This window comes from Pseudophryne corroboree, chromosome 2 (assembly GCF_028390025.1).
Source record: "Pseudophryne corroboree isolate aPseCor3 chromosome 2, aPseCor3.hap2, whole genome shotgun sequence".
Taxonomy (NCBI): domain Eukaryota; kingdom Metazoa; phylum Chordata; class Amphibia; order Anura; family Myobatrachidae; genus Pseudophryne; species Pseudophryne corroboree.
In genome coordinates this window covers 174537863-174609951 of record NC_086445.1, presented here as the reverse complement: position 1 = coordinate 174609951, position 72089 = coordinate 174537863, and the positions used below count along the sequence as shown (strand labels likewise).

Sequence of the window (72089 nt, the reverse complement as noted above, 5' to 3'; positions counted from 1 at the left end):
CCACCAGTGATTGGTCTCACTGATGCACAGATTTTCCAGTCTATTGAACAGACCATGCATATCCTCCAGATTCTCTCTATCAACCTCCACACTTTGTGAGGGATATCTGTCTTTTAAATACAAATCTCTCCTCTCCAGTCTCTCCTTCAGACATTTTAGTTTAGACATGGTATTTGGATCTGGCTGCCAAGTATGCAATATATTATTAACAAAAAAACCAAAAAGTATATACTCGGCGCCTGTTCCTTCAGACCACTGGCAGACTTACACCTGAGACTGGGCTGCAGCTTCCTAATTAGGGTTATTGCAAATACCCTTTTAATGCACACAAACTAAAAGATTAAAACCAAGGTTTCAATAGGAAGCGCTGTCCAGTCACAGATAAATTTAAATAAATCACTTTATTTCTACAGACAACCTATATGGCCATATCATAACATAAAAATATGAATTATAAATTGATAAAACTTCAATACAATAATAACAATGTCATAAAAAATATATATCAAATCAATTATAAGCAATTAATAATGCTCCAAGGATAACGGGCATGCAGTCTGATTCACTTAAGTGGTTAGTCGTTCACTCCTAATTTTCAATCATATAACCAGATGGCGATTATTATTAGTATTGGGTACAAAAGATGCACATATCCATTTATATCAATATTCAATGTCCTCCTACCTCCCGTATTTGGCAATTAACGGGGGCTCTTTCAGAAATCGGGGACTAATGTTCCTTATGGTTAGTTGGTACACTCTTTGCTGAGTGGTTGAGAAATATTCCTCCCTCCCGTATTTTTCTTCTTACCGGGGATATCCTTGGTGCATGGAGGTTTTTCTCTTTAGTATATTCCGGGCACAGGTGATCTCTCAGCCAGAGAGCTTACAACCTGTCTTCTGCCTCTATAATGTCCGTGCATCGACTGGTCCCCGCTTCCTCACAGTCACAGACGAGCGCTCGTACTCTCGGACTGCCGGACTGCAACGCCCAATCACGTGACGCGTTTCCCCGCCTCTCCGTTCCTGGATACTCGGCGGCTTCCTCAGACGTGTATAGTGAATGTCCTGCTAGGTGCTATTTAACCTCCTCTCATTAGATCTCCCAGCTGATTAACTTATTACACCTGGGTGCATGCATTGCTTTTTAACTGCTTTCGAATTTAGAAAAAAAGCACCTGATTCCGGCTTCTATTGTTTGCGTTCCACCTACGGACATTTTGCGTTTCAACATGTCATCATTGTATAAAGTTTATATATTAATAAAAAACCTTTAAGATAAAATAATCTGATAATAATTATCACACAACATATAAATAATTACATATAACATATAATATACAACATATTAAAAAAAAATTTTTTTTTTTTTTGCATAAAACATATACATATGTAATATATATAATATACACATACATATAGTACCAAACAGATGTATGTCTGCCAGTTGATCCTACCATCAAAATTATATATATATAGCCTCTATCTTATTTTCAATAAAAGAGAAAAGACCAGGGGAAGGGAGAGGGGGGGGTTTGGGGGTGGATGAAAGAAAAAGGGGGAAAGATTGATTGAGGGAGACTTTACACATTATTTAATTCTATTGTATCATTAAGGCCTCCTGGTGTAAGGGTCCTCATATTAAAAATCCAGAAAGCCTCCCGTCTACATAAACGGTTATACCTATCTCCCCCTCTTGCTGTGGTCTTAATTTGTTCAACGGCTATAACCTTTACATTCTTAATAGAGCCCTTCTGACAATCTGAAAAATGTCTATAAAGAGAATTCGTTCTGGAGTTCATTAAAATATTTCTCTTATGCTCCATAAATCTAACATGTAATTGCCTAATAGTGCGGCCTATATATTGAAGGCCGCAACCGCATGTTAATAAATAAATAACAAAATCAGATCTACAATTAATAAAATCCTTAATAGAAAATACCTCATCAGATACACTAGAAACAAAAGATACGGTCTTCCTTTCTGTACAGTTACATGTGAAGCAACCTGTTTTTCCACATCGATGAAAACCGGGTGGTTTAGTCGAGAGCCAAACTTCTAGAGGCCCCTTCTCTTCCGTATTATTCTTTATTTTATTTCTAAAATGGCTAGGCGCCAATTTCTGTTTAAGATTTCTAGATTTCCGGAAGACAATATTATCATTTAGTGTTCCACTATTATTCAAAAATTCATCTAATTCTAAAAGGTGAAAATTATTTTTTAGGATCTTCTTAATAGCCCCAGCCTTTGAATTGTATTGTGTCACAAAATTCACACTCCTATCTATATTCCTGTCTTTTTTCTTTTTGTTTTCTTCCGATACACTTTTATCCCCTAAAAGGGATCTCCTATCCATTGTTCTCACTTCTATCAATGTTTTGTCCAACAGTTTCATGGGGTACCCTTGATCAAGAAATGCCTCATATAGGGACTCTGCCTGTTTCTGGAAGATTTCAGGGTTAGAGCAGTTCCTTTTTATCCTCATGAACTGACTTTTAGGGATATTTGTTTTCCACTTACTATAGTGGCCACTTTTAAAATTCAAATATTTATTTTGGTCTACCTCTTTAATATAAGTTCTCGTGTTGAGAACATTGTCAGCTACATAGAGAGCTATATCTAAAAAAGTGATTTCTGACTTGTGTATTGTGCTTGTAAATTTAAGACCAAAAGTGTTACAGTTCAGTGAATCCAAAAAAACATTAACGGATCTTAAATCCCCATCCCAAATAATAAATAAATCATCTATGTACCGTCCATATAGGACCAGGTCCGCCCCATGCCCCGCCCAGATGTATTCCTCCTCAAAGCGCCCCATGAAGAGATTGGCGAAGCTTGGGGCAAACCTGGTCCCCATGGCGGTACCACGTGTCTGTAAATAATAATCTTTATTAAACAAAAAATAATTGTGACTTAATATAAAATTAATTGAAGATAAAATAAAATTCATTGTATCTACAGTGATAGTGTCATCTCGTAATAAATAGTGCTCCACTGCTTGTAGTCCCAACTTATGATCAATATTTGAATATAGCGACTCAACATCACATGTAATAAGCCAATAGGATTGTTTCCATTCTATCTGCTCAATCAATTTCAAAAAACCTGTTGTATCTTTAATATATGATCTCAATAATTTCACATGTTTTTGTAAAAAACTATCCACATAATATGACAGATTATTCGTCATTGAGCCTACCCCTGATATTATAGGTCTTCCAGGTGGTAAAACCAGGCTCTTATGGATCTTTGGCAGATAATAATATGTGGGCACTATCGGATATTGAGCAAATAGAAAATGATACACCTCCTTTTGAATAGCCCCCTCTTCCATAGCCTTATCCAACATACCTTTCAATTCAACCTTAAACAGTTCTGTGGGGTTAGTTTTCAACTTCCTATAATAGGCCTGATTACTAAGCTGACGATTAGCCTCTATCAGGTAATCTGATGTATTCAAAAGAACAACCCCTCCCCCTTTATCTGCCTGTTTAATAATCAAATCAGGGTCTGCACATAAATTTTTAATTGCCAGCCTTTCTTCCCTAGTCAAGTTATCTCTAATCATCCCACTTTTTTCTTCTTTGTTGCATAATTTTCTGAAATGATCCATAGTTACCTTAAAAAAGCTTTCTATATAGGGTCCCCTATATTGTAACGGGTAAAAATTTGATCTATTTTTAAACTTAGTGTTAACATCAAACGACATGGTTTCTCTGATATCGAATATTTTCTTATCAGTATGCACCTCTGTGTCTAGAGTCTCTAGGATATCAAGGGCCAATTCTTCTTGAGTATCAAGAAGAATTGGTATTCCTTCCTCCCTCTTAACTTTCAATTTTTTCATGGCAAAATATCTCTGCCTACTTAAAGTCCTCACATATCTATTTAAGTCCACGAAGAGGGTGAAGAGATTAGGCTTAGCTGTAGGGGCAAAATTTAGACCCTTTTCCAAAAGTTTCAATTCATTTTCATTCAATGTTTTTGATGACAAATTAAACACTCCCTTACCTTTTAGTTGGGTTTTTGGCTTCTTTTTGCCTGTGCCCTTTCCTCTAGCTCCCCTCCTTCTGTATCTCTTAAGCCTGATGTGGAAGATATATGGTGACATGTAGGTAAGCATCCTTTATGTCGACCGACACCATAAAATCCCCCCCTTCCAGACTGGAGATCACTGCTTGGAGAGATTCCATCTTGAATTTGAATCTTTTCATATATAGATTGAGGGATTGGTCTGACCAAGCCATCCGGCTTCGGGACCACGAATAAAACCCTTCTCCCCGTTGAGACGGGGGTACCGTGACAATGACTTGCTGTTGACACAGCTTTTGTATTGCAGTGCACACTACTTCTCTTTCCGGAAGAGAAGCTGGCAAGGCCAATTTGAAAAATCGTTGGGGGGGCGCGTCTTGAAACTCCAGTTTGTATCCTTGGGCCACAATTTCCAGCACCCAAGGATCCAGGCCTAAGTGAGCCCAGACCCGACTGAAGAGCTGAAGACGTGCCCCTACCGGTGCGGACTCCCGCAGCGGAGCCCCAGCGTCATGCGGTGGACTTGGTAGAAGCCGGGGAGGACTTCTGCTCCTGGGAGCTTGCCACAGCCGGCGATCTTTTTTCCCTTCCCTTACCTCTAGCAGCAAGGAAGGAGGACCCTCGTCCTTTTTTTAATTTATTAGACCGAAAGGACTGCATCTGATACTGAGGCGTTTTCTTTTGCTGTGGAGGGACAAAAGGTAGAAAAGATGACTTACCCGCGGTAGCTGTAGATACCAGGTTCGCGAGGCCTTCACCAAACAAAATGCCACCTTTGTAGGGCAGAGCCTTCATAGCCTTCTTAGAGTCAGCATCACCATTCCATTGATGAGTCCACAACGCTCTCCTAGCCGAGATTGACATGGCATTGGCCCTTGATCCCAAGAGGCCAATATCTCTCGCAGCCTCCTTTAGATAGACTGCAGCGTCCCTGATATGACCCAGCGTCAAAAGCACGCTATCTCTATCTAGGGTGTCAATTTCGGATTACAAGTTATCTGCCCACTTTTCAATAGCGCTACTCACCCATGCTGCTGCCACGGCAGGTCTGAGCAGCGTACCTGTAGTGACAAATAGATTTCAAAGTAGTTTCCTGCTTACGATCCGCAGGATCCTTTAGGGCTGCCATGTCAGGGGACGGAAGCGCCACCTTCTTGGACAACCGCGCTAGAGCTTTGTACACCATGGGCGTCGACTCCCAGAAGGAAACGGATATGCCATAGAAATTCTCTTGGGAATCAGCAACTTCTTGTCAGGAGTATCCTAAGCCTTTTCAAAAAGAGTGTTAAGTTCATGAGAGGGAGGAAACGTTACCATAGGTTTCTTTCCCTTATACATACAGACCCTTGTCTCAGGCACAGCAGGGTCTTCCGTGATATGTAACACGTCCTTAGTTGCCACAATCATGTACTGAATGCTCTTAGCCAGTTTAGGATTCAATTTGGCATCACTATAGTCGACACTGGAGTCCGAATCCGTGTCGGTATCTGTGTTTGCTATCTGGGTAAACGAACGTTTCGGTGACCCTGAGGGGGTCTGAGTTTGTGACAAAACATCTTCCATGGATTGTCTCCATGACTGGTTCTGAGACTCAGATTTGTCTAATCTCTTATGCAACGAAGCCACACTTGCATTTAAGACACTCCACATATCTACCCAATCAGCAGTCGGCGGTGCCGACAGGGTCACTCCCACATTCTGTTCTGCCCCCACACCAGCCTCCTCCTGGGAAGAACATTCAGCCTCAGACATGTCGACACACGCATACCGACACCCACTATCACACTGGGCTATAGGGAACAGACTCACAGTAAGGCTCTTCAGAGAGACAGAGAGGGAGTTTGCCAGCCCACACCCAGCGCCTCACCCGGTCTGAAGGAATATACAATGCCCCAGAACTTGCAGCGCTTTTATATATAAATATATTACACATATATATATATATATATATATATTACACACTAAATATGCTGTGCCCCTGTTTCTGCACCCTGTTATTTGTGACAGAAGTGAAGGGCCAGGACCAGCGTCTCTGCAGCTTGCTGTGAAGAGAAAAGATGGCGCTGATAAAAGCTGGAAGGATATGCTTGTGTCCCGCTTATTTTTATACTGGTGGGGGTCTGTATACAGTGCCTGCGCACTGTATACCTCTGTGCCAGATCTTAAAAGAGGTTTTATTGCTGCCCAGGGCGCCCCCCCTGCGCCCTGCACCCGTGTAGTGCCGTTTGTGAGCGGGAGCAAAGGCGCGCAGCGCGACCGCTGCGCGGTACCTCTGAGACAGATGTCTTTTACCACCTTCACTGAAGTCTTCTTTGCTTTGGTTACTCACCTGGCTTCTCTCTTCTGGTTCTGTGAGGGGGACGGCGGCGTGGCTCCGGGAGCGAGCAGCTAGGCTATACCAAGTGATCAGACCCTCTGGAGCTAATGGTGTCCAGTAGCCTAAGAAGCAGAGCCTTTAACTCCCAGAAGTAGGTCTGCTTCTCTCCCCTCAGTCCCACGAAGCAGGGAGCCTGTTGCCAGCAGTGCTCCCTGAAAACAATAAACCTAACAGTAAGTCTTTTCTAGAGAAACTCTGTAGAACTCCCCTAGTGTGTGTCCAGTCTCTCTGGGCACAGAATCTAACTGAGGTCTGGAGGAGGGGCATAGAGGGAGGAGCAAGTTCACACCCATTTTAAGTCTTAAAGTGCCCATGTCTCCTGCGGATCCCGTCTATACCCCATGGTCCTTTTGGAGTCCCCAGCATCCTCTAGGACGAAGGAGAAAAAAGCTGCAGTAATTAATTTTGAAATTATTATTGCTAACATTCTCACAGCCAATTGCGGATGACCAAAAAAAAAAATATGACACCCCCAGTAGATTATGCCCCCAAGTAGTCCCCCGGCCTGATATTACTACTACATACATAATATTGTGTTTTGTAGGACACAAAGCATGCATAGGTTTACAGCACATAAAACAAAATTAGGAATAACAGGAAATGACAAAGCTATAATATGGTACAGTAGAAGTGAAGTCTCTGACCTGAAGCGCTTACAATCTCTTTAAGTCATCATGTTGTACAACATTCCAGTATCCTCAGTTCCTAGTAATAATAATTAATCACAGGTGCTGTAAAAAATGGTTCTAATGAATGGCAAAGTGATAATTATAAGAACATCATTTACTAGGGATTATCTCAGTATAACTATTGTATTAATCATTCATTATGCAAAATTTAGACACCAAGAAGAAGAAAATATATTTATAAGAGAAAACAAAAACATGCTCATAAAACAGTGTGGTATATAAGTGATAAGCGGCTGTTAACTTATAGTTTGTTGTTGACGTGGTGAATTGTGATTTATGTAAGAGCCAGTCAGCAATTTAAGAAGCTGTTGGTGATCTGCTTGCTAGAAAAGAAATGTAAATTGTCTTTTTCCTCACTTCGGGCTTTGAGTATCAATTACAGAATCCCTGCAGCGTAAACTCTGACAATAAACACAAAAGACAAAACATGATGCTGTAAAATAAAATGATTGTGGGGTTATTTATTGCTTGCTCTCATTTACTGACAGCCGACTATTACAGTTTCAAGAATAAAAGTTACCAGTATTATTAAAAAGAACCTGTCACCACAGTGGGGGCGGTCATTTTGTGGATTTAACCAATTTTAGCCTATTAGGGACTAGTGACATTACAATGTGCTATATGTGACAGAAGACAGACTACACACACGGGGAGATTTATCAACGCGAGAGATAAAGTAGAGAGAGGTACAGTACCAACCAATCAGCTCCTGTCACAGTCTGTAACATGGCAGTTAGGAGCTGACTGCTTAAAACTTTATCATTCTCCACTTTGTCTCTCTCCAAGCTTTGATCAATTTCCCCACAGTGCTACACTTTGATGGGAATGGGAGCAAAGGGTAAAAATAGGCGCCAACTTACATCTGATGCATTATGCAATGATTAATGAGTTGCCCCCTTGCTCGTGCACGGCAAGTGAGTTGGGGGGCATTCATCATATGGTGAAGGAGATCTTCTATTTAATATCACTGTTCTTATTCCCTTAAAGTTGGAGCTCTTGTGGTGGAGTCTCCTTACCACCAAGACTGTGTTGCACTATTGTGTGTTTATATTTTTTTCCATGTAATTATCACTCAATGGGGCAGATGTATTAACCTGGAGACGGCATAAGGAAGTGATAAACCAGTGATATGTGCAAGGTGATTAAGGCACCAGCCAATCAGATCCTGTTAATTTACATATTGGAGCTGATTGGCTGGTGCCTTTATCACCTTGCACATATCACTGGTTTATCACTTCCTTGTGCCGTCTCCAAGTTAATACATCTGCCCCAATATCTGAAAGGAAGATCTGGACATCTGTGGTGGAACAAGTTAAGATGGATGTAGATGTTTCTTCATGGCAGCGCCTACCATTTTGTTTGAATCTGTTTGGTGTTAACTGACAACATTTGGTTAATTTTGAATATTGGCTGCTTCCTCGGCCCACATCAGGGACACTGTTTTTTTCTCTAATAGAGCAAAAGCCTCCCATTGGGTTAGTTAGTAAGCACAAAGCCATCCTCAGGTGGTGGTGTTATTATTATTATTATTATTATTATCCTTTATTTATATGGCGCCACAAGGGTTCCGCAGCGCCCAATTACAGAGTACATATGCACATAATCAAAACAGGAAAACAGTGACTTACAGTTGAAGACAATATAGGACAAGTACAGGGTAACTAAGCATAACTACACCAGTAAATGACAGAGATAAGTTCCAGGTGGCCAAAAAACTGCGTGATTTGGGCAGTTGAGGATTATTAAAGTAAGAAAAGGATAAGCACATGAGGGTAGAGGGCCCTACTCGTGAGAGCTTACATTCTAAGGGGAGGGGTAGACAGACAGGGGTGACACAGATGGGGTACATAGAGAGCAGGGAACAGAGGGTTAGGATGAGATTTGGCTGGGTTTGGTAAAGATATGGGTCTTAAGAGCCCGTTTGAAGTTTTGTAGAGAGGTGGAGAGTCTGAGGGGGAGAGGTAAAGAATTCCAGAGGAAGGGAGCAGCACGTGAAAAATCTTGGAGATAGGAGTTGGAGGAAGTAATCAGAAGACAGGAGAGTCGCAGCAGCATTGAGGATAGATTGGAGTGGAGAGAGGTAATTGTCAGGGAGGCCAGTTAGGAGGAGATTACAGTAGTCCAGTCTGGAAATAATCAGTGAGTGAATAATGATCTTAGTGGCATCCTGGATGAGAAAAGGTCTGATCCTGGAAATGTTTTTGAGATGAAAATGACAGGTTTGTGAGAGGTGCTGAATGTGTGGTTTGAAGGAGAGGGAGGAGTCAAGGATTACACCAAGACAGCGTACTTGGGGGCTAGAGGAGATAGTTGTGCCATCAATGGATAATGAGAGTGTAGGAGGTGAGGTTGTGCGGGAGGGTGGGAAGATGATCAGCTCAGTCTTAGACATGTTGAGTTTAAGAAAGCGCTGGGACATCCAGGAAGAGATAGCAGAAAGACAGTTAGAGGTATGAGTGAGGAGAGCCGTGGAGAGATCAGGGGAGGAGAAGTAGATTTGAGTGTCATCAGCATAGAGGTGATACTGGAAGTTAAAAGAAATAATGAGTTCACCTAAAGAGGACGTATAGAGAGAGAAAAGGAGAGGACCAAGAACAGAACCTTGGGGGACACCAACAGTTAGTGGAAGTGGGGGTAAGGTAACATCATGAGAGGAGACAGAGAAGGAACGATCAGAGAGGTAGGAGGACAGCCAGGAGAGGGCAGTATCGCGTAGACCAAGAGAGTGAAGGATTTGCAGAAGGAGAGGGTGGTCCACAGTGTTGAAAGCAGCAGAGAGGTCAAGAAGAATAAGCAGTGAGTAGTGGCCCTTAGATTTGGCTGCATGTAGGTCATTGCAGACTTTTGTGAGGGCAGTTTCAGTGGAGTGGAGAGAGCGGAAACCAGACTGGAATGGGTCAAGCAGTGAGTGAGAGGAAAGAAAGGCAGTGTGAGGCGATTATAGACAATATGCTCAAGACGTTTGGAGGCAAAGGGGAGGAGAGAGATGGGTCGATAGTTGGAGAGAGTGTTAGGATCAAGGGTAGGTTTTTTAAGAATAGGGGAGACAAGAGCATGCTTGAAGGCAGAGGGGACAGTGCCTGATGAGAGGGAGAGATTGAGAAGGTGGGCAAGATGGGAACAGGCAGAAGGAGAGAGGTAGCGGAGGAGGTGGGAGGGGATAGGGTCGAGTGGGGAGGTTGTGGGGGGGGGGGGGAATATATGAGGGCCATGACTTCCTCGCCAGATACATGGGAGAAAGATGTCAGAGTTGGTAAGAGGGAAGGGGAGAGGTGGCAAAGGATGGGTGGTGGCTGGTTGCTGGTCTGGTGGGATGTGATGTCCTGACTTATGGAGTCAATCTTGGATGTGAAGTAAGTGGCAAAGTCAAGAGCAGACAATGAGGAAGGGAGAGGAGGTGGTGGTGGGCAGAGGAGGGAGTTAACAGTGGCGCCGGGGGTTGGAAGACTGGGTAGAGATGAGGATTTTGAAGTATGATTGTTTAGCGAGGGAAAGGGCAGCACTGAAGGATGAGAGCATGAATTTGAAATGGAGGAATTCTGCTTTAGAGGGTGATTTCCTCCACTGTCGCTCGGCAGTACGTGAGCATTTTTGTAGATATCTGGTGCATTTGGTGTGCCAGGGTTGAGGTGTTGATCTGCGAGGGTGAATAGTGGTAGGCGGAGCTACAGAGTCAAGGGCTGAAGTAAGAGATGCATTGTATAGGGATGTGGCTTGTTCAGGGCATGTGAGAGAGAGAAGAGGAGAGAGAAGTGAGTCAAACAGGGAGGATACGGATGAGGTGTCAATAGCCTCAATGTTACGCTTAGTGATGGTAGCCTTAGGAGGGAGAGATGGGGGAGCAGAGATAGATAAGTTGAATGAGAGCAAGTGGTGGTCACAGAGGGGAAAAGGGGAATTGGAGAAATCAGAAATATCACAGCGGTAAGTGAAAACCAGATCCAGTGAGCTCCCGTTCACGTGGGAGGGTGAGGTGGTCCACTGGGAGAGACCAAGTGAAGAGGTGAGGTTAAGGAGTTTAGAGGCAGGTGGTTTTGTGGGGTTATCAATAGGGATGTTGAAATCACCTAGGATAATGGAGGGAATGTCAGAAGAGAGGAAGTGAGGTAGCCAGGAAGCAAAGTTGTCGAGGAATTTGGAGGAAATGCCAGGTGGACGTTAAATGATAGCAACTCGAAGATTAGTAGGTTGGTAGAGGCATATTGCATGGACCTCAAATGTAGAGAATGTAAGAGATGGTTCTGGAGGTATAAGTGGGTATGTGTAGCTTGAGGGTAAAAGGATCCCAACACCACCCCCATGGCGACCCCCGGGTCGGGGTGTGTGTGAGAATGTGAGGCCCCCAGCAGAGAGAGCAGCAGGAGAAGTGGTGTCATGGGGAGTAATCCAGGTTTCTGTAATGGCCAGGACGTGCAGGGAGTTGGAAATGAAAAGGTCGTGAGTGGGGGCCAGTTTGTTGCAAACAGATCTGGCGTTCCAGAGTGCACAAGATAGGGGGTAGGAGTTTGTGGGAGAGATGTGAATGAGATTATCAGGATTGCTGTAGCGTTGAGGTAAGATTAATGTGGAAGGAAGGGATAAAGAGGGTGTATTGATGGTGCTGGGGCCTTGGCTAGGAAGGGAGACTGCAAGAGTGAGGCAGGGAGGGAGTGCAGTATGATACTGGTGGATGAGCGGTGAGGTGACAGGCAAAGGAGGGAGAGAGCAGGGTTGAGTGGTGGAGTATAAATGGTGTGAAGGGGCAGAAGTGAACTGCAATGGGGAAACAGAAGAGGGGAAGGGAGGCAGACAGAGGAGAGAGCATGAGATGTAGGAGACTGGGAGAGAGGGATAGAGGTGGTAGCAGGGGGCAGAAATAAACGTTATGGTAAGAACTTACCGTTGATAACGTGATTTCTCTTATGTCCACAGGTATCCACAGGATAACATTGGGATATTGTCGAGCGACAGCGAAACTGGCACCAACACGGTCACGAGCTTTCTGGCCTCCCAGGATGCATTGGGGCCTCCACTATATAGTCCCGCCCACTGACTCAGTCAGATCAGTTCTTTCCACAGCGATTATAGGCAGGAACATTAGGTAGAGACCTGTACAGGCGATAAGAACACACATGCACACCCTTCCATACAAGAAGGAAGAGGTTTTTAGTGTTTGTCTAGATCCTCAAATCAGATGCGTCCGGGTGGGATCCCTGTGGATACCTGTGGACATAAGAGAAATCACGTTATCAACGGTAAGTTCTTACCATAACGTTTATTTCTCTGGCTGGGTCCACAGGATTATCCACAGGATAACATTGGGATTCCCAAAGCCATTTTAGTGGTGGGGACGCTCCTGATTGCACAGGAGGACCTTTCGCCCGAAGTCTGCGTCATGAGAGGCAAAAGTATCCAAGGCATAATGTCTGATGAATGTGTTTATGGAAGACCATGTGGCTGCCTTACATATCTGTTCTGCTGATGCACCCTGTTGTGCTGCCCAAGAAGGACCTACCTTACGTGTAGAGTGTGCAGAGACATTAGCCGGAATAGGGAGATCTGCATGAGAATAAGCTTCAGATATTACCACTCGGAGCCATCTCGCCAGCGTCTGTTTACTAGCAGGCCAACCTCTCCTATGGAATCCGTAGAGCAGGCCTGGCCAACCTGTGGCTCTCCAGCTGTTGTAAAACTACAAGTCCCATCATGCTTTGCTACAGTTTTGCTATTAGGGAAGGCTAAAACTGTGGCAGGGCATGCTGGGATGTGTAGTTTCACAACATCTGGAGAGCCACAGGTTGGCCAGGCCTGCCGTAGAGGATGAAGAGGGAATCTGTTTTCCTGATGGCACTAGTACGATCTATATAGATTTTTAAAGACCGGACCACGTCCAGTGACGCTTCTCCCGCAGATAGTCCCGATACCTGAAAAGCTGGGACTACAATCTCTTCATTCAGGTGAAACTTTGACACCACCTTTGGAAGATAACTAGATCTCGTTCTGAGAACTGCTCTGTCTGGAAAAAAACTTAGGAAAGGAGACTTACATGATAATGCTCCTAAATCTGACACTCTTCTGGCTGACGCCATTGCCAGTAAAAAAAGAACTTTAATCGTTAACCACTTAAGATCCGCTCTCTCAAGTGGTTCAAACAAAGGACCCTGGAGAAATTTAAGAACTAAATTCAAATCCCAGGGAGCTGCAGGAGGAACAAATGGAGGTTGAATATGTACTACTCCTTGGAAAAAAGTACGTACATCCTGTAGGTCAGCAATCTGCTGCTGAAACCATACAGTCAACGCTGAGACTTGCACCCTCAAGGAAGCAACCTTCAACCCCTTATCCAATCCTGCCTGCAGAAAATCCAAAATTCTAGCTACTTTAAAGGCTCTTGGATTGTAATTTTTTCCAGAACACCAATGAATATAGGCTTGCCATATTCTATGATATATACGGGCCGAAGAAGGCTTTCTTGCTCTAAGCATGGTTTGGATTACTTGCTTTGAAAATCCTTTAGCCTCTAAGATAGAGGTTTCAATAGCCACGCCGTCAAAGACAGGCGATCCAGATGACTGTGACAACAAGGACCCTGCATTAACAGATCTGGACGTTGAGGGAGCAGTATCGGTGCTTCCACGGACATTCTCCACAGATCTGTGTACCAATGCCTTCTTGGCCAAGCTGGAGCTATTAGAATGATTGCTCCTTTTGCCTGTTTTATCTTTCTCACTACTCTGGGTAACAGAGATATTGGAGGGAACAGATATGCCAGCTGAAACCTCCATTCTACTGACAGTGCGTCTACCAGGACTGCTCCTGGGTCCCTTGTTCTTGATCCGTACCTCGGAACTTTGTTGTTTAGACGAGACGCCATAAGGTCTATCTCCGGTAGACCCCATCTGTTCACCAGTGTCTGAAACACTTCTGGGTGTAGTGCCCATTCGGTTTCCTGAATGGTGTGCCGACTGAGAAAATCCGCTTCCCAATTTAGTACACCCGGGACAAATACTGCTGACAATGCTGGGAGATGGAGTTCTGCCCACTTTAGAATGGGAGTTACTTCCTCCATCAGACTCTTGCTGTGAGTCCCTCCTTGATGATTTAGGTATGCTACTGCCGTCGCATTGTCTGAGCGGATCTGGACTGGTCTTCCTTGTAGATTGTCCTTTGCCTGAACTAGGGCCAAGTAAATGGCTCTTATTTCTAACAGATTTATCGGCAGGCGACTTTCCCTTGCGGTCCATTTTCTCTGGAACCATAGGCTTCCGAGTACCGCCCCCCAACCTTGCAGGCTGGCATCTGTCGTCAGGACTTGCCACTCTTTTATCCAAAAGGGTCTCCCCTTGTTTAAATGGTCTGTCTGTAGCCACCATGCTAGAGACCTTTTTACATTTACTGGAATCTTTATCATCTGCTTCTTTATTGTTTGATGATTTCCGTTCCACTTTGTCAAAATGAGATGCTGCAATGGTCTGGAGTGGAATTGCGCATATTCCACCATGTCGAACGTTGATACCATCAGACCCAACAGTCGCATTGCTGCATGGACTGACATTGTCTGGGCTTGCAACGCTTCCTGAGCCATGACCTGCACCTTGACTATTTTCTTCTCTGGTAAGAGAACTCTCTGTAGGTCTGAATCCAATATGGCTCCCAAATGAACCATCCGCTGTGATGGATTCAGGGACGACTTCTCCCAATTTATGAGCCACCCGTGTCTCTGTAAACAAACTATCGTCTGTTGGAGATGGCTCAACAGTAAATCTTGCGACTGTGCTAAGATTAATAGGCCGTCTAGGTATGGGAATATCCTTATCCCTTGTTTGCGCAGACAAGCTGCCATAACCACCATGATCTTGGTAAACACCCTGGGTGCTGTAGCTAGCCCGAAGGGCAGAGCTTGGAACTGGAAGTGTTCCTTGAGGATGGCAAACCTGAGGTAACACTGATGTGATAGTGCTATAGGCACATGTAGGTAAGCATCCCGCACATCCAGAGATACCATATAGTCTCCCGGTTCCATAGCCAACATTATGGAGCGTAACGTCTCCATGTGGAACTTCGGGATCCATATGTAATTGTTCAACATCTTCAGATTTAGTATTGGTCAATATGACCCATTTGGTTTCTGGATTAGAAACAGATTGGAGTAATACCCCTGTCCCTTTTGTGATGGAGGTACTGGGACAATCACACCTGACTGCAGTAATTTTTGGACTGCTTCTTGCAGGGCATTGGCCTTCGACTCTATACGAGACGGGCTGGTGCAAAAAAATCTTTGAGGAGGCTGCCTCCTGAATGGGAACCCATACCCCTGAGATTGTGCAAATTGCAGGAGTCGGCCCCCAACCCTGGAATCCTCCAGGCGGAGGCCCGTCTCTTCAGGCTGAGGGCTTTTGTTCAGGTTTGGAAGCTGGCTTTTTGCTAGCCCACTGCTTCCTACCCCTGGATTTAAACTGGGGTTGTTTAGGCTCCTCTTTACCTTTCGCTTTGCTTTGCCAGCGAAATGAGCGAAATTTTAAACCCTTGGACTTAGGGTTGTAGGTAGCCGGAAATCTGACCTTCTTCGATTCAGCCTCTGACTCTAGGATATCCGATAAAGGTTTTCCAAATAATATATTACCCACGAAAGGCAATGCTTCCAATTCCTTCTTGGACTCCGCATCTGCCTTCCAGGTCCGTAGCCAGACTGCTCTGCGAGCGACTACTGCCAGGGCTGAAGCTTTAGAAGCAACAGTGCCTACATCAATGGCTGCTTCTTCTAAATACTGGGCAGATTGTCTTAAACGGCAAAGACGATCCTCTTGCTCCCTAGTAGGAGAGGGGATGTCATTCTCTAGTTCCTCTATCCATTCGCCCATTGCCTTTGCTACCCAGGCCGAAGCCATAGCAGGTCTTACCACTGCACCCACAAGAGAAAAAATATTTTTCAATAGGCTCTCTACCCTCCTGTCTGTGACATCATTCAAAGAGGTAGATGACAGTGGCAAAGCAGATTTGTGCACGAGTCGCAGAACATGTGCATCTACTTTTGGAGGAACTTCTCTCTTCGAACAATCTCCAGCAGGAAATGGATAATAAGAATCCCATCTCCTAGGAATCTTATACTTTTTACCGGGCGCTGCCCAAGACTCATCCATCATTTCCGTCAACTCCTCTGACGCTGGAAATTCAGCTTTCACTGACTTTGTTCGTTTGAATACAGGTGCTTTTGCTTTTAACGCTGTCTTGGCTGGTTCTTCCAGAGAAAGCACAGCCTTTACTGCATTAATGAGTTCAGCTACATCATCTGAACTAAAGCTCTGCGACTGATCATAATACGGAGTTGAGTCTATTGTTTCCGCATCATCATCCGATGTATCCTCTTGTGTAGTCTGCCATACAGACGTATCTGTCTTAGTCTTACCTACCCCTTGGTTGCTTGTAGAGGCTACTGGAACCAAACCATAGGAAGGGAGCTGCATGTATGGGTTCATAGTGTAACCTAACCCTTGAGGTGGTGCTACTGGAGCTAACCTGTCCGCTATTGAAGACAGAGTCTTTGCGAACATATTCCATGGTGGCTCTACTGGAGGTTGAACTAACTCCTGTTTTTTACTTCGCTGAAAAGCGAAACAGTTTGCACACAAACCCTCATAAGTGACCAATTGAATTATATCAATTACCCCTGACTTACAAGATAAGCATGTTAGGGCTGTAGGAGTGCTTGACAAATTCTCCTCATCACTTTTGCCGCTCACAGACATTTTTTCTGATATTGACTACACAATTTTGTGACTGAACCACACCCTATAATCAGTATATAGAGGTGAAATCAATCTGACCACAGTGCACCTGATTTGAGGGTCAGAACAGGACTGACATTACACAGAAAAGTCAGCACACATACTAGCAGTCAGTCACATGTTAAAGCATTAGACATTGTCATATGAGAATACAACCTCCATAATAACTTATACATAAGTAGGAAAATTGTACTTCTGTTTAACTGGTTCTTTTTCAACATAACATGCAGAAAACACAGTAATATACAGGTCTCATATGCAATAGGTACTAAAAATTAACAGTGCACACTAAGAAGTAGAAGGAATTTTTAGTACTGTATACCCTGCCTCCAGGGAGCGGGATACAGGGAGACTCACCACACTTCCATATCCAAGCAAAGACGCTCGAAAGACGTTGAGTGGATTCAGACGCTACTGGTGTACACTGCCGCTCTTGGTAACTGATAACGGACACGGACGCTCACCAACGGACACGGACGCTGAGCGACTCCACGTGCATGCAGACACTAAAGGCCTGCGACTCGGTCTGGGCGGGTTTATATCCAGTGTACACAACCGCAGCGTCTAAGCTGCGACCGAGTACCCTCGTGGTAGCGTCTGAGCCGGAAGTAAGGTCATTCAGTTCATGAAACGAGAGACCCGCGGGAACTGGCCATGAACTCGGAGGAGGGACGGCCAGGAGAGCATCTGAAACCCCCTGTTGACTTAAACTCCCAGGATCGCGGCCTCACCTAGTCCTGGCGCCTATGATCCCCGAAGCGTAGCGCTGTCACACTCGAGATGTTCGGCGCATCAACACGCTGTTTGTAGTCTCCACCAAATCAGCGTAGCTGTGTCCTGACCCCTCTAGTAAGAGGAAGTCCATATACTCACTGTCTCCCCATGCTCCGGCCACAGCCTGGTAACGTCTGCTGGACCTGCTAGAACATCCGACACAGAAGCCCGTCGAGACAGCACTGTACCGCGAAGGTAAGCGTTGTTGCGACCCGGTGGGGGGTTGTTGGAGCGACTCTTTCTAATACACGTTTAAGACGCTGTTAAGAGAAGTCGCTCAAACCAAAACAGTAAGTCTATAAAAATAAAGTAATGAAAACTTGAGGCTGCTTTCACAGCAGCCCTGTGACCATGCGGCTTCCTGCCGCACCAAGCAAAAAACTGATCTGACTGAGTCAGTGGGCGGGACTATATAGTGGAGGCCCCAATGCATCCTGGGAGGCCAGAAAGCTTGTGACCGTGTTGGTGCCATTTTCGCTGTCGCTCGACAATATCCCAATGTTATCCTGTGGATAATCCTGTGGACCCAGCCAGAGAAAAAAGGAATAGGAAGACAAGGATTAATGGGGGATGTTGCCAGCCTGGCCATAGTGTGGATGGGGTAAATAGTGGTAGCAAAATGAGATGTGACAAGTGACAAAAAGCTCAGGTATTCGTCATTTGAAAAGTTGCCATCATGCTTTGCCACTATAGCAGCAGAGCTATCTGAATAGGCCATTCAGTACACGTGGAGAAACACTAATAACCCCTTCTTTCAGCAAAAGCTCTGAAAAAATGGTAACCACCGCTTGATAACAAGTGATTTGATAGCTGAAACCTAGATTTGCCAACCCCCTCTTTAGGTTTCTACTGTGAAATCAGTGGGACACAGCTGTTAGGTCGACCCCCCTAAGGTAGACAGTCAGTAGGTTGACCACTATTGGTCGACATGGTTAGAAGGTTGACATTGACAAAAGGTTGACATGGCAATGATCAAAACAGAAAAAGGTTGGCATGAGTTTTTTACAATTTTTTTTTTTAATTTTAACTTTTTCATACTTTACCATCCACATGGACTACGATTGGGAATAGTCACCTTTCCCGAAGCGAGGGGCCACGGTGCACTAATTTGGGTTCCCAGTCATTTTGCGGAGTACACACCCAAAAAAAAAAAAAAAACATGTCAACCTTTTTTATGCAGACCTACTGCCCATGTTGACATTTTTTTCTGTGTCAACCTAGTGCATGTCGACCTTTTGGGGTCGACCCAATGATTTACACCCAAAATCAGTGGTCAGCTTAATGTGCTTTTGAAAAAAAATAAGAATTTACTTACCGATAATTCTATTTCTCGTAGTCCGTAGTGGATGCTGGGGACTCCGTCAGGACCATGGGGAATAGCGGCTCCGCAGGAGACAGGGCACAAAAGTAAAAGCCTTAGGATCAGGTGGTGTGCACTGGCTCCTCCCCCCATGACCCTCCTCCAAGCCTCAGTTAGGATACTGTGCCCGGACGAGCGTACACAATAAGGAAGGATTTTGAATCCCGGGTAAGACTCCTACCAGCCACACCAATCACACTGTACAACCTGTGATCTGAACCCAGTTAACAGCATGATAACAGCGGAGCCTCTGAAAAGATGGCTCACAACAATAATAACCCGATTTTTGTAACAATAACTATGTACAAGTATTGCAGACAATCCGCACTTGGGATGGGCGCCCAGCATCCACTACGGACTACGAGAAATAGAATTATCGGTAAGTAAATTCTTATTTTCTCTGACGTCCTAAGTGGATGCTGGGGACTCCGTCAGGACCATGGGGATTATACCAAAGCTCCCAAACGGGCGGGAGAGTGCGGATGACTCTACAGCACCGAATGAGAGAACTCCAGGTCCTCCTCAGTCAGGGTGTGCCCCTGACCAAGTAGCTGCTCGGCAAAGTTGTAAAGCCGAGACCCCTCGGGCAGCCGCCCAAGATGAGCCCACCTTCCTTGTGGAATGGGCATTTACATATTTTGGCTGTGGCAGGCCTGCCACAGCATGTGCAAGCTGAATTGTACTACACATCCAACTAGCAATCGTCTGCTTAGAAGCAAGAGCACCCAGTTCATTGGGTGCATACAGGATAACAGCAAGTCAGTTTTCCTGACTCCAGCCATCCTGGAAACCTATATTTTCAGGGCCCTGACAACATCTAGCAACTTGGAGTCCTCCAAGTCCCTAGTAGCCGCAGGTACCACAATAAGCTGGTTCAGGTGAAACACTGACACCACCTTAGGGAGAAACTGGGGACGAGTCCGCAGCTCTGCCCTGTCCGAATGGACAATCAGATATGGGCTTTTGTGAGACAAAGCCGCCAATTCTGACACTCGCCTGGCCGAGGCCAGGGCCAACAGAGATATTTCAAATCCACAGATTTGAGCGGTTTAAACCAATGTGATTTGAGGAATCCCAGAACTACGTTGAGATCCCACAGTGCCACTGGAGGCACAAAAGGGGGTTGTATATGCAGTACTCCCTTGACAAACTTCTGGACTTCAGGAACTGAAGCCAATTCTTTCTGGAAGAAAATCGACAGGGCCGAAATTTGAACCTTAATGGACCCCAATTTGAGGCCCATAGACACTCCTGTTTGCAGGAAATGCAGGAATCGACCGAGTTGAAATTTCTTCGTGGGGCCTTCCTGGCCTCACACCACGCAACATATTTTCGCCACATGTGGTGATAATGTTGTGCGGTCACCTCCTTCCTGGCTTTGACCAGGGTAGGAATGACCTCTTCCGGAATGCCTTTTTCCCTTAGGATCCGGCGTTCAACCGCCATGCCGTCAAACGCAGCCGCGGTAAGTCTTGGAACAGACATGGTACTTGCTGAAGCAAGTCCCTTCTTAGCGGCAGAGGCCATGAGTCCTCTGTGAGCATCTCTTGAAGTTCCAGGTACCAAGTCCTTCTTGGCCAATCCGGAGCCACGAGTATAGTTCTTACTCCTCTACGTCTTATAATTCTCAGTACCTTGGGTATGAGAAGCAGAGGAGGGAACACATACACTGACTGGTACACCCACGGTGTTACCAGAGCGTCCACAGCTATTGCCTGAGGGTCTCTTGACCTGGCGCAATACCTGTCCAATTTTTTGTTCAGGCGGGACGCCATCATGTCCACCTTTGGTCTTTCCCAATGGTTCACAATCATGTGGAAGACTTCCCGATGAAATCCCCACTCTCCCGGGCGTCGGAATGAACACTGCTGACAGTGCTATCACCTGATTTTCCGCCCAGCGAAGAATCCTTGCAGTTTCTGCTATTGCCCTTCTGCTTCTTGTGCCGCCCTGTCTGTTTACGTGGGCGACTGCCGTGATGTTGTCCCACTGGATCAATACCGGCTGACCTTGAAGCAGAGGTCTTGCTAAGCTTAGAGCATTGTAACTTGCCCTTAGCTCCAGTATATTTATGTGGAGAGAATTCTCCAGACTTGATCACACTCCCTGAAAATTTTTTCCCTGTGTGACTGCTCCCCAGCCTCTCAGGCTGGCATCCCTGGTCACCAGGACCCTTCCTGAATGCCGAATCTGCGGCCCATTAGTAGATGAGTACTTTGCAGCCACCGCAGAAGAAACACCCTTGTCCTTGGAGACAGGGTTATCCGCTGATGCATCTGAAGATGCGATCCGGACCATTTTTCCAGCAGATCCCACTGAAAAGTTCTTGCGTGAAAACTGCCGAATGGAATCGCTTCGTAAGAAGCCACCATTTTTCCCAGGACCCTTGTGCAATGATGCACTGACACTTTTCCTGGTTTTAGGAGGTTCCTGACTAGCTCGGATAACTCCCTGGCTTTCTTCTCCGGGAGAAACACCCTTTTCTGGACTGTGTCCAGAATCATCCCTAGGAACAGCCAATGTGTCGTCGGAAACAACTGCGGTTTTGGAATATTTAGAATCCACCCGTGCTGTCGTAGAACTACTTGAGATAGTGCTACTCCGACCTCCAACTGTTCTCTGGACCTTGCTCTTATCAGGAGGTCGTCCATTTTCTTTGAAAAAGAATCATCATTTCGGCCATTACCTTGGTAAAGACCCGGGGTGCCGTGGACAATCCAAACGGCAGCGTCTGAAACTGATAGTGACAGTTCTGTACCACGAACCTGAGGTACCCTTGGTGAGAAGGGCAAATTGGGACATGGAGGTAAGTATCCCTGATGTCCCGGGACACCCTATAGTCCCCTTCTTCCTGGTTCGCTATCACTGCTCTGAGTGACTCCATCTTGATTTGAACCTTTGTAAGTGTTCAAATATTTCAGATTTAGAATAGGTCTCACCGAGCCTTCTGGCTTCAGTACCACAACATAGTGTGGAATAATACCCCTTTCTTTGTTGTAGGAGGGGTACTTTGATTATCACCTGCTGGGAATACAGCTTGTGAATTGTTTCCAATACTGCCTCCCTGTCGGAAGGAGACGTTGGTAAAGCAGACTTCAGGAACCTGCGAGGGGGAAACGTCTCGACTTTCCAATCTGTACCCCTGGGATCCTGCTTGTAGGATCCAGGGGTCCTGTACGGCCCCAGCGTCATGCTGAGAAACTTGGCAGAAGCGGTGGAGGCTTCTGTTCCTGGGAATGGGCTGCCTGCTGCAGTCTTCTTCCCTTTCCTCTATCCCTGGGCAGATATGACTCTTATGGGGACGAAAGGACTGAGGCTGAAAAGACGGTGTCTTTTTCTGCAGAGATGTGACTTAGGGTAAAAACGGTGGATTTTCCAGCAGTTGCCGTGGCCACCAGGTCCGATGGACCGACCCCAAATAACTCCTCCCCTTTATACGGCAATACTTCTTTGTGCCGTTTGAAATCTGCATCACCTGACCACTGTCGTGTCCATAAACATCTTCTGGCAGATATGGACATCGCACTTACTCTTGATGCCAGAGTGCAAATATCCCTCTGTGCATCTCGTATATATAGAAATGCATCCTTTAAATGCTCTATAGTCAATAAAATACTGTCCCTGTCAAGGGTATCAATATTTTTAGTCAGGGAATCCGACCAAGCCACCCCAGCTCTGCACATCCAGGCTGAGGCGATCGCTGGTCGCAGTATAACACCAGTATGTGTGTATATACTTCTTAGGATATTTTCCAGCCTCCTATCAGTTGGCTCCTTGAGGACGGCCCTATCCGGAGACGGTACCGCCACTTGTTTTGATAAGCGTGTGAGCGCCTTATCCACCCTAAGGGGTGTTTCCCAACGCGCCCTAACTTCTGGCGGGAAAGGGTATACCGCCAATAATTTTCTATCGGGGGAAACCCACGCATCATCACACACTTCATTTAATTTATCTGATTCAGGAAAAACTACAGGTAGTTTTTTCACACCCCACATAATACCCTTTTTTGTGGTACTTGTAGTATCAGAAATATGTAACACCTCCTTCATTGCCCTTAACAAGTAACGTGTGGCCCTAAAGGAAAATACGTTTGTTTTCTTCACCGTCGACACTGAAATCAGTGTCCGTGTCTGTGTCGACCGACTGAGGTAAATGGGCGTTTTAAAGCCCCTGACGGTGTTTGAGACGCCTGGACAGGTACTATTTTGTTTGCCGGCCGTCTCTGTTGACATTATCACGTAATTCCTTGAATAAGCCATCCATTCCGGTGTCGACTCCCTAGAGAGTGACATCACCATTACAGGCAATTGCTCCGCCTCCTCACCAACATCGTCCTCATACATGTCGACACACACGTACCGACACACAGCACACACACAGGGAATGCTCTGATAGAGGACAGGACCCCACTAGCCCTTTGGGGAGACAGAGGGAGAGTTTGCCAGAACACACCAAAAACGCTATAATTATACAGGGACAACCTTTATATAAGTGTTTTTCCCTTATAGCATTTTAATATATATAGTCATATCGCCAAATAAGTGCCCCCCCTCTCTGTTTTAACCCTGTTTCTGTAGTGCAGTGCAGGGGAGAGCCTGGGAGCCTTCCCACCAGCATTTCTGTGAGGGAAAATGGCGCTGTGTGCTGAGGAGAATAGGCCCCGCCCCCTTTTCGGCGTGCTTCTTCTCCCGTTTTTCTGAGACCTGGCAGGGGTTAAATACATCCATATAGCCCCCAGGGGCTATATGTGATGTATTTTTAGCCAGAATAAGGTACTATCATTGCTGCCCAGGGCGCCCCCCCCCCAGCGCCCTGCACCCTCAGTGACCGCTGCTATGAAGTGTGCTGACAACAATGGCGCACAGCTGCAGTGCTGTGCGCTACCTTATGAAGACTGAAAAGTCTTCTGCCGCCGATTTCTGGACCTCTTCACTTTTCGGCATCTGCAAGGGGGTCGGCGGCGCGGCTCCGGGACGAACCCCAGGGTGAGACCTGTGTTCCGACTCCCTCTGGAGCTAATGGTGTCCAGTAGCCTAAGAAGCCAATCCATCCTGCACGCAGGTGAGTTCACTTCTCTCCCCTAAGTCCCTCGATGCAGTGAGCCTGTTGCCAGCAGGACTCACTGAAAATAAAAAAACCTAACAAAACTTTTACTCTAAGCAGCTCTTTAGGAGAGCCACCTAGATTGCACCCTTCTCGGCCGGGCACAAAAATCTAACTGAGGCTTGGAGGAGGGTCATGGGGGGAGGAGCCAGTGCACACCACCTGATCCTAAGGCTTTTACTTTTGTGCCCTTTCTCCTGCGGAGCCGCTATTCCCCATGGTCCTGACGGAGTCCCCAGCATCCACTTAGGACGTCAGAGAAAGTAGTTTTTTCTCCCCTTTAGAAATTGGAGCAAGAATAACAATAACAAATTACCCAGGTGTAGTTTGGTCACATGTACACTGGGAGAGCCTCAGAGCGCAGACAGCAGGGGGAGTTACAACTGGTCAGAGAAGGGCGGCTCCATAACTTATCCCCAACTCTCTTCCAGCCATGCTCCAAGCCCTGTCTCTCTCTCTGGCCCTGAGCTTAGCGATACAATGGATCCTGTGGGTGGCAGCAGCGCTGCTCCAAACAGAAAAGTTCTATGACCTCGCAGGTAAGACGAACACATGTCCCGTTCATGTATTTGACTGTGTTAGAGATCTATAGCCCGTATAACCCGCTGCTTGAATTATGCCGGCAGCCATGTTCAGTAAGTCAAGATATTGACAAATCTTAGCGTTCTTTACAGGCTTAGAACACTGTTTCCTTGTGAGGCGATTCCTTACCCTCAACAGTAATGGCTACCGGAGGTGCGATCACGTGATGGACGCATTTTCGTAACCTAGCAACTAAGGGCGGCGTTCTCCAAAGTTACATAAAAGTGAAGCGCTCATGCGCATTAAGGTGCAGCTGATACCTTTAGTGGTTCCATACTGGTTACATCATGCAAGGATACAATTACAAAACCTTGGGGCAGATGTATTAAGTCTGGCGAAGTGACAAAGCAGTGATAAGTGGAAGGTGATAACGCACCAGCCAATCAGCTCTTGTCAATTTACATATTGAGGCTGATTGGCTGGTGCGTTATCACCTTGCACTTATCACTTCTCCAGACTTAATATATCTACCCTCTTGTGCAAAGCACAGTAATAATTTCACCTTATGTAAACATACGTTTGGTCATAGTTTTCTGTTTAGTAGCTCACATGGGACTACTTATTTTTGTTTTATAAGGTGAGCAGCAGACAGTCCTCGTATCAGCTAGGGCCAAGTGTTAAAAAAAAGTTTTGTTTTTGTGTAACAGCTGTCAACATTGTAGTAGTATTATTATTATTATTATTATTATTATTATTATTATTATTATTATTATTATATGAATTGCCATTTAATTTGACTATTTCCATCTAGCCAGTGAATTTGGCAATAGGTGATGGGGATCTGTAAATGCCCATTCCACAAGGAAGGTGGGCTCATCTTGGGCGGCTGCCCGAGGGGTCTCGGCTTTACAACTTTGCCGAGCAGCTACTTGGTCAGGGGCAAACACGTTTGCAAAATTCTACAAATTTGATACCCTGGCTGAGGAGGACCTGGAGTTCTCTCATTCGGTGCTACAGAGTCATCCGCACTCTCCCGCCCGTTTGGGAGCTTTGGTATAATCCCCATGGTCCTTACGGAGTTCCCAGCATCCACTAGGACGTTAGAGAAAATAAGAATTTACTCACCGGTAATTCTATTTCTCGTAGTCCGTAGTGGATGCTGGGCGCCCATCCCAAGTGCGGATTGTCTGCAATACTTGTAAATAGTTATTGTTAACTAAAGGGTTATTGTTGAGCCATCTGTTGAGAGGCTCAGTTGTTTTCATACTGTCAAACTGGATATAGTATCACGAGTTGTACGGTGTGATTGGTGTGGCTGGTAAGAGTCTTACCCGGGATTCTAAATCCTTCCTTATTATGTCTGCTCGTCCGGGCACAGTGTCCTAACTGAGGCTTGGAGGAGGGTCATAGTGGGAGGAGCCAGTGCACACCAGGTAGTCATAAATCTTTCTAGAGTGCCCAGCCTCCTTCGGAGCCCGCTATTCCCCATGGTCCTTACGGAGTTCCCAGCATCCACTACGGACTACGAGAAATAGAATTACCGGTGAGTAAATTCTTATTTATTATTATATGAATTGCCATTTAATTTGACTATTTCCATCTAGCCAGTGAATTTGGCAATAGGTGATGGGGATGGTAATTATAAATACCCCATATTTACTTGTACCCTTGGTAAATAAAGCCATTATTGTGAATTGTTTTTATTTTCTGCAATAAACTGAATAAGGAATTATTAATACTAAACCTTAGAAAAAAAGCAGACTAGTGTTAAAATAATAATGCAAATTCCCATAGGTTCCATTACAACAAAGTAAGCCCGTTTAGAATCTTAACACCAGGTCCCACTTGGCAAAGCAGTAGTGTTTAGAAAAAGAATGTCAAAACCAGTCATTTCCCAGTTTTACTTCATTTCAGGCCCCCTTGATTCCCACAAGTAATGCAACCACTCGGTTTAAGCGTGTCCAGATTTTGCCTGGTTTATCAGTATTGTACTGTGGGGGCAATTCAGTTGTTTTGCCGGGTGTAGTATGGTATGCCGGCGGCCGGGCTCCCGGCGACCAGCATACCGGTGCTGGGAGCCCGACCGCCGGCATACTGACAGCGTGGCGAGCCCAAATGAGCCCCTTGCGGGCTCGCTGCGCTTGCCACGCTGGCGCGCTACGCTATTTATTCTCCCTCCAGGGGGGTCGTGGACCCCCATGAGGGAGAATATGTGTCGGTATGCCGGGTGTCGGGATTCCGGCACCGGTATACTGTGCGCCGGGATCCCGACATTCGGCAACCAGAAGACCACCCGTTTTGCCAGCAGCGCTAATTAATGGGCTCCCAACGAAGCAATTCAATTGTTGCTCTGTACAGGTGTGAGTGCCTCCGGCAATGTTTAGTGGCGTATCTATATTTATTATTTTTTACCAGTTATTTATATATTATTTATTCATCAACAGTTATTTATATAGCTTTACAGAGAATATATTCGGCCATTCAAATCAGACCCTGCCCCAGTGGAGCTTACAGTCTATGGGGGACATGTATTAAGCAGTGATAAAAGTGGAGAAGTGAGCCAGTGGAGAAATTTCCCATGGCAACCAATCAGCTGCTCTGTACAATTGTATAGTATGCAAATTGGAAATGTTAAGTCAATGCTGATTAGTTGCCGTGGGCAACTTCTCCACTGGCTCACTTCTCCACTTTTATCACTGCTTAGTATATGTCCCCCTTAATTCCTTATCACATGTATATATAGTTACATTCGCGTTACGGTAAATTTTCTTGGGAGCCAATTAACTTAAGTCACCTGGTCGCGGTACATGGACCCACATATTTGCGCAAATGTGTGCTAAGATCTTCACTTATACGCCATGTTAATTGTGAGGGTTTACCTAAATTATTCTTGCTATCAGTGTTCTTAATGTATTTCTCTTCCTCGGGATGCTGGGAACTCCGAAAGGACCACGGGGAATAGCGGCTCCGCAGGAGACTGGGCACAACTAAAGAAAGCTTTTAGGTCACCTGGTGTGCACTGGCTCCTCCCACTATGACCCTCCTCCAAGCCTCAGTTAGATTTTGTGCCCGGCCGAGGTTGGATGCACACTAGGGGCTCTCCTGAGCTTCTAGAAAGAAAGTATATAATTAGGTTTTTTATTTTACAGTGAGATCTGCTGGCAACAGACTCACTGCATCGAGGGACTAAGGGGAGAAGAAGCGAACCTACCTGCTTGCAGCTAGCTTGGGCTTCTTAGGCTACTGGACACCATTAGCTCCAGAGGGATCGACCGCATGGAACTGGCCTTGGTGTTCGGTCCCGGAGCCGCGCCGCCGTCCCCCTTACAGAGCCAGAAGCAAGAAGAGGTCCGGAAAATCGGCGGCAGAAGACATCAGTCTTCACCAAGGTAGCGCACAGCACTGCAGCTGTGCGCCATTGCTCCTCATGCACACTTCACACTCCGGTCACTGAGTGTGCAGGGCGCTGGGGGGGGGGGCGCGCCCTGAGCAGCAATAAAAACACCTTGGCTGGCATATATATCACAATATATAGCCCCAGAGGCTATATATGTGATAAATACCCCTGCCAGAATCCATAAAAAAGCGGGAGAAAAGTCCGCGAAAAAGGGGCGGAGCTATCTCTCTCAGCACACTGGCGCCATTTTCTCTTCACAGTGCAACTGGAAGACAGCTCCCCAGGCTCTCCCCTGTAGTTTTCAGGCTCAAAGGGTTAAAAAGAGAGGGGGGGCACTAAATTTAGGCGCAATATTGTATATACAAGCAGCTATTGGGAAAAATTCACTCAATATAGTGTTAATCCCTAAATTATATAGCGCTCTGGTGTGTGCTGGCATACTCTCTCTCTGTCTCCCCAAAGGGCTGTGTGGGGTCCTGTCCTCAGTCAGAGCATTCCCTGTGTGTGTGCGGTGTGTCGGTACGGCTGTGTCGACACGTTTGATGAGGAGGCTTATGTGATGGCAGAGCAGATGCCGATAAATGTGATGTCGCCCCCTGTGGGGCCGACACCAGAGTGGATGGATAAGTGGAAGGTATAAACCGACAGTGTCAACTCCTTACATAAAAGGCTGGATGACGTAACAGCTATGGGACAGCCGGCTTCTCAGCCCGCGCCTGCCCAGGCGTCTCAAAGGCCATCAGGGGCTCAAAAACGCCTGCTCCCTCAGATGGCAGACACAGATGTCGACACGGAGTCTGACTCCAGTGTCGACGAGGTTGAGACATATACACAATCCACTAGGAACATCCGTTACATGATCCCGGCAATAAAAAATGTGTTACACATTTCTGACATTAACCCAAGTACCACTAAAAAAGGGTTTTATGTTTGGGGAGAAAAAGCAGGCAGTGTTTTGTTCCCCCATCAAATGAGTGAATGAAGTGTGAAAAAGCGTGGGTTCCCCCGATAAGAAACTGGTAATTTCTAAAAAGTTACTGATGGCGTACCCTTTCCCGCCAGAGGATAAGTTACGCTGGGAGATATCCCCTAGGGTGGATAAGGCGCTCACACGTTTGTCAAAAAAGGTGGCACTGCCGTCTTAGGATACGGCCACATTGAAGGTACCTGCTGATAAAAAGCAGGAGGCTATCCTGAAGTCTGTATTTACACACTCAGGTACTAGACTGAGACCTGCAGATAGTGCTGCTGCAGCGTGGTCTGTAACCCTGTCAAACAGGGATACTATTTTGCGAACATAAGACGTCGTCTTATATATGAGGGATGCACAGAGGGATATTTTGCCGGCTGGCATCCAGAATTAATGCAATGTCCATTCGGTCAGGAGGTTATTAGAGACCAGACACTGGACAGGTGATGCTGACTTTAAAAGGCACATAGAGCCTTATAAGGGTAAGGAATTGTTTGGGGATGGTCTCTGGGACCTCGTATCCACAGCAACAGCTGGGAAGAAAAATTTTTTACCTCAAGTTTCCTCACGGCCTCAGAAAGCACTGTATTATCAGGTACAGTCCTTTCGGCTTCAGAAATGCAAGCGTGTAAAACGAAGGAAGAGGGAAAAAGCTGCACCAGTCAGCCAGTTCCCAGAATCAAAATTCTTCCCCCGCTTCCTCTGAGTCCACCGCATGACGGGGGGGCTCCACAGGCGTAGCCAGGTACGGTGGGGGGCCGCCTCAAAAATTTCAGCGATCAGTGGGCTCGCTCACAGGTGGATCCCTAGATCCTTCAAGTAGTATCTCAGGGGTACAAGCTGGAATTCGAGGCGTCTCCCCCCCGCCGTTTCCTCAAATCTGCCTTGCCGACAACTCCCTCAGGCAGGGAGACTGTGCTAGAGGCAATTCACAAGCTGTATTCCCAGCAGGTGATAGTCAAGGTGCCCCTACTTCAACAAGGACGGGGTTACTATTCCACACTGTTTGTGGTACCGAAACCGGACGGTTCGGTGAGACCCATTTTATATTTGAAATCCTTGAACACATACATAAAAAAATTCAAGTTCAAGATGAAATCGCTCAGGGCGATTATTGCAAGCCTGGAGGAGGGGGATTACATGGTATCCCTGGACATCAAGGAGGCTTACCTACATGCCGCCATTTACCATCCTCACCAGGAGTACCTCAGATTTGTGGTACAGGATTGCCATTACCAATTCCAAACACTGCCGTTTGGACTGTCCACGGCACCGAGGGTCTTTACCAAGGTAATGGCAGAAATGATTATACTCCTTCGAGAAAGGAAGTTTTAATTATCCCGTACTTGGACGATCTCCTTATAAAGGCGAGGTCCAAGGAGCAGTTGTTGGTCGGAGTAGCACTATCTCGGGAAGTGCTACAACAGCACGGATGGATTCTATACATTCCAAAGTCACAGCTGGTTCCTACCACACGCCTACTGTTCCTGGGGATGGTTCTGGACACAGAACAGAAAAAAGTGTTTCTCCCGCAGGAGAAAGCCAAGGAGCTGTCATCTCTAGTCAGAGACCTCCTGAAACCAAAACAGGTATCGGTGCATCACTGCACACGAGTCCTGGGAAAAATGGTAGCTTCTTACGAAGCAAAATTCCATTCGGCAGGTTCCATGCAAGAACATTTCAGTGGGACCTCTTGGACAAGTGGTCGGGATCGCATCTTCAGATGCATCGGCTGATAACCCTGTCTCCAAGGACCAGGGTATCTCTACTGTGGTGGCTGCAGAGTGCTCATCTTCAAGAGGGCCGCAGATTCGGCATACAGGACTGGGTCCGGGTAACCACGGATGCCAGCCTTCGAGGCTGGGGGGCAGTCACACAGGGAAGAAATTTCCAAGGACTTTGGTCAAGTCAGGAGTCGTCCCTACACATAAATATTCTGGAACTGAGGGCCATTTACAATGCCCTAAGTCTGGCAAGGCCTCTGCTTCAAAACCAGCCGGTACTGATCCAATCAGACAACATCACGGCAGTCGCCCATGTAAACCGACAGGGCGGCACAAGAAGCAGGATGGCGATGGCAGAAGCCACAAGGATTCTCCGATGGGCGGAAAATCACGTCTTAGCACTGTCAGCAGTGTTCATTCCGGGAGTGGACAACTGGGAAGCAGACTTCCTTAGCGGACACGACCTACACCCGGGAGAGTGGGGACTTCATCCAGAAGTCTTCCAACTGTTGGTAAACCGTTGGGAAAGGCCACAGGTGGACATGATGGCGTCCCGCCTAAACAAAAAACTAGAGAGATATTGCGCCAGGTCAAGGGACCCTTAGGCGATAGCTGTGAACGCTCTAGTGACACCGTGGGTGTACCAGTCAGTTTATGTGTTCCCTCCTCTGCCTCTCATACCAAGGGTACTGAGAATAATAAGAAAACGAGGAGTAAGAACAATACTCGTGGTTCCGGATTGGCCAAGACGAGCGTGTTACCCGGAACTTCAAGAGATGATCTCAGAGGACCCATGGCCTCTGCCGCTCAGACAGGACCTGCTGCAGCAGGGGCCCTGTCTGTTCCAAGACTTACCGCGGCTGCGTTTGACGGCATGGCGGTTGAACGCCGGATCCTGAAGGAAAAGGGCATTCCGGAGGAAGTCATTCCTACGCTGATTAAAGCCAGGAAAGATGTAACTGCAAAGCATTATCACCGCATATGGCGGATGTATGTTGCTTGGTGTGAGGCCAAAAAGGCCCCAACAGAGGAATTTCAACTGGGTCGATTTCTGCATTTCCTACAAGCAGGAGTGACTATGGGCCTGAAATTAGGCTCCATTAAGGTACAGATCTCGGCTCTGTCGATTTTTCTTCCAGAAAGAACTAGCTTCACTACCTGAAGTTCAGACGTTTGTTAAGGGAGTGCTGCATATTCAGCCCCCTTTTGTGGCTCCAGTGGCACCTTGGGATCTCAACGTGGTGTTGAGTTTCTTAAAATCACATTGGTTTGAGCCACTTAAAACCGTGGATCTAAAATGTCTCACGTGGAAAGTGGTCATGTTATTGGCCTTGGCTTCAGCCAGGCGTGTGTCAGAATTGGCGGCTTTGTCATGTAAAAGCCCTTATCTGATTTTCCATATGGATAGGGCAGAATTGAGGACTCGTCCCCAGTTTCTCCCTAAGGTGGTATCAGCTTTTCACTTGAACCAACCTATTGTGGTGCCTGCGGCTACTAGGGACTTGGAGGATTCCAAGTTGCTGGACGTAGTCAGCGCCTTGAAAATTTATGTTTCCAGGACGGCTAGAGTCAGGAAAACTGACTCGCTATTTATCCTGTATGCACCCAACAAGCTGGGTGCTCCTGCTTCTAAGCAGACTATTGCTCGCTGGATTTGTAGCACAATTCAGCTGGCGCATTCTGCGGCTGGACTGCCGCATCCTAAATCAGTAAAAGCCCATTCCACAAGGAAGGTGGGCTCATCTTGGGCGGCTGCCCGAGGGGTCTCGGCTTTACAACTTTGCCGAGCTGCTACTTGGTCATGGGCAAACACGTTTGCAAAATTCTACAAATTTGATACCCTGGCTGAGGAGGACCTTGAGTTCTGTCATTCGGTGCTGCAGAGTCATCCGCACTCTCCCGCCCGTTTGGTATAATCCCCATGGTCCTTTCGGAGTTCCCAGCATCCACTAGGACGTCAGAGAAAATAAGATTTTACTCACCAGTAAATCTATTTCTCGTAGTCCATAGTGAATGCTGGGCGCCCGTCCCAAGTGCGGATTGTCTGCAATACTTGTACATAGTTATTGTTAACTAAAGGGTTATTGTTGAGCCATCTGTTGAGAGGCTCAGTTGTTTTCACACTGTTAAACTGGGTATGGTATCACGAGTTATACGGTGTGATTGGTGTGGCTGGTAAGAGTCTTACCCGGGATTCAAAATCCTTCCTTATTATGTCAGCTCGTCCGGGCACAGTGTCCTAACTGAGGCTTGGAGGAGGGTCATAGTGGGAGGAGCCAGTGCACACCAGGTGACCTAAAAGCTTTCTTTAGTTGTGCCCAGTCTCCTGCGGAGCCGCTATTCCCCATGGTCCTTTCAGAGTTCCCAGCATCCACTACGGACTACGAGAAATAGATTTACCGGTGAGTAAAATCTTATTATTTTTGTGGCGGGAAACCGGAGTACCTGGAGGAAGCCCACGCAAGTACGGTGAGAATATACAAACTCCACACAGTTAGGGCCATGGTAGGAATTGAACGCATGACCTCAGTGCTGTGAGGCAGTAATGCTAACCATTACATCATCCCGTACTGCCCCAATAATATATAATGGGCCTATTTCTTCAATACGTACCTCTCTGGAGTGCTGCGTCCAAATCACTGGAAAAATTGTGCAGCTGACATTTTTGCCCGAGTTTTGCCCATCTTGAGATGGAAAATCATCCGGAAAACAGCCCTAGATCCTGCTAGTGCTCCTAGTGCTCAGAGTCTACTGTGCTGCCGACTGGAGAGGAGGGGGCCGGACGGATACTGCACGCGGGCCCCCTCCTCTCTTGATACGCCACTGGGCCTGTTTCTGAGATGAAAGTACCTGCTGCCGGTTTTCCGCCCAGCCGCGGCAGCCTGCTTCCTACCTTATGCTCACAGAAAGAGTAATCAGGCAACGGACGGATCAATTCATCCATGCTCGTATGCCTGGTATAGTGCATACATAGACTGCGATTGCTTTCTACATAGGATGCACATTTTGCAGATGTCAGCGGGAGCCATCTGCATTTGTATTTGTGTCTGACTCAGAATCAGGCCCAATATGTTATATGTAGTGCAGGGACTTGCAGGTACAAGAGGGCCTAGGGTTAATGGCAGGGAACCTGCAGCTTTTCAGCTGTTATGGAGGCTGGGACTTTAAGACCTCTGTAATAATTTGTGGACTTTATGTACTCTGTAATTGGGCGCTGCGGAACCCTTGTGGCGCCATATAAATAAAGGATGATAATAATAATAATAATAATAATATAATAATAAAAGACACAAATAGAAAAATCCAAAACACTCTCTTGGATAAGCAATCCTCCACAAGGTGTAGTTTATTCCAGAGTGAGTACAAACACAGCATTTATGGGGTGTGATCCCTTTATCAGGTGTCAGCAACTCTGATAAAGTACAGATTTGTCCTCATATGCATAGTGTCTATACACCATACTGGGCGATATGCCCGCTGCATCTGAGACGCTTTGAGAATATCATACCATATTTTTCTTTACATTTTTCATCTTATACGCATTGAAAAATCAGCAAAAAAGCAGTTTACTGCATACTAGAGACGCAAGCCTGCTGTTTTGACTGCACAGGAATTGGTTTTACACTCTTACAACGTTGCAGATTAATCACCACGGAACTTGGCATGGGGGAAACTATTTGCATTGGAGCTCTCTTTGCACAGATTCATACTCCGTGGTTTACAGATGTACAAATGTCACAAATCACAGTGATTTGCATACTCTAGCAATACAGCTTTGTCACATCCAGTAGCTTTATTTGTGTGAAAATGACACACATTTTAAGTGCACCATGTACCGCATCTGAGTTGCCTGGGACCAAGCCCCCCGAGAGGGGCTATTTGGCTTGGCTGAAGCCACAGTGTAAAAGGACACATCTGTACTTCTTAGGCAGAATTGCTCAGCTGTCTGATTATGTGCAATTATGGCGCATCAGGTGTGACCACACCAGGCTGGGCTTTTCGTGACATCAAAAAGCCAATTGTGCAGCTGCAGGAAGAGACTCTTCTTGCAGCTGCCACTACCAGAGTGACCTCTCGGGCCATTCTGCTTCCTGGTGTCCTTCCCCCGTCCCAAGTGCCCGATGTGTTGCCGATCAATGCTGATCGGTCAGCCCAGCTGCATCCCCCTCCCCGTATCTGCAGACATTAGCAGCCGCTGTGGAATTATAAAAAGCAGCCCTCAACTTTCCCCTGGACCCCGGAGGGTGCAAAAAAGGAGAAAGGGCTGAAAAAATATTGCAATGTTCTGACCATCGATGGTCCGATGCTCCGACTTTCGATGTTTGTACATACATTTATGGGGGAAAAACCCGCTCAGCTGCATATAGCAATGAGTATACGTGATCAGAAAATAGTGTGCTTTGAATGCTTTCATTGGCACTTGAGATTCACAGCAGTTGATGAACTCAGTTTGCCTTAAACTGGTGGAGGTTTGACAAAGGGTGTAGCTACCATAGGTGCAGGGAGTGCAGCTGCTATGGGGCCCAGAGCTGAGAGAGGCCCACCTTCCCTGTCAAAGTTACATGTGTTATATACATTTTTCACCACTGGGTGGTACACATGGGCCCTTACAAACTTTTGCCTTGGGGCCTACAATATATCTAGATATGTCCCTTGTCCTGCTTTTTGTAATGTGATTTAAAATAAACTGGAGGGCATTATAATGTTACATAATATGAGGCACTATAGTGTGGCACAATATGAACTGGGGGCACTATAATGTTGCATAACATGAACTGGGGGCACTGTAATGTAGTACAATAAGATGTGGTAGCACTAAAGTGTGTGAAATGGAGGCACTGTGTTGCATAATGCGTACTGACAGCCCCACAATATGACATAATGTACACTACGGCACTGCTATGGTTTATATAATAAACTAGGGCACTACAATGGGGCATAACAGTAACACAGGCCCAGATTTATCAAGCCTTGAAGAGTGAAAAAGTGCACAGTGATAAAGTATCAACCAATCAGCTCAGGTCATTTTTCAACCACCGCCTGTAACATGGTACTCTCCAAGGCTTGATAAATCCGGGCATAAGGCACTACTACTATAAATGAACTAGGGCACTATTAGGGGGCATAAAATTAACATCTGCTGCAGAGAAGTGTCTCTCTAGAAGCATTGGGACAGGGGCCCTTTCAAAATGTTGGTATGGGCCCCACAAATTTCTGGCTATGGCCCTACCTTAGATGATCAGAAAAGGAAAAGGTTATATTTGCAGGTCGACAGTAAACTAGTGAAGGGTGGATGGTAGGTGGTACCAGACTGTTACGTGGTGAAGAGTAGGTTAGAAGCTGGCATCTACTTTTATTTTATTAGAAGATTGTACTGCACATTGCTGTCAGGAGGGCCTGCATTGCATGTCATTGGGGGTGACGTGACCTTCAGTAGACCACACTGCAAAGATTAGTTTAGATAATATTTGACTGTGACCAAAGACTATTCTATAGGAAGAGCTGTATTCATCCAGGGGAGAATAGCCATGTAATAACGTATGTTTAAGTAGTTACATTAAACTAAAATAAAAATGTAAAGTTTAGTCGTTCTTCAATACGTTGGTAAAATGAAAATGCTATTTCTGTTGCAGAATACGTAGTTGATCATTGGTTACATGTTGATTTTAAATAGGTAGTGGAACATTTATACTTTTGGCACAACTCAGCCTAAGATGGACAGGAACAAAGTATATCCGTCAGCAAGTCCAGACTGGGCTGATCACAGTATGGGGACTGCGGTAAGTGCCCTCTTAAAGAGTAGTATTCTTGTATTGAAAATTGCTGTATGTACTGACCTTTTTCTTTTTAATTTCTTTAGACTTGGCACATTTTTATTTCTAAGAATCCTTCAAGATGGTCATGACAAGCGCTTTGATAAAGTACGAGATAATCCTGGGAAATTTCTGCTATACTGGACAGTGCAGGGTGAGTAGTGATGGGAATGAATAAAAAAAGCAAAAATTGTGGAGCGTTTATGTTGAGTCATTCATGTGGCCCCAGACTGGACCGCATCATTTAGGTGGACCTGCCGCACTGTGGAAGCTACCATTTTGTAAACTGAACCAATATCCAGCCTATGAATTTATTGGGAACAAGTGACCTGAGGCATTCTGAGGCCATCTAGAGTAAATTCTGTAGATAGAACAGATTTAAATATAAAGTATGCTGACTTTTGAATGTCTATTTTTCTTCATCCAGGTATCTGGATATTTGTGACATTGCTGCCATCCTTAATGTTAAACTTTCAGAAACGGGACAAGCCACTAGGGCTGTCTGACTACGTGGGCTGGACACTTTGGGCCACTGGCTTCCTCATACAGGCGATTGCAGACCAACAGAAGAGGAATTTTAAAAATGACCCTGACAATGCAGTAAGTGTTATTAGGAGAGCTACACATTCTTCTTTACATATCTATACACTTTCCTCTTCTTGCCCTTATTTTAATGTCTGTGTGTTACAGCCTCAGCCTCCATTCTATGTAGGAAAGCCAATACCGCCCTATTTGTGTAATCCCTGAATTTGGGATTGAAAAAAACTCAATCTCACGATTCCCAGGATTGAATTATACAAAGATACCCCCCTCCTACATTCCTTCTTCCTCCTCCCCTTTCACTTACCTTAGTCACACAGCGGAGGTCAGAAGGGGCTTCTTGGCAGTGGGACGATCTCTCCCAGGCTCAGCTGCAGTGGGAATGCGCCTCATAGGTACAGCATGGTGACATCATCACTATCGGTAACTGAGAGCAACTGCATCATGGGGCTTTTCTTCATGCAGCTGGGTGAGTCTAAGGGGTAAATCTACTAAAGCTTCTAAAACAGAGAATTGGTGATGTTGCCCATAGCAACCAATCAGATGCCATCTATCATTTTCTAAAAGGCAATAGAGAAATGATAGACAGCATCGGATTGGTTGCTATGGGCAACATTACCAATTCTCTATTTTAGAAGCTTTAATAAATATACCCCTAGGAGGACCAAAAAGGTAAGTATCTTCCTAATGCCCTCTGACCCAATCCAAAGGGGGGAATTCAAATGTTTGAAAAGTCGGTTGGGTGTCTGATTTTTCCTGTCTAACAGACACCCAACTGACTTTTCAAACACTTGAATCTCCCCCAAAGTGTGTTATAAATCCTGTAATACCTAGGATGTAATGATCATAATCCTGGGTGTTTTAGGGATTGTTCCTTGGCATACTTTCTTCCACTTAATTACTACTCTGATGACTTCTTAAGCCGGCATTTATCATCACAAATGTGCAATATATATACGTGTGTGTGTGTGTGTGTGTGTGTGTGTGTGTGTGTTGAATCTGACGAAAGGTAAATAAAACTGATACACTAATCAGCTAATAGAGTATTGTCTACTGATTTACTTTCCATTGAGAAGGACCTGTGAGTGCCGCTTTGTACTTTGGCTGTATTTGTGCTGCTGCAGCATGTGGGAAGGCACCCAGACTGTACTTTGATTGAGGAATCGAGTGCCAGTAATTGGACTATGATATATATAGATGTGTGTAAATTCTAACATAACTTTAAGGAAATCAAAATGGATATTGTTTAATGAGTGGGTACAATTTAGCATACGTTTTCTCCCCTATATTTCACTGTTAATAAATGTCTCCACATTGTGGAACTGCAGCTGGTTTTCCTCCTCAATGTCTTTTTACCATTCGCTTTGCAGCAAAACAATATTCATCTCTCTCTCTCTCTGATTGGTTGCTATGGACAACATCTTATCTTTAATAGAACACCCATCTTAGTGAATTTACCCCATAGTGTTCTATAATGTCTGTAACCTGAGCCAGGATCAACAGATATTAGTAACTGAGGCCCAGATTTATCAATCCTTGGAGAGTGATAAATTGCACAGTGATAAAGTACCATCCAATCAGCTCATAACTGCCATGTTACAAGCTGTGTTTGAAAAATGACAGTTAGAAGCTGATTGGTTGGTACTTTATCACTGTGCAATTTATCACCCTCCAAGGCTTGATAAATCTGGGCCTGAGATGTAACTGAGATGTATCTACTCTACAGGGCTTTTGTAGACACACAGCTGAGCGTCACACACATTAATGTAACAAAATCTTACATTGATAAATACATGATGCAAATGTAATTGTCATTTAGGCTATTTGAGACTATAATGGTTGAATGTCTGTAATATTCTTTAGGTATCATCTGAGATGGAACTGTAAATTCCTTGTCTGTGTGGTCATCACCTGACACCATTTGCCCAGATTTGGTGACACACAGTATGTGTATATGCCCTCATCTGACAGATATACAGCCTGGTGGTTAGGGCAACCTACCAGATAGTTTACATGCAGTTGATATTATACTACACTATACATAAACATGTAGAATATAAACACACCTTTTTTCTCTCTCAGAAAGTTATTACAGACATTCATTCATATTTTGAATCGTTGCAATACAACATTCACCATTAGTGAACAGCATATTTATCTGCAACTCAATGGAAGTTCACACTGTGTTGTTTGTCTCCATGTCCTTTCTACAGGGTAAATTTATTCAGAGTGGTTTATGGGCATACAGTCGCCACCCAAACTATCTGGGAGAAATTCTACAATGGAGCGGCCTATTCCTGTCGGCTTCATCAGTGCTGAGTGGTATCCAGTACCTAAGTATCATATCCCCAATTTTTGTGTGGTTCCTGCTAAATTATGTAAGCGGTGTTCCCCTTCTTGAGAAACAGGCCATGAAAAGATGGGGAGGAGATTCAGCATATATGAGCTACATCCAGCAAACTCCTGTGTTATGGCCATTGAAATTCTAATCTACGGGAACCATGGCAGATTATGCATACGTATGGAACAGTAAAATAGGAGGCGAATCCAGCCTTTCTTTCACTATGGCTATTCCCTTAATAACTTACCTTTAGCTTTCAGGCTTCTCTGGTGCTCAAACAGGAAGTGAAGGCACATACTTCCTCTGAGCATGGGGTTGTATCTGTCACTTACATTAGTTATTTCTCTTTGGCGCCTTTACTCATGTCCTCCCCAAATAAAACTCATCTGGCGCCCAAGGCGCAAGCCCAACCACACCCACCCCCTACCTCACCTCTAAGTTAAATATTGATGCTGTCATATTGTATTATACAACCAAATATTAATGTCATTCAGGTTATATGTCTGGGATTGTCTGCCCTGTATTGCAAGTCACTGACTTGAATAACTGTATAAACTGTAAACAAAGTTTGCTACAGCAGACTAATTTCATATTATGTGTGTTGTTGTTTTTTTATAAATTCTTTCAGTTATACATTTTTTTGGGGAAAAAGTCAGTAATTTTAGAATAACAGGAGCTGAACTTTATTTAAAAAATGAAAAAGTTACAAATGGGGAAGCATTGTCCAAAGCAATTACAGCTGTTCACTTGTGAGCTAGCAAATAAAAAAATAAACTTTGGTCCTTGGCAAACCCAATGTACCCTGCAGGTGTGGCAGAATTAAAACGTACAGAGAGATTTAGATTTGAGAGGGGCGTGTCCAAACCCAAATCTAAATTGCAGTGTTAGAATACATCAAATGGGGCAAGAGAGATGCATCTGCACACTTAAAAATATATCTATAGATAAGCTTATTATGTACCCCAATATTCGTGTGTCTAAATAGACCTTTTTTCTCTCTGGGGGTGCGACCCTGATGCAACCAAATTATGTAACAAAAAATAAGGAGAACTGGAAAGGCGGTTATTGAGTTGGGTGCACAAATCTAATTTGTTGGGTTGATTTTTATGATAAAACTTAGCTTTTAATGCTTATATTAATTCTAAAAAGTCCCAATTGCAGGACACATACAGCAAAATATATAGAGGTTAAAAACATTACACATACAAACATAAATGTGATAAAGAATGAAATATATAAGTGTAGAAATATTCTTAAAAAGTAGAGCCACCACTATAACTCCTGCAAGAGTGTATTTTTAGTGTGTTATATTAGAGCCAATGGGAATTCCTTACTATATTGTCCTTAGTCCATGCCAAGGCATAAATGTGGGGAACGGGGGTATATAGTATGATCACAATTTGTCCCATATTGTACTTCAATTATATCCTAGTGATTCCACACAGAAATTTAGAACAAATGCCTTGATCTGCGCTATCTCTAAATTATAATTATTGGAGAGGATGTACCAACTCATTCATGAATTCATTGGTATCTCTCGTTGCTTCTGTGCTATAACGGGATTGATCAAAACTATGCCTCCTATATTGTCAGTATGGTGAGGACATAGGCCCTCATTCCGAGTTGTTCGCTCGGTAATTTTCTTTGCATCGCAGCGATTTTCCGCTAATTGCGCATGCGCAATGTTCGCACTGCGACTGCGCCAAGTAAATTTGCTAAGAAGTTTGGTATTTTACTCACGGCATTACGAGGTTTTTTCTTCGTTCTTGTGATCGGAGTGTGATTGACAGTAAGTGGGTGTTTCTGGGCGGAAACTGGCCGTTTTATGGGAGTGTGTGAAAAAACGCTGCCGTTTCTGGGAAAAACGCGGGAGTGGCTGGAGAAATGGGGGAGTGTCTGGGTGAACGCTGGGTGTGTTTGTGACGTCAAACCAGGAACGACAAGCACTGAACTGATCGCACTGGAAGAGTAAGTCTCGAGCTACTCAGAAACTGCACAGAAAAATCTTTTCGCAATATTGCGAATACTTCGTTCGCAATTCTGCTAAGCTAAGATACACTCCCAGAGGGCGGCGGCTTAGCGTGTGTAATGCTGCGAAAAGCGGCTAGCGAGCGAACAACTCGGAATGAGGGCCATAGATTGATAGACTGAGTACTATGGCTACTTGCATCTGGTATTATAATCCCGATGTGTCCTGATATTTTACATATGGAAATAAAGGAGCAAGTAACATTCAGGTAGATACCATGGTCTGCACTGTCTATGGATTATAGCAGAGAGATGTTACAACTCGTCCTTATATTGTTATTATTCAAAGGCAACAATTGTTGCAATAAAGACTCCTGGAGTTGGTTACAGAATCTCTAATGTAGCAACTGTAAAGTAATGTATCCCCTGCAAGTGTTTCTTTTTGACAGATAGGAACGTATTCCACCTTAGATGTGTGTCTAATAAGCACAAAAAGGCTGTTTGCGCATAAGCTGCAGCTGATGAAAATCAGTGTCTCTTTTTTTGCAAATGTAGTCCCAATTGCTATACCCTGGACCTCTATAAAAAATTTTTAATTCAAAGTAATTGTGTTCCATTATAAATTGTAAACTGTCAAAAACTGTCTCTTTGTCTGATACCACAGAATCAATTATCAAAAGACCATTAACTGCACTTCCATGAGGGATGGAAAAGTAGAAAGCATTGGCATCAATAGTGAGCCATTTATATGATACACTGATTTTCATCCACACATAAGAGGACACTTTGTAGGTAAATTGGGGCCTGTTATTTTACTTTCCGAGCTTCACACATGCAAAAGCAGTCTATATTGTTGCAATCACACCAGGTTTTTGATAAATGGCATGCGTACCAATGTTGGCGGTTTATCCACCGCAGGTATTCACATATAAAGGATTTCTCCAAGAAGTCCTTTCCTTCACAGAGTCATAAACAAAAGGGAGAAAGAAGAAGGCTCTTGTGTGGGCGCACTCATTAATGGTAGTTAAATAACTAGAATGAATAACACTAGGTTGATTAGTCAGCAGATAAAACAAAATTTATTTGGAAATATTAAGAATATAATTGCCCCTGGTTGAGGAGATGTGAATGATCCCAGATAAAAATGTTCTGGTCCTGCCTCAGGAAATGAGATGGAGAGGGGTAGAGACACTGCAAGTCATAAACCCTTTCTCACCCGGCCAGTACAGATGATCTGTGTTAATGAGATCAATTAAGTCAATTGATTTTAGATTCTGTCATAATCCTAATGAAGGAATAACAGCTATTATGGCAATGAGTAATAATAGAAACAAATCAAAGGATATACCAGGGTAAAGAAAGAAAAGGATAGGAACAAATGGTGATGCTGCTGTTGGAGTCACATACCACACATCATATGCAATGATCTTGGAAGCGAAACAGTGTGGGCTGAGTTAGTACCTGAGGTGGAGACTCACAGGGAATACTCAGTGTTGTAGAACATCAATCATTGCATATGATGTGTGGTATGTGACTCCAACAGCAGCATCACCATTTGTTCCTATCCTTTTCTTTCTTTACCCTGGTATATCCTTTGATTTGTTTCTATTATTACTCATTGCCATAATAGCTGTTATTCCTTCATTAGGATTATGACAGAATCTAAAATCAATTGACTTAATTGATCTCATTAACACAGATCATCTGTACTGGCCGGGTGAGAAAGGGTTTATGACTTGCAGTGTCTCTACCCCTCTCCATCTCATTTCCTGAGGCAGGACCAGAACATTTTTATCTGGGATCATTCACATCTCCTCAACCAGGGGCAATTATATTCTTAATATTTCCAAATAAATTTTGTTTTATCTGCTGACTAATCAACCTAGTGTTATTCATTCTAGTTATTTAACTACCATTAATGAGTGCGCCCACACAAGAGCCTTCTTCTTTCTCCCTTTTGTTTATGCATATGTCACTGGCTCTGGGCGCACCCCCAAACTGGACATTATATTAAAGATTTTACTTGAAAATTGTCCAAATTTGGTTTTTCTGTAATCAAAAACTATTTTTAGACCGGTGCCGGGTCGCCCCCTTTGTGTAACACTTCACAGAGTCATTCCAGACCAGGAACGTCACCACGCCAAGCCACGCCCCTATGTGTTTCGTCACATAGACTTCATCAGAGGGCTGCTTAGTATCATCCATAGATTCATTAAATAGCTCACGTCTACAAAACAGCTCACCGAGATTTTACTAGTATATATCCTCGTATAACCGCATTAGGTAGCTGCATAATTCATCACAGGTGGTCTCACTATACACAGATGGAGTATGGATGAGTGTGAATCGGGAGGGATGTTTGGTGGTGGAGGGAGTATGAATAGGTGTGAGTCTGAGTTTGTCTGGGCTCCTATAAGGGACATGAAGATGATGGTTTAAAGGTTATAAGTGGGGACTCATTTGAGTAAAGAAACTTTTTTTTTTATTTGTTTGTTTTGACTTGGTTTGGAAATACCATAGAAATAAATGGTGAAGGTTCTGTGTCATTAGAGATAATTATCTATGACATCATTGCAAGATTTTCTTTGTTGATTATGAATTTTTATTTTTAATTAATTTATTGTAAAAATTTATATATGTATAATTTGATGCAGTTTTATAATAAAAATGTTATAATTTTACAATAAAAACATACTCACTATACCCAGATCAATGTAAAAAATATCACGCAAGTGGTAATTAACAAAGTGTAATAAAACATGATAAAAAATGAGCATATTAACATATAATAACATAAAAACTTTAAAACCAACATAAATAAGTAGCTCTATTATTACTTTGTAATTATATTCAACACAACAAAATTTGTTCTGATCTAATATCCAAAGCATGTAATTCAAAGCTCACAAGTCTCTCTAATAGAAAGAGCCACTGCAAAATTTCTGAGTTAACATTTGATACGTAACAATACATTCATGCCATTAAAATACTTTCACAAACATACTATAATTACAATAGAATAATGAACACAGATTCACAAGATATAAAACCATTGTCAGACAACGGGGCTTAAATAAAAAAGGGGTGTTTTCATAACTTTCATTTAATCCAGGGGTGGCCAACCAGTCAGAGGCAAAGATCCAAGAAATCTTGTTAGGTACATCAAAGAGCCGACTTTGAGCTGAAGGCCCACTTGCAAAAATAAAATACATTGAAAAAGCCAGATCCAACATAAAATACAATGAAAAAGCCACTTCTACATCAAATAATGGAAAAAGCCAGATCCGCATAAAATATATTGAAAAGCCAGATTCACATAATACACTCCAGTTCCCCCATGTGTCACTCCAGCCAGCTCCCCCATGTGTATTTGCCTCCCTCAGTTCTCAGTCTACGTAGTGCTGCTGCATGTCTGGCTGGAGTGCAGCAGTTTACAGATCACTTGTGGTCACGTGACTTTGAGTGTTGGGAGCCACATTTGAATAAAGAAAGAGCCGCATGTGGCTCAAGAGCCACGCGTTGGCCACCACTGATTTAATCCATTTGGATACTAAGTGGTCTCCTATTATCCTTGATGCAATTTCAGCTGATCACACGAAATTGGACCCATGATCGCACGAAAAACACATGGGATCGGGGATAAGTCCGTGATAAGTGCCGGCATCGGGGCTAATAGGATAGCCCCCGGTGATCCTATTAGCAGCGATGAAGAATGTTTCACTCTCCCTTAATCAGTTAAACCTATTACCTCCTCTTATGAGTTCAACACCCATGAACCGCAGGGTCGTAATATTGCTAGCTTGACATTGTTTAACATGTTGACGGACACGATTATTTTCTACCATGTTCTTTATGTTTCTCTTTTGGCTTTCCCAACATATCTCTTGCCGCATCCACAGACCAACAAATAGATTACAAAAGTGGCATTAGAACTGATTAACCCCTTCATTTCAAATACTTTGGGGGTAATTCAGATCTGATCGCAGCAGCAAATTTGTTAGCTAATTGGCAAAACCATGTGCACTGCAGGGGGGCAGATATAACATGTGCAGAGAGAGTTAGATTTGGGTGGGTTATTTTGTTTCTGTGCAGGGTAAATACTGGCTGCTTTATTTTTACACTGCAATTTAGATTTCAGTCTGAATACACCCCACCCAAATCTAACTCTCTCTGCCCATGTTATATCTGCCCTCCGCCCTGCAGTGCACATGGTTTTGCCCATTAGCAAACGAATTTGCTGCTGCGATTAGATCTGAATTAGGCCCTTTGTTAGGGTTTTGTTCATATGTCGGAGGTTTTCAAACGCGGTCCTCAAGGCATACCAACGGTCCAGGTTTTAAGTTTATCTATGCTTAGCCACAGTTTACTTAATTAGCACCTTAGACAATTTGATTTATCCTTCTGTTCTGAGCTATGGATATGCCTAAAACCTGGACAGTTGTGGTGCCTTGAGGACCGTGTTTGAGAACCTCTGTCATATTTAAAGGATTTAGGGGTCTATTCATGAAGCAGTGAAAAGTGTGAAGTGAGCCAGTGGCGAAGTTGCCCATGGCAACCAATCAGTGGCTATTTATAATTTTATAGAATGCAGTTGATAAATGTTACCTCAGCACTGATTGGTTGCTACTGTCTCACTTCTACACTCTCTTCACTGCTTCATGAATAGACTCCTTAGTCTCTTTTAACCCATGTGGACACACTTTACATTTGCCACGTATAGAAACCCTCAAGTTTTCCAAGACAGGGACCAGTCTTAGGGGTCTATTCATGAAGCAGTGAAAAGAGTGGAGAAGTGAGCCAGTGGAGAATTTGCCTATGGCTACCGAACATTGTTGAGGTAATGTTTATAAAGTGCATTCTATTTACTTTTATGTAGCAACTGATTGGTTGCCATGGGCAACTTCTACACTGGCTCACTTCTCCACACTTTTCACTGCTTCATGAATAAACCGCTTAATATTTTCACTCAAACTAGGTATAGACTCTGCACCATGTATGATTTTAATGTTCTGGCTTTCCTGAATACTAAATCAGGTCTCACTGCAATGTCTTCCGATGGTATTTTTTGAATTTCATCACTGGAGCAAATGTATTGCATTATAAAGAGATAGTAAAAATCCGTAAACATATTTTTTACTCTTATATTTTCTGTTTTATATCTAATCAAGCTACTTCTTTCTAATTTCCTGGCCTTATCTATAGCAGCATTGATTGGACATCACAGATGATGTAAGGGTTATTATTTATGACTCAAAGCACTGAGGTCATGGGTTCAATTCCTACCATGGCCCTAACTGTGTGGAGTTTGGATATTCTTCCCATGCTTTCGTGGGTTTCCTCAGGGTCCTCCATTTTCCTCCCACAATCCAAAAATATACTGGTAGGTTAATTGGCTCCCAACAAAAAATAACCTGTGTGTGTGTGTGTGTGTGTGTGTGTGTGTGTGTGTGTGTGTGTGTGTGTGTGTGTGTGTGTGTGTGTGTACATGTGGTAGGAAATTTAGATAATAAGCTCCACTGGGAGAGGGACTGATGTGAATGGCCATATATTCTCTGTAAAGCGTTGCTATATATGTGTGCGCTATATAAATAACTGGTAATAAATACATATTGTTAGGGGATATCCTTTCTCAAGGAATCTGCTCTTATATATCTCTGACTGTTCTTTAATATTTTTTTTTAAAGACGTAGTTTTATGTCCAATCCTAACCAGTTGAGAAAGTGGTAAGTTCTTACACTTTGTTAATTTGTTTACATTGAACCACCTGTGAAGAATTATGAAGCCAGCTTATATGGTTATACAAGGATATATACTAGTAAAACCATTGGTTGTTTTGTAGAAATGTGAGCTTTTTAAAATATATTTCTCTGACGTCCTAGTGGATGCTGGGTACTCCGTAAGGACCATGGGGAATAGACGGGCTCCGCAGGAGACTGGGCACTCTTAAAAGAAAGATTAGGTACTATATCTGGTGTGCACTGGCTCCTCCCTCTATGCCCCTCCTCCAGACCTCAGTTAGAATCTGTGCCCGGCCAGAGCTGGATGCACCTAGTGGGCTCTCCTGAGTTCACTAGAAAAGAAAGTATTTGTTAGGTTTTTTATTTTCAGTGAGATCTGCTGGCAACAGACTCACTGCTACGAGGGACTGAGGGGAGAGAAGCAAACCTACCTGCTTGCAGTTAGCTTTTGCTTCTAAGGCTACTGGACACCATTAGCTCCAGAGGGATCGAACACAGGGCCCGACCTCGATCGTCCGTTCCCGGAGACGCGCCGCCGTCCCCCTTGCAGAGCCAGAAGACGGAAGATAAAGATGAAAAACGGCGGCTGAAGACTCCTGTCTTCATTAAGGTAGCGCACAGCACTGCAGCTGTGCGCCATTGCTCCCATAGCACACCACACACTCCGGTCACTGTTGGGTACAGGGCGCTGGGGGGGGCGCCCTGGGCAGCAATTAGTTTACCTTTTGGCATAAATTAGCACATAATACAGTGTATAACACTGTATATGTGCAAAAAACCCCGCCATTAACATTATAAAAAGCGGGAGAAGCCCGCCGCTGAGGGGGCGGGGCTATCTTCCTCAGCACAGCCAGCGCCATTTTCTCTTCACAGCTCCGCTGGAAGGACGCTCCCCAGGCTCTCCCCTGGAGTTTCCAGTACGACAAGGGTAAAAAAGAGAGGGGGGGCACATAAATTTAGGCGCAATTTGTGTATTAGCAGCTATTGGGAAAAATCACAGTATAGTGGAAATCCCTGTGTTATATAGCGCTGTGGTGTGTGCTGGCATACTCTCTCTCTGTCTCCCCAAAGGACTTTGTGGGGTCCTGTCCTCAGTCAGAGCATTCCCTGTGTGTGTGTGTGGTGTGTTGGTACGGCTGTGTCGACATGTTTGATGAGGGCTACGTGGAGGCGGAGCAGGAGCCGATAAGTGTGATGTCGCCCCCTACGGGGCCGACACCAGAGTGGATGGATATGTGGAAGGTATTAACCGACAGTGTCAACTCTTTACATAAAAGGTTCGATGACGTAACAGCCTTGGGACAGCCGGCATCTCAGCCCGCGCCTGCCCAGGCGTCTCAGAGACCATCAGGGGCTCAAAAACGCCCGCTAGCTCAGATGGCAGACACAGATGTCGACACGGAGTCTGACTCCAGTGTAGACGAGGATGAGACAAATGTACAGTCCACAAGGGCCATCCGATGCATGATTACGGCAATGAAAAATGTGTTGCACATTTCTGACATTAACCCAGTTACCACTAAAAAGGGTATTATGTTTGGGGAGAAAAAGCAGCCAGTGACTTTTCCCCCATCTGATGAATTAAATGAATTGTGTGAGGAAGTGTGGTGTTTCCCTGATAAGAAACTAGTGGTTTCTAATAGGTTACTGATGGCGTACCCTTTCCCGCCAACGGATAGGTTACGCTGGGAGACATCCCCTAGGGTGGACAAGGCGCTCACACGATTATCTAAAAGGGTGGCACTGCCGTCTCAGGATACGGCCATCCTAAAGGAGCTCACAGGTGGATCTCTGGGTTTTACAAGTGGTATCTCAGGGATACAAGCTGGAGTTCGAGGCGACTCCCCCTCGCCGTTACCTCAAATCAGCATTGCCAGCGGCTCCCAGGGAAAGGGAGGTAGTGCTGGCGGCTATTCACAAGCTGTACCTTCAGCAGGTGATTATCAAGGTTCCCCTCCTTCAACAGGGACGGGGTTACTATTCCACAATGTTTGTGGTACCGAAACCGGACGGTTCGGTGAGACCCATTCTAAATTTAAAATCCTTGAACACTTATGTAAGGACGTTCAAGTTCAAAATGGAATCGCTCAGGGCGGTTATTGCAAGCCTGGAAGAGGGAGATTTTATGGTGTCGCTGGACATCAAGGACGCTTATCTGCATGTCCCCATTTACCCACCTCACCAGGAGTACCTCAGGTTTGTGGTACAGGACTGTCATAACCAATTCCAGACGTTGCCGTTTGGTCTGTCCACGGCACCAAGGGTATTTACCAAGGTAATGGCCGAAATGATGATACTCCTTCGGAAGAAGGGAGTTATAATTATCCCGTACTTGGACGATCTACTTATAAAGGCGAGGTCCAGAGAGCAGTTGTTAGTCAGCGTAGCACTTTCTCGGGAAGTGTTGCAACAGCACGGCTGGATTCTGAATATCCCAAAGTCGCAGCTGATTCCTGCGACGCGTCTGCTCTTCCTGGGCATGATTCTGGACACAGAACAGAAGAAGGTGTTTCTCCCGGTGGAGAAGGCCCAGGAATTGTCATCGCTGGTCAGGGACCTCCTGAAACCAAAACAGGTGTCGGTGCATCACTGCACGCAAGTCCTGGGAAAGATGGTGGCTTCTTACGAAGCAATTCCCTTCGACAGGTTCCATGCAAGGATCTTTCAGTGGGATCTGTTAGACAAATGGTCCGGATCGCATCTTCAGATGCATCGGTTGATCACCCTGTCTCTGCTGTGGTGGCTGCAGAGTGCTCATCTTCTCGAGGGCCGCAGATTCGGCATACTGGACTGGATCCTGGTGACCATGGACGCAAGCCTCCGAGGATGGGGGGCAGTCACTCAGGGAAGGAACTTTCAGGGACAGTGGTCAAGTCAGGAGACTTCACTACACATAAATATACTGGAACTAAGGGCCATTTACAACGCCCTGAGTCAAGCAGAGCCCCTGCTTCAAAACCAACCAGTGCTGATTCAATCAGACAACATCACGGCGGTCGCCCATGTAAACCGCCAGGGCGGCACAAGAAGCAGGATGGCGATGGCAGAAGCCACAAGGATTCTCCGATGGGCGGAAAATCACGTGCTAGCACTGTCAGCAGTGTTCATTCCGGGAGTGGACAACTGGGAAGCAGACTTCCTCAGCAGGCACGACCTCCACCCGGGAGAGTGGGGACTTCATCCAGAAGTCTTCACGCAGATTGTAAACCGTTGGGAACGGCCACAGGTGGACATGATGGCGTCCCGCCTCAACAAAAAGCTAAAAAAATATTGCGCCAGGTCAAGAGACCCTCAGGCGATAGCTGTGGACGCACTAGTGACACCGTGGGTGTACCAGTCGGTTTATGTGTTCCCTCCTCTTCCTCTCATACCCAAGGTACTGAGGATAGTAAGAAAGAGAGGAGTAAGAACTATACTCATCGTTCCGGATTGGCCAAGAAGAACTTGGTACCCAGAACTACAAGAAATGATCTCAGAGGAACCATGGCCTCTGCCTCTCAGACAGGACCTGTTACAGCAGGGGCCCTGTCTGTTCCAAGACTTACCGCAGCTGCGTTTGACGGCATGGCGGTTGAACGCCGGATCCTAACGGAAAAGGGCATTCCAGATGAAGTGATTCCTACGCTGATAAAGGCTAGGAAAGATGTGACAGCACAACATTATCACCGTATATGGCGAAAATATGTTGCTTGGTGTGAGGCCAGGAAGGCCCCTACAGAGGAATTCCAGCTGGGTCGATTCCTGCACTTCCTACAGTCAGGAGTGACTATGGGCCTAAAATTAGGATCCATAAAGGTACAGATTTCGGCTCTATCTATTTTCTTTCAAAAAGAACTGGCTTCACTACTTGAAGTTCAGACGTTTGTTAAGGGAGTGCTGCATATTCAGCCCCCTTTTTGTGCCTCCAGTGGCACCTTGGGATCTTAACGTTGTGTTGGATTTCCTAAAATCCCACTGGTTTGAGCCACTTAAGACCGTGGAACTAAAATATCTCACGTGGAAAGTGGTCATGCTATTGGCCTTAGCTTCGGCTAGGCGTGTGTCAGAATTGGCGGCTTTGTCGTGTAAAAGCCCTTATCTGATCTTCCATATGGACAGGGCAGAATTGAGGACTCGTCCCCAATTTCTCCCTAAGGTGGTATCAGCGTTTCATTTGAACCAACCTATTGTGGTGCCTGCGGCTACTCGGGACTTGGAGGACTCCAAGTTACTAGATGTAGTCAGTGCTTTGAAAATCTATGTAGCCAGGACGGCTGGAGTCAGGAAGACTGACTCGCTGTTTATCCTGCATGCGCCCAACAAGCTGGGTGCTCCTGCTTCAAAGCAAACTATTGCGCGCTGGATCTGTAACACGATTCAGCAAGCTCATTCTGCGGCAGGATTGCCGCATCCTAAATCAGTAAAAGCCCATTCCACGAGGAAGGTGGGCTCTTCTTGGGCGGCTGCCCGAGGGGTCTCGGCTTTACAACTTTGCCGAGCTGCTACTTGGTCGGGTTCAAACACATTTGCTAAATTCTACAAGTTTGATACCCTGGCTGAGGAGGACCTTGCCTTTGCTTATTCGGTGCTGCAGAGTCGTCCGCACTCTCCCGCCCGTTTGGGAGCTTTGGTATAATCCCCATGGTCCTTACGGAGTACCCAGCATCCACTAGGACGTCAGAGAAAATAAGAATTTACTCACCGGTAATTCTATTTCTCGTAGTCCGTAGTGAATGCTGGGAGCCCGTCCCAAAGTGCGGACTCTCTGCAATACATGTATATAGTTATTGCTTACCTAAAGGGTTATTGTTTTGAGCCATCTGTTGACTGAGGCTCAGTTGTTGTTCATACTGTTAACTGGGTATGGTTATCACAAGTTGTACAGTGTGATTGGTGTGGCTGGTATGAGTATTACCCTGGATTCCAAATCCTTTCCTAGTATAGTCAGCTCTTCCGGGCACAGTTTCCTTAACTGAGGTCTGGAGGAGGGGCATAGAGGGAAGAGCCAGTGCACACCAGATATAGTACCTAATCTTTCTTTTAAGAGTGCCCAGTCTCCTGCGGAGCCCGTCTATTCCCCATGGTCCTTACGGAGTACCCAGCATCCACTACGGACTACGAGAAATAGAATTACCGGTGAGTAAATTCTTATTATTTTTTAAAATTTATTTTCAGTTATCAAAAAGTACACAGTATAAAACAACAAGTACCAGTATTCCTAACAATGGATGAGAAAAACATTATTCCAAACCCTAAAAAGTTATAAAACAATTTTCATAGTCATCTTAATGAACGCGCAGCAAGACTTGAGGTATAGAAGTGAGCAATCCATAAAGGTTCTTTCTTCCTTTGGGAGATATTTGTATTGAACATAGTTTAAAAAAAAATCAAATACATATAGAAATAAATCAGTAATTTAACACATAAAAAACAAAATCAAACATCCGACCTTATAGAGAAAGGAGTGTAGATCAGTTCAGTGGTTATACGGGTTTGGGTCTCTAGGTTGACAGTCATTAGGTCGACCACTATTGGTTGACATGCATTAGGTCAACATGGTAAAAGGTTGAGTTGAGTTTTTTAACTTTTTTTGGTGTTGTTTTCTTCATGAAGTGACGGGGAGCCCCAATTAGTGCACCGTGTCCCCTCCTTCGGGCAAGGTGACTGGCTGCGCTCGGCACAGGTTATTGTTCCCAATCATAGTCCACATGGATCGTAAAAGTATGAAAAAGTTAAAAAAATTAAAACAGATGTGAAAAACTCCTGTCGACATTGTTCAGGTCAACCTAGTGACCATGTCGAACAATAGGGGTCGACCTAAGTCTGGTCGACCTAATGACCTTATCCCGGTTATACTGACCATGTGAAATATACCATACCAAGAGACAAGAAAAAGGAAGGGGGGATGACAAGAGGGGCACAAGGGAGAATGGATGAAGGCAGGTGTTCTGGAAAAAGGATAGCTGCTATGGTAGTATTCAGTAAATAATACACAGTCTGTAAGCAGTAAATATAGCCTAAGTGGTAGCACTGGACGAGGATGCTGAAAGTAATTGTTAATACAAAAACCATTCCGTAGATTTAAACAACTGCTAAATGTGAAATTGTGTTGAATCATCAAAGGTGTCTAGATATAAACCCCATTTATTGTAAAAACCTGTCTACTCATGCTAATGGCGGCCAGCGATGAGATTGCAATTCAATTGTGATCACATCGCTGAATAAGGGAAGCCCTCCTGCCACTGCAGCCATTTTCCCTGTCACAGCGGCCGTGTGTGTCCTCACGTTACCACCCTGAACCCACGTGTTTTAGACACCACGCCCCTGTAGCTCCCTGTCGCTAGCCCCGCAACGCTGTGTTGCTGCCTCTGACAGCCACGCAGAGGCGTTCGCATTACTGAGATTGCATCTCCCTGTCTGCGCATTTGCAGAGCGGCCCCTGTGTGTGCACAGTGTGGCGGAACACAGTAAGATGCGATCGCATCTCAGTAGCATTGGCTACTGAATAAGGCCCTTTGTTAGAACCTAAGTTCCAATATACGATGTTCGAACAGAGACACATTAGTGCATCCGGTTGCAAATGAAGAGAGAATGATGTGTTTAAAAAAAAAAACATTACTTTATTCCAGAATTTACAAATGTTTCTACAATTCCATCTACACTCTAGAAATCTTGCCTTAGAGGCATAACACCTCATACAAGATCCTGATTCATTTGCAACCATGTTTTCATTAACCAGAAGAGATATATGCTCTGTGCAAAACGTGGGCCTTTGTAAGCATGCTGAATTGGAGTGGAAGTGAAGTGGAGGTATAGTGTTGAACAAGTTGTTTGTCAGAGGCTAATGATGGGACATCAACTGACCATGGGCCTAATTCAGACCTGATCGCAGCAGCAAATTTGTTAGCTAATGGGCAAAACCATGCTGCACTGCAGGAGTGGCAGATATAACATGTGCAGAGAGAGTTAGATTTGGGTGGGTTATATTGTTACTGTGCAGGGTAAATACTGGCTGAGTTATTATTACACTGCAATTTAGATCTCAGTTTGAACACACCCCACCCAAATCTAACTCTCTCTGCACATGTAATATCTGCCCCTCCCCCCCCCCCCCCCCCTTCCTGCAGTGGCGTGCACATGGTATTGTCCATTAGCTAACACATTTGCTGCTGTGATCAGGTCTGAATTAGGCCCTATCTTTGGAACATTGGCCCTCATTCCGAGTCGTTCGCTCGGTAATTTTCATCGCATCGCAGTGAAATTCCGCTTAGTACGCATGCGCAATATTCGCACTGCGACTGCGCCAAGTAATTTAACAATGAAGATAGTATTTTTACTCACGGCTTTTTCTTCGCTCCGGCGATCGTAGTGTGATTGACAGGAAATGGGTGTTACTGGGCGGAAACACGGCGTTTTATGGGCGTGTGGATAAAAACGCTACCGTTTCCGGAAAAAACGCAGGAGTGGCCGGAGAAACGGGGGAGTGTCTGGGCGAACGCTGGGTGTGTTTGTGACGTCAAACCAGGAACGACAAGCACTGAACTGATCGCAGATGCCGAGTAAGTCTGAAGCTACTCTGAAACTGCTAAGTAGTTTGTAATCGCAATATTGCGAATACATCGTTCGCAATTTTAAGAAGCTAAGATTCACTCCCAGTAGGCGGCGGCTTAGCGTGTGTAACTCTGCTAAAATCGCCTTGCGAGCGATCAACTCGGAATGAGGGCCATAGTTGTCTAGTGCTTGACTGATGGTATATTGACTATCTTGGGGTATAAAAGTCTGGTTTTATAGGAAAGGTTTTTTTTACCCGCCATATAAAACAAGACATAAGACTATTCAATTTTTTGTATCACTAGAGGAAAGAGCAATTGGGAGCATCTGCATAGCATAAAATATTTTTGGAAATATCGTTTTCAGGATTGTAATGCGGCCAGGCATAGATATATGCATCAATTTCCAACTCTTCAGTAGAGAACTGATTTTAGCTATCCGCAAGTTAAAATTGGCCTCATATAAGTGGGAAATATCGGAAGTAAAATGTACACCTAAATACTTAATTTTACACGGGAGGGGTTTGAAGGCTTGCACAAACGACAGATACAGGTAAAATCTCTGATTTGTCGAAATTGACCCTGTAGCCCTAAAAGGCAGCCAAAAGGATGATATAAGATAAATTACAACTGGAATGGAAGATGTAGGATTCAACAAAAATAAAAGCATATCACTACCATCAGGGTCACAGGGCCAACCGAAATACCAGATACTGTATGAGAAGAGCGAATGGCGATTGCCAGAGGATTGATGGCTATCGCAAACAGGAGAGGTGACAAGGAACACCCTTGGAGCGTTCCCCTTTGAATAGTGAGGAAGCCATTACAGGAAACCTATGAGCTGTAAATATTATACAAGGTGCGGAGCACAGAAATAAATGATCCTGAAAACCCCAAATCACCTACCACAAAAATTAAATCCGAAAGTGTATGTAGGAAAAAAAAAAAAAAAAAAAAAAAGGGTGGCCTAAACCGGTATCTTGCTTAGGGCCCCATGAGGTCTAAATTAGTGATGAGCACCGGAAATTTTTCGGGTTTTGTGTTTTGGTTTTGGGTTCGGTTCCGCGGCCGTGTTTTGGGTTCGAACGCGTTTTGGCAAAACCTCACCGAATTTTTTTTGTCGGATTCGGGTGTGTTTTGGATTCGGGTGTTTTTTTCAAAAAACCCTAAAAAACAGCTTAAATCATAGAATTTGGGGGTCATTTTGATCCCAAAGTATTATTAACCTCAATAACCATAATTTCCACTCATTTTCAGTCTATTCTGAACACCTCACAATATTATTTTTAGTCCTAAAATTTGCACCGAGGTCGCTGGATGGCTAAGCTAAGCGACCCAAGTGGCCGACACAAACACCTGGCCCATCTAGGAGTGGCACTGCAGTGTCACGCAGGATGGCCCTTCCAAAAAACACTCCCCAAACAGCACATGACGCAAAGAAAAAAAGAGGCGCAATGAGGTAGCTGTGTGAGTAAGCTAAGCGACCCTAGTGGCCGACACAAACACCTGGCCCATCTAGGAGTGGCACTGCAGTGTCACGCAGGATGGCCCTTCCAAAAAACACTCCCCAAACAGCACATGACGCAAAGAAAAAAAGAGGTGCAATGAGGTAGCTGTGTGAGTAAGCTAAGCGACCCTAGTGGCCGACACAAACACCTGGCCCATCTAGGAGTGGCACTGCAGTGTCACGCAGGATGGCCCTTCCAAAAAACTACTCCCCAAACAGCACATGACGCAAAGAAAAAAAGAGGCGCAATGAGGTAGCTGTGTGAGTAAGCTAAGCGACCCTACTGGCCGACACAAACACCTGGCCCATCTAGGAGTGGCACTGCAGTGTCACGCAGGATGGCCCTTCCAAAAAACACCCCCCAAACAGCACATGACGCAAAGAAAAATGAAAGAAAAAAGAGGTGCAAGATGGAATTGTCCTTGGGCCCTCCCACCCACCCTTATGTTGTATAAACAGGACATGCACACTTTAACCAACCCATCATTTCAGTGACAGGGTCTGCCACACGACTGTGACTGAAATGACGGGTTGGTTTGGACCCCCACCAAAAAAGAAGCAATTAATCTCTCCTTGCACAAACTGGCTCTACAGAGGCAAGATGTCCACCTCATCATCATCCTCCGATATATCACCGTGTACATCCCCCTCCTCACAGATTATCAATTCGTCCCCACTGGAATCCACCATCTCAGCTCCCTGTGTACTTTGTGGAGGCAATTGCTGCTGGTGAATGTCTCCACGGAGGAATTGATTATAATTCATTTTAATGAACATCATCTTCTCCACATTTTCTGGATGTAACCTCGTACGCCGAATGCTGACAAGGTGAGCGGCGGCACTAAACACTCTTTCGGAGTACACACTTGTGGGAGGGCAACTTAGGTAGAATAAAGCCAGTTTGTGCAAGGGCCTCCAAATTGCCTCTTTTTCCTGCCAGTATAAGTACGGACTGTCTGACGTGCCTACTTGGATGCGGTCACTCATATAATCCTCCACCATTCTTTCAATGGGGAGAGAATCATATGCAGTGACAGTAGACGACATGTCCGTAATCGTTGTCAGGTCCTTCAGTCCGGACCAGATGTCAGCATCAGCAGTCGCTCCAGACTGCCCTGCATCACCGCCAGCGGGTGGGCTCGGAATTCTGAGCCTTTTCCTCGCACCCCCAGTTGCGGGAGAATGTGAAGGAGGAGATGTTGACAGGTCGCGTTCCGCTTGACTTGACAATTTTGTCACCAGCAGTTCTTTGAACCCCAGCAGACTTGTGTCTGCCGGAAAGAGAGATCCAAGGTAGGTTTTAAATCTAGGATCGAGCACGGTGGCCAAAATGTAGTGCTCTGATTTCAACAGATTGACCACCCGTGAATCCTTGTTAAGCGAATTAAGGGCTCCATCCACAAGTCCCACATGCCTAGCGGAATCGCTCAGTGTTAGCTCCTCCTTCAATGTCTCCAGCTTCTTCTGCAAAAGCCTGATGAGGGGAATGACCTGACTCAGGCTGGCAGTGTCTGAACTGACTTCACGTGTGGCAAGTTCAAAAGGTTGCAGAACCTTGCACAACGTTGAAATCATTCTCCACTGCGCTTGAGACAGGTGCATTCCACCTCCTATATCGTGCTCAGTTGTATAGGCTTGAATGGCCTTTTGCTGCTCCTCCAACCTCTGAAGCATATAGAGGGTTGAATTCCACCTCGTTACCACTTCTTGCTTCAGATGATGGCAGGGCAGGTTCAGGCGTTTTTGGTGGTGCTCCAGTCTTCTGTACGTGGTGCCTGTACGCCGAAAGTGTCCCGCAATTCTTCTGGCCAACGACAGCATCTCTTGCACGCCCCTCTCGTTTTTTAAATAATTCTGCACCACCAAATTCAAGGTATGTGCAAAACATGGGACGTGCTGGAATTTGCTCAGATTTAATGCACACACAATATTGCTGGCGTTGTCCGATGCCACAAATCCACAGGAGAGTCCAATTGGGGTAAGCCATTCTGCGATGATCTTCCTTAGTTGCCGTAAGAGGTTTTTAGCTGTGTGCGTATTCTGGAAAGCAGTGATACAAAGCGTAGCCTGCCTAGGAAAGAGTTGGCGTTTGCGAGATGCTGCTACTGGTGCCGCCGCTGCTGTTCTTGCGGCGGGAGTCCATACATCTACCCAGTGGGCTGTCACAGTCATATAGTCCTGACCCTGCCCTGCTCCACTTGTCCACATGTCCGTGGTTAAGTGGACATTGGGTACAACTGCATTTTTTAGGACACTGGTGAGTCTTTTTCTGAGGTCTGTGTACATTTTCGGTATCGCCTGCCTAGAGAAATGGAACCTAGATGGTATTTTGTACCGGGGACACAGTACCTCCAACAAGTCTCTAGTTGCCTCTGCAGTAATGATGGATACCGGAACCACGTTTCTCACCGCCCAGGATGCCAAGGCCTCAGTTATCCGCTTTGCAGCAGGATGACTGCTGTGATATTTCATCTTCCTCGCAAAGGACTGTTGGACAGTCAATTGCTTGGTGGAAGTAGTAAAAGTGGTCTTACGAGTACGACTTCCCCTCTGGGATGACCATCGACTCCCAGCAGCAACAACAGCAGCACCAGCAGCAGTAGGCGTTACACGCAAGGATGCATCGGAGGAATCCCAGGCAGGAGAGGACTCGTCATAATTGCCAGTGACATGGCCTGCAGGACTATTGGCATTCCTGGGGAAGGAGGAAATTGACACTGAGGGAGTTGGTGGGGTGGTTTGCGTGAGCTTGGTTACAAGAGGAAGGGATTTACTGGTCAGTGGACTGCTTCCGCTGTCGCCCAAAGTTTTTGAACTTGTCACTGACTTATGATGAATGCGCTGCAGGTGACGTATAAGGGAGGATGTTCCGAGGTGGTTAACGTCCTTACCCCTACTTATTACAGCTTGACAAAGGCAACACACGGCTTGACAAATGTTGTCCGCATTTCTGTTGAAATACTTCCACACCGAAGAGCTGATTTTTTGGGTATTTTCACCAGGCATGTCAATGGCCCTATTCCTCCCACGGACAACAGGTGTCTCCCCGGGTGCCTGACTTAAACAAACCACCTCACCATCAGAATCCTCCTGGTCAATTTCCTCCCCAGCGCCAGCAACACCCATATCCTCCTCATCCTGGTGTACTTCAACACTGACATCTTCAATCTGACTATCAGGAACTGGACTGCGGGTGCTCCTTCCAGCACTTGCAGGGGGCGTGCAAATGGTGGAAGGCGCATGCTCTTCACGTCCAGTGTTGGGAAGGTCAGGCATCGCAAACGACACAATTGGACTCTCCTTGTGGATTTGTGATTTCGAAGAACGCACAGTTCTTTGCTGTGCTTTTGCCAGCTTGAGTCTTTTCATTTTTCTAGCGAGAGGCTGAGTGCTTCCATCCTCATGTGAAGCTGAACCACTAGCCATGAACATAGGCCAGGGCCTCAGCCGTTCCTTGCCACTCCGTGTGGTAAATGGCATATTGGCAAGTTTACGCTTCTCCTCCGACAATTTTATTTTAGATTTTGGAATCCTTTTTTTACTGATATTTGGTGTTTTGGATTTTACATGCTCTGTACTATGACATTGGGCATCGGCCTTGGCAGACGACGTTGCTGGCATTTCATCGTCTCGGCCATGACTAGTGGCAGCAGCTTCAGCACGAGGTGGAAGTCGATCTTGATCTTTCCCTATTTTTGGAACCTCAACATTTTTGTTCTCCATATTTTAATAGGCACAACTAAAAGGCACCTCAGGTAAACAATGGAGATGGATGGATACTAGTATACTTATGGATGGACTGCCGAGTGCCGACACAGAGGTAGCTACAGCCGTGGACTACCGTACTGCGTCTGCTGCTAATATAGACTGGATGATAATGATATAAAAAATATATATATATATCACTACTGCAGCCGGACAGGTATATATTATATAATGACGGACCTGCTGGACACTGTCAGCTCAGCACTGCAGACTCCTAAAGTAAGCTACTAGTATCAAGAAGATAGGGAAAAAAAAAACACCACAGGTAGGTGGTATACAATTATGGATGGACGAGCGACTGCCGACACAGAGGTAGCTACAGCCGTGGACTACCGTACTGCGTCTGCTGCTAATATAGACTGGATGATAATGATATAAAAAAATATATATATATATCGCTACTGCAGCCGGACAGGTATATATTATATAATGACGGACCTGCTGGACACTGTCAGCTCAGCACTGCAGACTCCTAAAGTAAGCTACTAGTATCAAGAAGATAGAAAGAAAAAAAAAACACCACGGGTAGGTGGTATACAATTATGGATGGACGAGCGACTGCCGACACAGAGGTAGCTACAGCCGTGGACTACCGTACTGCGTCTGCTGCTAATATAGACTGGATGATAATGATATAAAAAATATATATATATCACTACTGCAGCTGGACAGGTATATATTATATAATGACGGACCTGCTGGACACTGTCAGCTCAGCACTGCAGACTCCTAAAGTAAGCTACTAGTATCAAGAAGATAGAAAAAAAAAAACACCACGGGTAGGTGGTATACAATTATGGATGGACGAGCGACTGCCGACACAGAGGTAGCTACAGCCGTGGACTACCGTACTGCGTCTGCTGCAGTGCTAATATAGACTGGATGATAATGATATAAAAAATATATATATATAACTACTGCAGCCGGACAGGTATATATTATATAATGACGGACCTGCTGGACACTGTCAGCAGAATGCGTTTATAGAATAAAAACACCACACGACGAGTGTTTAACTTTTTCATGCAGACAATCACAATATACTGGTGGTCAGTGGTCACTGGTCAGTCACACTGGCAGTGGCACTCTGGCAGCAAAAGTGTGCACTGTTAAAATATGTACTCCTGCTATAACTGCTCCCCAGTCTCCCCCACAATTAAGCTGTGTGAGCAGTGAGCACTCAGCACAGTCAGATATACAGTATTACATAGATGATGCAGCACACTGAGGCTGAGCACAGATATGGTATGTGACTGTGTCACACTGTGTATCGTTTTTTTTCAGGCAGAGAACGGATTAATTAAACTGGTGGTCACTGGTCACACTATCAGCAAGTAGTACTCCTAATATGCTCCCCAAAATTAGTAAATCAAGTGTCTCTACTACTCTCTAGTCTACTCTAAACGGAGAGGACGCCAGCCACGTCCTCTCCCTATCAATCTCAATGCACGTGTGAAAATGGCGGCGACGCGCGGCTCCTTATATAGAATCCGAGTCTCGCGATAGAATCCGAGCCTCGCGAGAATCCGACAGCGGGATGATGACGTTCGGGCGCGCTCGGGTTAACCGAGCAAGGCGGGAAGATCCGAGTCTGCCTCGGACCCGTGTAAAAAGCGTGAAGTTCGGGGGGGTTCGGTTTCCGAGAAACCGAACCCGCTCATCACTAGTCTAAACCCACCTCTGCATACAGGTAGAGTGTCATGTTCTCCATAAAAATAAGAAGGAACTGCAATTAGGTAAGAATAGTCCAAAGGGGGGGGGGGGGGGGGGTGTGTGTGTGTGTGTGTGTGTGTGTGTGTGTGTGTGTGTGTGTGTTTGTGAAGAGTTGCAGCTGTTTCATGAGGGTTTTGGCAGAAGTTGCATATAGCGCTGCTGAGCTCATATTAAACTGATGAGTCTTGGCTCCTATCTCTGCTATGCAGGTCAGAGGTTAAGCACCAGTCTGTGATTATTAGCACAAAGAAAATTGTGACATTAAACAAACTGTTTGACATTTGTTTCCACAGGGTTTTATTGAGCGTCTGGACACAAAAGTGATAAGTTAACAGCTCAACAGCCAGTTAAACTATTCTGTTCAAATAATCTATATCTAGCACCACAGGCTGAAAGTAGGAGCCATATGGCTCTCCATGAAGTACTAGTGTACCATGCCAGCCACTGGCTGTTATAAGTTATGTTCGAAAAGTTGACAGCACATGATATGATATGCTGAGCTATGTATAAAAAGTATGGGTGCTCAGCCAAGGCATATATTTCCCTTATACATACAACATATTAAAGATCACGTGTACAGCTATAATATAGAGCAACAATATACATTCGCTTTGTATTCCCACACCACGCTTCTGCTGTCCTAAGGAATCCAGTGATTGCACTATTATCCTATTATCCTGTCTGTACTCCATTAAGCAGCGGGTGTCAAGTGCTAGAACAGGAGCGTTTCACATGGTAATCATGCTTGCCCACAGATGACAATAGAAGAATGCAGTGATTTTGATTAAAGATGTGCGCAGGCACAAATCTGTATCTCCTCTGTGTTTTGGTACGGTATTTGGTTTTGCCTTAACCGCCCTTGTGGGTTTTAGTTTTAGTTTTGTATTTTTTTTACAAAAATCATAAAACATGTAAAATCACAGATTTAGGACTTGTTTTTGTTTTTACAGTATTACTAACCTCAATAACATCCATTTCCACTCATTTACAGTCAATTTTGACCACCTCACAATATTGTTTTTATTTAGTTTAGGCCAAAAGATTGCACCGAGATAGCTGGATGACTAAGCTAAGCGACAGCAGTGGGTGGCACAAACATGTGGCACTTAAACTTCCAACATGGCACATCTAGGAAACAGAATGGCAATGCAGTGGCAGGCAGGGTCAGGGGAAAATGCAGGATTGATCCAGGGGGGTTTCCGTGTGTTTGTATATATAATATATACAGTATGTATGTGTGTATATATATCCCGCCTCTGTGTGGGTTGGATTCTGATTTGGCACCCCGGCAGCTGTTCAGGATGGGTGAGAGTGCGGGATTTTGTGTGTGTGTGTGTGTGTGTGTGTGTGTGTGTGTGTGTGTGTGTGTGTGTGTGTGTGTGTGTGTGTATATATATATATATATATATATATATATATATATATATAGTGTGTGTCACTCTAAAAAAGAATTCTCACTGCGGCTCCAGCTATAATATCAACATTTCAATGCTGTTTATTAAAGTGGCATTTTCATCATTGCCACTGTAATAAACGGCATTGAATTGAAACGTTGATATTAAATCTGGAGCCTCTGTGAGAATTCTTTTTTGGAATAAAGCACTATTTGTTATTTAAGTCATGACTCCCTGTGAGGGCACCCAGTATTTTACTTGTTTATGAGGCTGTGCTGACTCTATGCATGTATCTAATATATATACAGTGGGGCAAAAAAGTATTTGGACAGCCACCGATTGTGCCACTTAAACAGATGAGAGAGGTCTGTAATTTCCATCATAGGTACACTTCAACTGTGAGAGACAGAATCTGAAGAAAGAAAAAAAAAAAGGAAATTACATTGTATGATTTTTAAACAATTTACTTGTATATTCTTGTGGAAAATAAATATTTGGACACCTACCAAGCAGCAAGATTTCTAGCTCTCACAGACCTGTTACTTCTTCTTAAAGAAGCTCTTCTATCCTCCACTCATTATCTGTATTAATGGCACCTGTTTGAACTGGTTATCTGTATAAAAGACACCTGTCCACACCCTCACACAGTCAGACTGCTTCCTCTTGGCCAAGACCAGAAAGCTGTCTAAGGACACCAGGGACAAAATTGTAGAGCTTCACAAGGCTGGGATGAGCTACTTGACAATAGGCAAGCAGCTTGGTGAGAAGAGATCAACTGTTGGTGCAATTATTAAAAGATGGAAGAAATACAAGATCACTGACAATCTCCCTCGAACTGGGGCTCCATGCAAGATCTCACCTCGTGGGGTATCAATGATCTTGAGAATGGTAAGGAATCAGCCCAGAACTATATGGGGGGACCTGGTCAATGATCTCAAGAGAGCTGGGACCACATTCACAAAGGTTACCATTAGTAACACACTACGTTGTCATGGATTGAAATCCTGCAGGGCCCGAAAGGTTCCCCTGCTGAAGCCAGCACATGTCCAGGTCCGTCTACAGTTTGTCAGTGACCATCTGGATGATCCAGAGGAGGAGGAGGATTGGGAGAATGTAATGTGGTCAGATGAGAGCAAAATCGAAGTTTTTGGTATAAACTCCACTCGCCGTGTTTGGAGGGAGAAGAATGATGAATGGCATCCCAAGAACACCATACCCACTGTGAAGCATGGGGGTGGAAACATCATGCTTTGGGGCTGCTTTTCTGCAAAGGGGGCAGGACGACTGATCCGTATTAAGGAGAGGATGAATGGGGCCATGTATCGTGAGATTTTGGGCAAAAACCTCCTTCCCTCAGTAAGAGCATTGAAGATGGAACATGGCTGGGTCTTCCAGCATGACAATGACCCCAAACACACCGCCCGGGCAACTAAGGAGTGGCTCCGTAAAAAGCATTTCAAGGTCCTGGAGTGGCCTAGCCAGTCTCCAGACCTCAACCCAATAGAAAATCTGTGGAGGGAGTTGAAAGTCTGTGTTGCCCGGCGACAGCTGCAAAACATGACAGATCTAGAGAAGATCTGCATGGAAGAGTGGGCCAAAATACCTGCTACAGTGTGTGCAAACCTGGTCAATAACTACAGGAAACGTTTGACCTCTGTAATTGCCAACCGAGGTTATATTACAAAGTATTGAGATAAAGTTTTTGATTGTCCAAATATTTATTTTCCGCAAGAATATAAAAAAATAAATTGTTTAAAAATCATACAATGTGATTTCCTAGTTTTTTTTTTTTTTTTTCAGATTCTGTCTCTGACAGTTGAAGTTCACCTATGATGGAAGTTACAGACTTCTCTCATCTTTTTAAGTGGGTCAACTTGCACAATCGGTGGCTGTCCAAATACTTTTTTGCCCCACTGTATATGTGTGTGTATGTATATATATATATATATATACATACATACAGTATATATGTGTGTATATATACACCTTCATACACAGGAATCACTGATAGGAGAGGAGTCAGTCATGCTTATGAAATTGGATGCAGGACTACTTCCGATCATGATTGAGGATGTTGGTGATGAAGGTGTGGGTGGTGGAGATTGCAGGCACTTTGATCTAACAGAGAGAAGAGAGCTAGGTGATGCAGCACTGATTGTTACGTTTTTAGCCAAAGTTTCTGAATTTGACAAAAACTTTGGCTGAATGCACTGCAAATGACGTAACAGTGAGGAGGTTCCTAGATATTTAAGGTCCTAACATCTAATTACTCTTGCTTTCCAAATGGTACAGATGGCTTGACAGTTGTAGTCTGGATTTGGGTAGAAATAATTCCACACATAAGAGGTGGCTTTTTTTGTCTTTTGCCCTGGTATGACAATGGGCTTTTTTATATCATGGGCAACAACTGTTTCCATTGGTGCCTGATTTACACAAACAACATCCTCGACATCAACATCCTCAGTGTCACAATACGTGTATGATACACTGCGGTCTGACCGGCAGTGTCACGGAAAAATAATAGCAGAGTACACTGGGGTATAACACAAGAAAAACTATACTGATATAGATAGATAGATAGATAGATAGATAGATAGATAGATAGATTTCTTATAATATGGATGTTATGGCTGCAATTAATATTATCGCCCCTGTGCGTATAAGACCTCGTAAACTGCAACGTCAAGCTCCTTGGTTCGACAACAGTGTTAGTGAGCTCAAGAAAAGGGGGCGTAGACTGGAAAGATGATGGAGGAAGACTAACATAGTGGATGACAAAACTAATAAAGCATAATGAGGAATATCAATCAACAATCACCCGTAAGAAATCACAGTTCCTGTCAAATGAAATCACGGCAGCAAACAATAGGCCAGCTCAACTTTTCCGCACAGTGGAAATGCTTTGCAAGCCAGCATGCCTGCAGACTGATATAACCCTCTCCCCAGGCAAGATGCAACAAGTTTGCAAACTTATTTGCAGATAAAAAATCCACCATCTGGGCTGGAATCTCCACAGTGCCATCAAAGGAGTGCCAAACTACAAAGACTGCCAATATAAGCCGCCTGCCTACATGGACCAGCTTTGACCCAGTGGATGTAAAAGACATTGCTGAAATTGCATCCCACCACCTGTGATCTGGACCCTGCCTCAACGGAGCTTCTAATAGGTTGTATGGATATAATTCGTCCTGTCTTTACAAAAATTGTTCAATGCTCTTTGCAGACTGGCATTTTTCCGGGACCCCTAAAGGAAGCAATTGTTAGACCTCTTCTCAAAAAACCTAATTTAGATCCCGATTGCATGACCAACTACAGACCGGTGTCAAACCTTCCTTTACAAGAAAAGGTTATTGAGAAAGTGGTTGCATATCAACTGGAAACCCGCCTGACAACCCATGATATTTATGATCCATTCCAATCAGGATTCAGGAGTAGACATAGCACTGAAACAGCCCTGGTGTGTGTGTTAAATGATCTTCTGATGGCAAGAGACAGAGGTGACTGTTCAATTTTAATCCTTCTGGATCTCTCTGCAGCATTTGATACCGTGGACCATGGGCTTCTGATTGAGTGAATTATACATTTTTGTGGACTGGATGGCACAGTCATAAGCTGGTTGAAATAATTTTTCACAGGCAGGTCACAGAGAGTAGCGTCTGGAGTAAACTCATCACCATCAGTGCCATTACCATGTGGTGTCCCACAAGGTTCTATACTATTCCCCATGCTTTTTGCAGTATACATGCTCCCACTGGGTGAAATAGTCAGGCGCCGTGGCCTGGTCTACCACTGCTATGCAGATGACACACAACTGTACTTGTCCTTTGCTCTGGGCACTGAAAACCCAATAGCAACCCTAAATGGCTTTCTAGATGAGCTCCATGAGTGCCAGTTGGCTGCGAATGAACCCAGATAAAACAGAGGTCCTTATGATATGACCGCAACATCAAAGGACAAGACTGCAGCATAGCCAACCAACTGAACTTACACTTGGGGATTCAGAATTACAAACCACTGATCGTGTGCGGAATCTTGGTGTTGTCCTGGATGGTGGCTTGACACTTAAACATCAGATATCAGCCACAATCAAATCCTCCTTTTTTCACCTGAGGAACATAGTCAGAATCAAGCACTTAATTCCCTCAGATGATCTGCCAAAAGTCATACATGCATTTGTATCATCTCGATTTGACTACTGAAATGCCCGCTATCTTGGCCTCCCAGCAAAAGAATTGCACCGCTTACAGCTGGTGCAAAACACAGTTGCCAGGCTATTAACCAACCAGCCCCATTCTAGCCACATAACAGCCATCCTCTACTCCCTTCACTGGCTGCCTGTAAGATGGCGAATCATCTTCAAGATTGGCTTACTGAGTTTCAAAGCACTACATGACCAGGGCCCAAGGTACCTGAAGCAGCTCCTGACCCCATACTGCCCCACTCGATTACTGCGATCTGTAGATGAAGGATTTTTTAGCAGTACCTAGAATCTCCCGTAATTGATATGGAGGTCAAGCTTTTAGCCATGTGACTCCGGCTCTATGGAACTCACTTCCCCGCACATTGCGAGAGGCCCCAACTATAGAATCCTTCAAAAATAGACTCCGACTTTCCTGTTTATTCAAGCATTTCCATAATGTCCCTTTCGTATCTAAATGCTTCTGTATTTTATGAAAAGCTGCTCTGTACTTCATTGTTTCTGTACTATATTATGCTATCTATCTGTTTTATACATATATATATATATATATATATACATATATATATATAATTTTTTATTTATTTATCTTGTTCAATATATTTTTCGCTTTTATTTTGTTTTTACACTGGGGTTGTACCCCTAGATTCACAGAGCACCCCTGGATAAACACAGCAGTCCCTTATCAGACACAGCACCCCTCAACGTAGAGCAAAGCATGCCTGGTGACTGACTACCTGCAGTGTCACAATACGCAGAGGCAGAACTCTGGGAGGCAACGGAGTCATCTGCCGCCGGGCTCCTGCTCTGAAGGGGGGCACCTTTTCTCCCATTCTGTGACACCATTGAATTAAGTTAATTGATAGCCACTGCTATCTCTTCACTGGCCGACTTCCTCACTGGTCCCTGCACCTTACAAATCACACCCTCTTTATTATACTGTAGATAAACATTTTACAAGTGTCACACCCATGATTAGAAACCATGACCTATTACACACTGGAAGCACTGTTTGCTCCTGTATAGGAAATATGAGAATTTTAACTATATGAAGATACATCTCTGACAATTACACGTAACTTCATATAGTTAGAATTCTCATGCTTACTGTACAGGAGCAAATAGCTCCATCGGTAAAGTGTCTGCTGTTAGTGTAACAGGTCATGGGTTCTAAACCTGGGTATGACTGCTAAGAAATGTGTGATTTAAAATAAAAGACAATTAAATGTATAAATACAGTATATACATTTTTTCAGAACACTACACACACACACACACACACACACACACACACACACGTATGTGTATATATATATATATATATACACACACACACACACATCTACATACATATATTTATCTTAATATAGTAAATAGGAGGGCACCAATATTTATCTTGCCTCCGGGCAACTGGGACGAACTTACGCCACTGACAATACGTGTATGATACACTGTGTTCTGATCTGACCGGCAGTCAAAATAGTATACTGGTGTATAGCACAAAAATAAATAAACATTTATATATATATATATATATATATATATATATATATATATACAGCAAAAAAATGAGGCGGCACTCAGAGACTGGAATATCAAAGTGACTTTAGTGCAAAAACTGCATCAGCAAATCAACGTTTCGGGGTATTTCACCCCTTTGTCAGGATAACAATACAGTGTATGGACAAATACATTTATAGACACACTCACCCCCTGCGACCTCCCCCATGCCTGGCTCCCGCTGGCCGCGCCATTCCGGGCCCATTCGTCCGCCCACCTGGAGTGACCACTTCCGCCGGAAGTGGCGTCACATGGTGACGTCTCGGGTCCCGGCCGCGTTACCCCGGTAACACTGTAACAACAAAAACAGTAACGTGTTTACAGAAACACCGCTGATAGTTTGCCAGAAGGTGTGAACTAACTATATAGTGTAAGAGGACATTCCATGTTGTCCATGTCTCCTACGGTACTAGAAACATAAGTGTTAGCCGTAGACCACATGCTTTAAAAAAAACCGTGCTGACAAACTAAATAAAAAACTAAAAACATAAACAAATAGTGCAAAGCCATGAGCCCACTCTATAAAATGGGTCTCTGAAAACAGTGTTCACATCAATGAACGACATAGCAACCCAAAGGCTGCTGTGTATAACAAAATCAATATATACAGATCCTCACACCTGCTGGACTTACAACGGTGTTGGTGTATACAGAAAAATATATATCCCACCATGTGACATATATATATATTTTTCTGTATACACCAACACCGTTGTAAGTCCAGCAGGTGTGAGGATCTGTATATATTGATTTTGTTATACACAGCAGCCTTTGGGTTGCTATGTCGTTCATTGATGTGAACACTGTTTTCAGAGACCCATTTTATAGAGTGGGCTCATGGCTTTGCACTATTTGTTTATGTTTTTAGTTTTTTATTTAGTTTGTCAGCACGGTTTTTTTTAAAGCATGTGGTCTACTGCTAACACTTATGTTTCTAGTACCGTAGGAGACATGGACAACATGGAATGTCCTCTTACACTATATAGTTAGTTCACACCTTCTGGCAAACTATCAGCGGTGTTTCTGTAAACACGTTACTGTTTTTGTTGTTACAGTGTTACCGGGGTAACGCGGCCGGGACCCGAGACGTCACCATGTGACGCCACTTCCGGCGGAAGTGGTCACTCCAGGTGGGCGGACGAACGGGCCCGGAATGGCGCGGCCAGCGGGAGCCAGGCATGGGGGAGGTCGCAGGGGGTGAGTGTGTCTATAAATGTATTTGTCTATACACTGTATTGTTATCCTGACGAAGGGGTGAAATACCCCGAAACGTTGATTTGCTGATGCAGTTTTTGCACTAAAGTCACTTTGATATTCCAGTCTCTGAGTGCCGACTCATTTTTTTGCTGTACATGTATGGGGTGCTTACCCTAGTGGAGGGCACCAGAGCAAGATAGCCCTGTGGGGCGGACCGAGTGCCGGCGTTTGGTGTGGATATATATATATATATATATATAAAATATAAAATGTCCATATGCGGCGGCACTCAAAATAAATAGACCAGGCAGGTTTGAGTTAATCAACGTTTCAAATGCTCAGACAGCTGCATTTTCATCAGGGTGCAAGACGGAAAAGACTTACAAACACTCACCTCATATACCCTAGGAACCGTCCGTGTCGCTGTCCGCCGCGCACTCCAGCGCATCCGAATGACGTCACCTGACACATGCTGCGTCCGGGGACATGGAGAGTACCTCCTCCACGTGACCTATAATAACCAATCAGAACAAAATGTGAGGTAACATGGCAACAAGAAATAAACACTGATCGTGCTTTGTTAGTGCAAAGTAACGTAGGGCTGAACAAATGCAATCTAGATAAAAAGCATAGTGCAAAGCCAATTAATATGGACTATAGATAATAAACGTAATAGGCTATATGATAAACAAATATGCATAAAGCTCCCAACATATGTTAATTATATAAAGTATCGATAACTGTAGAATAGTGTCAATGTCCATTACAAGACCTATCTGGAGTGAAAATAATACTTTATAAAAAAACAGGATAATCCCAAGTTTTCATTGAGGCCCCGTGGGGCCAGAGAATCCAGTCTGAAAATCCATCTGCTTTCAGCTTGCAGCAACATGAGCAATCTATTTCCACCTCTCGTAGGAGCAGGTATGTGTTCAATAATACGATAGCGCAATGATGTCAGGCTATGTCTGGCCTTGCAGAAATGTCTGGAGACAGGCTGATCGCTGTGTCCAGTTTCAATAGCTGCCTTTATAGAGGAATGGTGAGCAGACATGCGTTCCTTAAAAGGCCTGTCGGTTTTGCTGATATAGTGTCGGCCACATGGACAACTAATTAAATAAACCACAAATTTTGTGGTGCTTGTGACTCGTTGCCGAATTTTGAATTTCTTTCCAGAAAACGGATGAAAGAAGGAATCTCCTGGAATCATATAGCTACATGTTGTGCAGCTTACACATCTGAAGCATCCCAGACGTGGTGTGCCCAGAAAAGAAGAGTTTGCTGTTGTCAAACTGAGTTTGGAGACATCATTTTTGACTAGATAGTCCTTTAAATTTCTCCCTCATTGATATGCAGACATCAACCGCTTGTTATTGAATGAATGTAATGCCGGGTCCGATTTAATGATAGACCAATGTGCTTTTGAAATTTTATTAAAACTAGTACTAAGACCATGATAATTATTCACCCAGATAAACTTGTTTTGAGCTTTTTCTTTAGAAGGTTTTCGATAAGACCTATTTCGCTCGGACTGGAGTGCTTTATTTTTAGCTGCTAGCATCAATGACTTTTTGATAGCCCCTAGCAGAAAATTTTCAATCATGACTGTAAGAGCAGCCTCAAAGGGTGTAGTATGGTATGCCGGCGGGCGGGTTTCCGGCGACATGCATACCGGTTACGGGATCCCGACCGCCGGCATACCGACAGCGTGGCAAGCGCAAATGAGCCCATTGCGGGCTCTCTGCGCTCACCTCGCTGCGGGCACGGCGGAGCGCCACGCTATTTATTCTCCCTCCAGGGGGGTCGTGGACCCCCAAGAGGGGGAAAAAGTGTTGGTATGCCGGCTGTCGGGATTCTGGCGCCGTTATACTGTGCGCCGAGATCCCGACAGCCGGCAAACCGAAGACCACCCGCCTTAAGTGCTTGTGGGTCACTGGTAATCCGACACACCCTCAACATTTGAGAATAAATGAGACCCCTTTTGAGGGGTGTCGGATGATGGTTTGAAGCGAGCAACAAGTTGTTCCAGTCTGTTGGTTTCACAAAGAGAGGTGATAATCTTTCCTTCTTTAATTGCAATAGATACATCTAAATAGTTGATGATATTGGTATCA

At 44.7% G+C, this 72089-nt stretch overlaps 1 protein-coding gene across 1 annotated transcript; it reads left to right on the top strand.

Moving 5' to 3' along the window:
- Nucleotides 1–24309: 24309 nt before the first annotated feature.
- Nucleotides 24310–39996, top strand: LOC135006610 (uncharacterized). The gene is made up of 5 exons (XM_063952035.1): nt 24310–24638; nt 36387–36492; nt 36573–36679; nt 36953–37125; nt 39279–39996. The coding sequence occupies exons 1-5, from the start codon at nt 24533–24535 to the stop codon at nt 39552–39554; spliced, it is 768 nt and encodes a 255-aa protein (XP_063808105.1). The 5' UTR covers nt 24310–24532; the 3' UTR covers nt 39555–39996.
- The last annotated feature ends 32093 nt before the right edge of the window (nt 39997–72089 follow it).

Bases quoted from the DNA above. Each gene is read 5' to 3' on its own strand.
- LOC135006610 (XM_063952035.1), top strand. From the start codon at position 24,533: ATGCTCCAAGCCCTGTCTCTCTCTCTGGCCCTGAGCTTAGCGATACAA. The intron at 24,639-36,386 runs GTAAGACGAACA...GATTTTAAATAG, and splicing joins AAAGTTCTATGACCTCGCAG to GTAGTGGAACATTTATACTT. The intron at 37,126-39,278 runs GTAAGTGTTATT...TCCTTTCTACAG, and splicing joins AAAATGACCCTGACAATGCA to GGTAAATTTATTCAGAGTGG.